Source organism: Carassius auratus, unplaced genomic scaffold (assembly GCF_003368295.1).
Source record: "Carassius auratus strain Wakin unplaced genomic scaffold, ASM336829v1 scaf_tig00002448, whole genome shotgun sequence".
In the NCBI taxonomy this organism is placed as follows: domain Eukaryota; kingdom Metazoa; phylum Chordata; class Actinopteri; order Cypriniformes; family Cyprinidae; genus Carassius; species Carassius auratus.
The window spans coordinates 338-72,426 of record NW_020523446.1 but is presented as its reverse complement, the minus strand read 5'-3'; the positions used below and the strand labels follow the sequence as shown (position 1 = coordinate 72,426).

Genomic DNA, 72,089 nt, shown 5'->3' with positions numbered 1-72,089 from the left:
GAATTGGTGATCCTCTGAGAGACACTTCTGATAGACATTGCCACTCTGAGAGCCTCTTTTTATATCCAGTCATGTTGCCAATTGACCTAATAAGTTGTAAATTGGTCCTCCAGCTGTTCCTTATATGTCCATTTAACTTTTCCGGCCTCTTATTGCTACCTGTCCCAAATTTTTGGGAATGTGTAGCTCTCATGAAATCCACAATGAGCCAATATTTGGCATGACATATCAAAATGTCTCACTTTCAACATTTGATTTGTTTTCTATATTCTATTGTGAATAAAATATAAGTTTATGAGATTTGTAAATGATTCCATTCCTTTTTTACTCACAATTTGTACAGTGTCCCAACTTTTCTGGAATCAGATTTGTAATATTCCACATACCCAGTGTCTAAAATCAATTTCACAATATATTTCAATATGGTAAATGTTTTTATTTTTATTTATTTTTTTTATTTTTTTTGCATTTATTTGTCATCATTTCAATTATAACCTTTAAGACATTATTTCCTTACTTTAAGAAAGTATACGCAATCTAGTCTTTTGATTCAATAATTCACATACTGTGTTTTGTTACACATATTTCTATTGGCTTTGTAAGTAGCACATAAATATGTTTAATTTTATACTATCATGCTATGTCTTCAGTCATTTCTGCATTCATATACAGCAAGAACCACTCTAGTATAACTACCTTATACAACATAAAACATAACCCTGAACTGTAATATAAATCTACAGAGTGAGCCATATTTAAGCATACGTTTAGAATTTGCATTTAATTGACAGCAGTAGGAAATCCCAGGAAAAAATGTCTGAAGTGTCACAATTAAGGGCTCTGTGCCATTTTCAAAATGACAGAGTGGCAGAAGGCCAGTGATATCTGCCAACAGCTTAATACTGAGCGTTATACTGCTAAACCATATATACCTTTTTTTTTGGGGGGGGGGGTGTGGGTTGAAATTAAACAGCAGGTTTTATATATATACGTATGATGTAGCTAAGAAAACTGCATGTTAAAGAGAGATGAGATAAGATGGCAGCTGTTTAATATTTAATTTATAAATACAGCAACTAAATGTAACTGTGCAATATGAATACTGTAATATAATAATGAAATTATAAAAGTACTTTTTAAGTACTTATGGTACATAAACCATATAAACCATTAATTGAGAGGGCTCATGCTTCAATTTGCTTAATCTAAGATTTGGTTGGAGGTTTAGAAAATTATCTGTCAACAGCAGTTCTGCAGTAGATATGTTTGATCCACGGAAGGTTTCTGGAACGTTGTGGGAGCAGAAGAGAGAATGAGAAAGAAGTGCTGACAAAGGCTTTGAAGCGAGATGGGACCTTATCCCGTGTTTCATAAATAACGTGAAATCTGCATATATGCGTCTGAGAGACTGAGAGAGATGCTGTAGGTGGGAAAAAATGAGTGAGAGGCAGTCGACCCAACAGAGGACCTCCACCTCACAGGAGCTCAACCTGAGATGAGTGTCAGGAGCGATAGTCAAGAGGGATGTCAGGAGGAAAAGTTATGTGACGAGTATAAGGAGTGGAAGAGTTTCTAAGGATGCACACACACACATACAATGTGAAAACACATACAATGTGAAAAATGTGAAGAATTCACCAGATGTAATAGTAATTTCTTACAATAAAATCATATGTTTACATTTCTACCATCAATGCAGGTTAATTTTCTTAACAAATTACAGAAAAAAATAATAATAGTGTTGTTTTTTTCACCCAGTATAAAACACAATTAGTTGCAGTATAATATGTTTTGTTTTTAGTGATTGACTTCTAATAAATGAGTGGTGATTACTGTACTGTACATACTGTGACTGTATTGGAAAGAAATAGTAAATTCACAATGATTTTTTTTTCTACACATGCCATCTCAGTACTTTTCATTCCCCTCTATCACACACTGTAATGTTTACACCAGGTGTGTTAAAGCACCTCACCAAACAACATTACGATCAACTAAAAACACACCTGTTCCTTTACTAAATCTTACACACATGAAAAAAACACAAGCCACCAAGGGTAAACCATAAACATATTGTTAAATGAACCACAACAGGACTGCAATAATAGTGCTGTAGTTGAGCACGGTGCTAGCAATGTCGAAGTTATGGGTTTGATTCCCAAGTGTCATGGTTCAGGGTGTAACACAGGCCTCCCCCTGTTGACTGTTCTGTCCTGTCTTGTTTTTGCAGTTCGTGACCTGGAAAATTAGTGCTGATATTGCGCACAGGTGTACTGATCATGAGCTGATCACCTTCACCTGTCACTTGTTCCTTAACCTTATAATCTATGCCTCTTGATGTCAGTAGATCTTCCTGTGCCTTGTCTTTTGTGTACTGCTTTATGCTGTGTTCTGTTTTTTTAGGCTTTTTTCGGTTGCTCCCGAGCTGTGGTGTGGTTCGCGTGAATGTGCAAGCAACACGGACTCAGGTGTGCACTTGTTCAGCAAGTAAAGTATTCCGTGCATGCGTAACACTGTCGATATCATTGTTTTCGGCTCTCTTGTGTGTTGAGGAAACAATGATATCGACAGTGTTATGCATGCGCGGGATACTCCCTGAACAAATGCGCACCCAGGTCCGTATTGCTTACACATTCATGCGAATCACGCCACAACTCGGGAGCAACCGAACTCAAGTTCAGTACCCCAGTGCGCACCAGGGTCCGATGACAGCATTCACATTAGAGATTTTTCATGCGAACCGTGCCCCGTTCCACACTAAACTGCCAGTGTGAAAGCCCCCTTCAACGAGGAGTGTCAGCTTTCCATTGTCTTCGTTGTCTCTCTCGGATCTCGTCTCATTCCTTGTCCTGTGTGGGCACGGTGTCTGTGGATCTCTTCAGGCAGAACTGTCCACTGAGCTAATCTAGGCAGCTCTAGAGCACCTTTACACATCCTTTGTTTGTTTTTTTGCCACCTCTACTTCCAGGGTGGTCTCTGGCTAAATGTTATAAACATTCTTCTCTTATCCTTTCTATTGGCAAAAATAAATACTACAACCTATTTTACACTTTGGCAAATTGGTGGCTAATTTGTATGATCTGCTTACACCACAGTGAGAGTAATGCTTAGGGGTGGGCCTTTACATTTTATTATTATTATTCTTATTATTATTACACAATACACAGATTCATACAAAACTGACACTGTTTTCCCAAGGGACTGGATGTATGGAGCCAGAAGAGTCTCAATAAAGATAAATGCACACACTACAGTCACATATGCACACATAGGATTCATACATGCACACACATAATTCATAAATACACACACAGGATACACAAATGCACACAAAATTCACAAATGCACACACAAAATTTAAAAAGCACAGAAGATTCACAAATGCATACAAAATTCAGAAATGCACACAAAATTCAGAAATACACACACAATTTAGAAATGCAAACAACATTTACAAATGCACTCAAGATTCACAAATGCACAGGACAAGATTCAGAAATGTATTTCTGATGCACACACACATATATCTTGATTTACAAACTGCTTGCGGTCTGTGAACTTCACTGCATTTGTGTGTGAATTTTGAGACTCCCCTGACTTGGCTCGACACACAAATGCCTTTTTTTAAACAGGGAATGATCTGCAACCAATCAGATATCTCCCTTGTTTTAGCCAATCACAAGAATGCACCCCACGTGGGGGATTGTTTACTTATAAGCCAATCAGCGAACGACTCACTTTCCTCACGCAGCGAACGACTCACTTTCCTCAGCGAACGACTCACTTACCTCACACAGCCGGCGACTCACTTTGCGCAGCGAACGACTCACTTTCCTCACGAGTCACGCAGCGAACGACTCACTTTCCTAACGAGTCACGCAGCGAACGACTCACTTTCCTCACGAGTCACGCAGCGAACGACTCACTTTCCTCACCCAGCGAGCGACTCACTTTCCTCAGCGAACGATTCACTTTCCTCACGAGTCACGCAGCGAACGACTCACTTTCCTCACCCAGCGAGCGACTCACTTTCCTCAGCGAACGATTCACTTTCCTCAAGCAGCGAAGTTGAGCGAACGATTCACTTTCCTCACGCAGCGATCAACTCACTTTCCTAAGCGAACGACAGCCGGAGACCCACTTTTCGCAGCCAGAGAGCCACTTTCCTCTCGCAGCGGACCACTGACTCTCTCTTCATGTAGGGACTGAATATTATAATTAAAGTGACTTCTATATTTCATCCAAAAGAATATTTAGATATATTTAAATATTCAAAAAGGTTTAAACATTTTTTTTTTTACTTTCATTAAAATATTTCAATAAAATGAAATAATTGCAAATTTATGAATCCATGGTTAACTTTTTTTCTGCAGTCACTGGGCTATATGTATTGAGACATTTTTAAATTTATATTTAGTAAAAAATAATAAAAAAAATAAACCTGAATTGTAATCTAAACATCTGTATTTTCATACAATTTAATACAATTGCTGTGTGAACACGTTCATGTGATTGGCTTATAAGTAAACAATCCCCCCACATGGGGTGCATTCTTGTGATTGGCTAAAAGAAGGGAGATATCTGATTGGTTGCTGATCATTCCCTGTTTAAAAAAAAGCATTTGTGTGTCGAGCCAAGTCAGGGTAGTCTCAAAATTCACACACAAATGCAGTGAAGTTCACAGACCGCAAGCAGTTTGTGAATCAAGATATATGTGTGTGTGCATCAGAAATACATTTCTGAATCTTGTCCTGTGCATTTGTGAATCTTGAGTGCATTTGTAAATGTTGTTTGCATTTCTGAATTGTGTGTGTATTTCTGATTTTTGTGTGCATTTCTGAATTTTGTATGCATTTGTGAATCTTCTGTGCTTTTTAAATTTTGTGTGTGCATTTGTGATTTTTTTGCGCATTTGTGCATCTTGTGTGTGTATTTATGAATCATGTGTGTGCATCTATGAATCCTGTGTGTGCATATGTGAATGTAGTGTGTGCATTTATCCTTATTGAGACTTTTCTGGCTCCATAGGATGGGGTGGTTTAGTGTTAGTCTAAATCATAAAGGTTTCTGACTGTAATAAAGTGAATTATTAGGAACATTAGGCATTATGTGAATAATTTACAACAAAACAATGTCTTCAGTGCAACTTTTTTGTATTACACAATGAAATTAGATGAGCTCAGTGCTGAATCATTTTCCACCAAATCTTTCTGTGAATTTGATAAGTGTACAATGGATTGTACTGATTGGAGGGCATGAAGAATACAAACAACACATCCTCCAGAATTCACAGAATGAAGGACACAAAATAAAGGTTTCCTTCCAAGGATCCTTCAGAATTAGATGGCCTTCGACTTGTTAGGATGCAGACTTCCGATTGAGATGCACCCAGTATTTACTATAGATAACCACAAATATTATAACCACTGAACGTCACAGTTGACAAATCAGAATTAATAATTCTAGAACACTATTGCATTCTGCTTAATGGCAAAATTCTTAACATATTGGCTGTTTATTAGTAATTACTTAAAAACTAACTTACTATTAAAGGTACAATTTGTAAGATATTTGCAGAAAAATATTCAAAAACCACTAGGCTAGTGTTATATATTTTGTCCAGCTGATTACTAACAATATCTCTAATGTTTTCAACTACTTGTAATTTATGAGAAAATTACCATTCTAAACAGTGACACGGGGCAGTGCAGTCGCCTGTCAGTGACGTTAGTTACCCTTTGTTACCGCCTTTGTTACTGACGTAGAAACCACATGACAACAGTGTCATGGACAAATGCGGAAGTGTCTTGGCGACAAACTTCAACTAGAAAGAGATGCCGATCTCGCTCGTGTTTTACTCGACAGGTAAGTTGTTTTGATTCGTATCTTTACAGAAAATGTATGCTATCATAACGATCAACAAGATTAGTATTATGGGGCATACACGGCAAACACAGGGCATCGTGTCTCTAGACCCGCGCGAGGACACATCTGATCCATAGTCTGATCGCGTCTTCGCACAAATCGTTAAACTCGCGTCAAATTCATGACTTATCTTTCCGTCTGATTGATGGCCGTTATCGGTTGGGTGGAGGACAACAAATCCCATCATTCCACGCTCCTTCCTAGCATCATCCAACCACGCGAATGTTATTGTTTTGATAGTGCACCCTCTCGTGGCAGGTCCTAAAACCTGTACCTTTAAAGGGATACTCCATCCCAAAATAAATTTTCTGTCATTAATCACTTACCCCCAGGTCGTTCCAAACCTTTAAAAGCTTAGCAATTTAAAGAGCCACACAGATGGGAAATCTAAAATTACCTGTATTACAGTGTATGATGTAGCTGTCCATCAGTGTAAACAATGTGCAAAGTAATTAAACCAAAAAGTACACTATTTATAAAGTTATTAGCTTCTAAAGTAAGGAGTCGACTCTGAATCGCTGAAACGAGTCGTTATAGATTTCAAATCTTTTGCCCATCTCTATGTACGTCACTAGGAGCACTTTGCATAATAATCTCCGCCTACCATCTTGAGAGAAACGGAACTCTGAGCAGCCCCACCCCCCCACACAGATGCTCTGGTTGGTGTGAGAGTATCATGTCGAGAAGACTGTGTGTTTTTAATTGTAAAGGCAAGTTTGTTTTATTTTCACTGCCAAAGAATGAAGATCAGAAGAACCAATGGCTAAAATTCATTTTTACCACCATACAAGACCAGTACAACAAATCCTTGTTGTGTTCACAACATTTCACTGATGACTGCTTTTCTAATCTCGGTGAGTACAAGCCGTGATTTTCAAAGCGTTTGGCCATAAACGCGAAGTATGATTACGAAGTTATGTGTCTGTTTTCTCCCTAGCGTCTTATCAGTATGTGTGCTGTCTGCAGCCTGTCTGCGCTGATCGTCATGTACAAACACGTCATTAAAATGAAGTGTAACTCCGTGAATACTCAAGGAAGAGACACGAGAGAGATATCTATAGAAAGCTTGATATGTCTACTTTGAAACTAAACAAGTGCTGCCGAAAACAGATATTCTGTAATAAAGTAATCCATATGAAAACAAAGCGATGTCAACAAATACACACACACACAGAAGAAAAAGCAGCGAGACTGTTCAAGTTTTTTATTTTACTGTTTGCTTCGCGATGAGAGGAATAAGACATAATTCACCCCAAACAGATGCTAACTCATAGTTTACCGTGGAGGTGTGTGCGGAACAACCAATCAAACCTGACTATGTTAGTTGACCAATCAGAACACAGTATGCTACCGAAAGGTGGGGTTTAAGGAAACTGAATCTTTTAAACAGCTTCGCGCGAACCGTTTGGGGATCTCTGAGAATTGAGGTAATTTTAAAATGATATTTTGACAAATGACAATGTTTTTTAACCTTGGATGGATTTAAACCTAATGTACAGGACTTATAAACAGTGATAGGAAGCTTAGAATTTTCATCTTACTAGCTCTTTAAGATATTTTGGATGAAAACTGGGAGGCATGACTGTGCCATAGACTGCCAAGTAAGTGAGACTGTCAAGGTCCAGAAAAGTATGAAAGATGTCGTCACAACAAAAGTTGTGAAGCCGACAGTGCACGATAGATAAAGTTATTGTCTGTCAAAAAAAAGTCAGCTCGCAATTGCCTAAATGAGTCAGGAATTTGAATCTTATTCTGTTACGGCTCTCGTGAAGTAACACATTTGCATAAGGTCTGCCCACGTTTTAGGTCGCCAGCATAAATGCCCATAAAGACAGTAAAATTTCTGTGTGACTGAAATCATTTAGAGAAGATGCTGTATCCTATGCTGTGCGAGTAAATTTGTTTGATCACATGTTTCATAATTACCACAAACTTGGTCAACACTTGACACTTACCACTGAAAAAAAGTTTTGCTCCAGTCGCTTGTGAATCAGTCTCTTGTCGATCAGCCAGTTCATCATCAGACTCCGGTTCCAGTTTGTAAGCTACAATCCATACCATCTTTTCTATGTATTGACAAGTCTCCAGGGCTATCATTCTGTCATGCCATCGAGCGTTTTGTTTCCAACACAAGCTGTACACGGTAGACCAATCCAGAGCCATAGAGAGAGCTCTCTGCGGCTCTGGACCAATCACAAAGGACTGCACTATTTTCTGAGAAAAATGTTTTTTGACCTTGCATGCATGCAAACCTGTTTTAGGAGACTCATAAAACAATATTAGCAACCTTAAAAATGGCATAATAGGGGCACTTTAATAATTATAGTAGCATGAGAAATACAGAAAAAATGAAAACATGAGAGCTTTTCTATTTGTGTGTCTGCAGTGGTTTAGCACTGCTGTGTAATGCTGTGAAGGATCATACTCATGGAGCTTCCTGTAATGGTTGCTTTGGGCGTCACAGGTTAGCTTCAGCACAGGATATCATGGTTGACTCTGAATGTGGGCAGTGCATACATAATGAGGTCCATCTCTGAAAAAAACCTGACTTAATTAATTAGTGCTCACTCCTCTGTGTCTTCACTCACATACACACACTTGTACACACAGAGTTCATCTGTTCCCAGCTTAATTAATTGCAATAACTCCCTCACGCTACACCTGCATGCTTAACTGCACCGACAGTTTTGTTTACAGCTACCAGGGACAGATTTAAAGCCATTCACTATAAGATACATATGCTATGTCTGAAATTGCATACTCTCTGTGTAGGTACTTCTTTTGAGCAAGTGCTTACTTTGCAACCATTAAAAGGTATTATATAATATGATTATAATTGAGATGTCCTAATGTTATCATTATCAAGTGACCCATAGTGTCAGTTGCATCGCTTCAATGCAATTCACTAATCCTCTCCCGTGGCCTCATGGGATAGTAGAGTGTCATAAGCACACTTCAGAATCTCACAAGAGTACTTGTCTACTGTTTTATGAATACTGTGGATTAGATATACAACCCTGTTCATATATTGTTTTTCGCCTACTGTCTAGGGAAGTATGCATATTCAGATGCAGCTCAATCATACATGTAGTACATGAATGAGTTACACTTCTGCATGTAATGTGATCAGCCTGCTATATTATGCGCAATACATTTTCTTGTTAAGCATCTCTTAATACATTGCACATAATGTGTAGAAAAGCAGTTATATTATTTGTTTGTGTGTGTGCTATGCGTGCGATTCAAATGTGAGGAAAAGCACAATATTTTTCAGCATTAAGTCTCAGGACATTTCTTTTGAGAGTATCGTTGGGTAAGCTTCTTTGAAAATGTACTGTAGCTTGCCAAGCTAAAAGCTATTTGTATTTTAATGCCGTTTTGGAACGATACAGTTCATTAAATACAATTTGACCTTTTGCAACACTATGGAACCTGCCCTAAAGATTTTTAGTAACACTTTACATAAAGCCTTTATGTTTAATGCATAATAAAGGTATTACAAGGGTAATGGAAACTTTTGGTTAGCAAAAGTAAAATGCATTATAATATTTGCAGATTGTTGAAGTTCTGAAATTGGTTGCTTGTCATGTGTTCCTCTACAGGAACTCGAGCTGCGTCAATGCGCTCTGAATATCGTGTGAAATCAGACCAATGGAAGAGCGTGACGTCACCGGCTCAAGTAGACCTATTTGCATCTCAAGAGACGTCCCAATGCCCCCTTTGGTTCTCTCTAGTTCATCCAGCTCCTCTGGGACTGGACACTTTGGTACAGACCTGGCAGAGGCTTCGTCTGTACGCATTTCCCCCTATCGCTCTGCTCCCGGGAGTTCTGGCGAGAGTGCGCCGGGACGGGGTCCGTCTGTTGTTAGTAGCCCCGTTCTGGCCGGGCCGAGTATGGTTCTCAGATCTAGTCTCGCTCCTCGACGGCTCTCCGTGGGAGATGCCAATCATGACAGACCTACTCTCGCAGGCGCAGGGTACGATAATTCACCCTCGCCCGGAGTTGTGGAAGCTGTGGGTGTGGCCCCTGAGGGGGCATAACTGTTAGCAGCCGGTCTCTCAACCGAGGTTGTTGAGACCCTTCTCCAATCCAGAGCTCCCTCAACGAGGAAACTGTACGCCCTGAGGTGGAAACTCTTCACCTCATGGTGCAGAGACTGCCAGTTAGACCCAGCAAATTGCCCGGTTGGTACAGTTCTGGAGTTTCTACAGGCTAGGCTCTCTGCAGGGTTGACCCACTCCACGTTGAAGGTCTACGTGGCGGCTATTTCGGCCTACCACGCCCTTCTCGATGGCCAGTCTTTGGGAAGACACCCCCTAGTTACATGTTTCCTCCACGGTGCGCTGAGGCTGAGACCTCCAGTACGGTACCGTATTCCCCCGTGGGACTTGGTTGTGGTGTTAGAGGCAATGTGCAAACTCCCATTTGAACCTATTCAAGATATCTCAGACAGACATTTCACACTTAAAACCTCCTTTCTGTTGGCTATCACCTCTCTGCGGAAAGTAGGAGACCTTCAGGCCCTCTCTGTGGCCCCTAATTATCTTGAGTTTGCACCAGGCATGACTAAAGCGTCCATATACCCTTGAGCGGGATATGTTCCTAAGGTTCCCTCTGTTACACCACAACCTGTAGTGCTACAGGCCTTCTGTCCTCCTCCCTTTCGGGAGCCCGACCAGGCGAAGCTAAATTGTATGTGTCCAGTTCGAGCGCTGGACACATACATCCACAGACCTGCCCTGTGGAGAAAGACTGACCAATTGCTTGTATGCTACGGTCCCCCCAAGAGGGGTTCTCCTGCTTCTAAGCAGACTATTAGTCGTTGGATAGTCAAGGCTATCAACACTTCCTATGAGTCCTCTGGTCATCCCCCGCTGTCGGGAGCCGAGGCTCACTCTACTCGGGGTATGGCGGCCTCCAAGGCCTTCTTAGCAGGTGTATCCATGCTGGACATCTGCAATGCTGCGGGGTGGTCCACGCCCTCTACATTTGTTAAATTCTATGGCCTAGACATGCCAGTCACTCCAGGCGCTTCCGTCCTCCTGTCCTAAGCTGTGCTCTTCGGATACACACTAGGCAGGGGTTTGGTAGTCTGACAGCGTTGGTACTCGTTCCCCAAAGCGCATTGACGCAGCCCGAGTTCCTGAAGAGGAACGTCTCTAGGTTACGTATGTAACCCTAGTTCCTAGAGGGAACGAGACGCTGCGGCTCGGAGCCATACCCTGCGTCTCGTTCCCTCGAGGAACTAGGGTTACATACGTAACCTAGAGACGTTTTAATGCATTTTACTTTATTATCATGTATTATAATTGTTACAATTATAAAAGCATAATTAATGCATTAAAATACTTTTTTTATGCATTATATATAAAGGCTTTAATTCATGTAATTAAACAAATCTAAAACACAAAAATTTGTTACACTTTAATTTAGATGTTACAGTGTATTTATATATTAAAGTACTGAGTAATATTAATTAACATAATGTTCTTACTGTATGGTTAGGGTTAGGAAAAGGGTTTGTTTAAGGGTTAGGATAAATTCACAATACAGGTTTTGCATGTTAATGAGCTCGCTGACAGGTCAGGCTCAGGGGAAAATCAGGTGGTTTCAGGTGTCTCGACAAGCTACAGCCATTAAAAGAGTGAGGCATGGGTTGAAGTCAGCAGAAGGAAAAACACAAGCATCATTTACGTAGTGATCACCACAATGACTTCAAAACAGACAACCAATTCATTAAGTCTTAACAGCACAGTCATCTGCCGACATTTAAAGTCCTGTATTGTGAACTTAGCCTTAGTTGGATGTGATTATTTAATCATTTATTGTTATTATAATAGTAAGTACATGTAACGTGTAACACCAACCTAGTTTTTAAGTTTAGGACTGGAAAACTACTGTATGTGTGAGGGGTGTGTGGACACTTGAAAACCCCTCACTACAAGCCAGCAGCCATCAACTTGAAGCTATTGCCTGCTCACCCACTGAAGCTAAGCAGCGATGAGTCCGATAGCTATCTGGGTTGGAGTCCCCTTGGGAAATCTGATGTTGCTGCTGGAAGAGTGTTTTTCCACTGCATGGTACAGCATGGTAAGGTTAACTTTTGAGGGATTTTCCACTGTGTACATATGACGAGTGGGGCGGGACCAAGAGCCGTGGGTTTGATTAGTTCCCACCTCCTTCTTCCCGATAATTATGGAGTTTGTATTGTGACATTGGTGCCGAAGCCCGGGAGGAAGGAGGGACGCGCTGCCGCAGTTTTCCCTCGCCACTGGAGTGAACCCGCGGTGCCATCGAGCGGGCGTAGCAGTTGGGCGCCGGGGATGCTCGACGCGGTGGGCTGGAGTGAGTTGCCGGGTACGAATGAGCTCGCTGCCAGCCGCCCGCAATGTGGAGTGAATCTGTGAATGAATCCGGAGGAGCAGGGAATGGGGGACTCCTGCCGGCTTGCCTAAAATAGGAAGAGCCGTCGCCGTCCAACAGGTGGCGGAGAAGTGTCGTGTCGTCAACCGAAGGCCGTCCAGTGCCACTGTATCGTGGAGGAGTTCACCCAGCTGGTGGAGGGCCGAGCGGCAGTGCGTCTGGGAACCGGAACTATTTTTTATTTTTTTTCTACTCTCTCCCCTCTCTCATCTCTGTCGCTCCTCATCCTTCCATCTCCTTTTCTCTTGCCTCATCTGTCCTACCCCCAGGTTCCCGCAGGTTACCGTGAGTGGGGGGGGGGATGGGGGGTAGAGCACAGTCTCGTGGGTACCCCCCAGCCTGTGAGGGGGGATGGGGGTGTGTGACGGGTGGAGCGATGACAATGAAGGATGAGAGAAGACCAGGCCTGGATTTTAGTTGTGTTTTGATTTCGTTTGTGCACAGCAGTCGTCCGTGAGGGTCTGCCGCGCTGTTTTGCGTTTATTTTATTATTAAAGCTTTAATTTGATTGACCGTCGGTTCCCGCCTCCCGATGATTGTGAAGGTTGTATTGTTACAGTACAGTACCTGGTACCTGGTACTATTTTTAGTACCACTTCAGTTGAAGTTCCAAGTAAACTGTACCATTACCAAAACGAGACATTTAAACTCTGCTGATCATGGATTGGCAGGAGAGAATCATCACTATAACTGCGTCAATGAACTTGTGACAAAAACACAAAAGAACCGCTAGATTTAAATCACCAATCTAACAACCAAAAAGTGGCTGTTTTTTGTCTATTGAGGAAGTACAGATGTTTATCTCGTTGATCCTTGTAGCGGATCCGAAAGCTTGATGGGGTGAATTGGAACGAAAAAGTTGTTCACAAGTTGCAGAAGTAGAGTATGCTGTGGCAACTATAATGACATGTCGCAACTATAACAACATGTGAATAGTCCCGCCCACTCTAAAGCGTTACTAAACTTCAATGGAAACACAAACCGAGCCTAGTCGAGCCGTGCCATACCATGAGCTGCACCACGCAGTGGAAAAGTGCCATTAGTGAGACTGGCAGGGTGTGCTCATCCTAACGCACCAGTAGAGATCAATAAATCTCACAATGAGGGTCTCAATTTGGGTCACAGCATCAAACTAGACCAAACAGGTGTGCACTATAGACACATAAAAAAAGAAACTGTTTTTATTTACTTACCCTCATGTTACAAACATGTTGGAATTTCTTTCTTGTGTGGAATTCAACATTGGCACACAAATAGTTTCTGTTCCCACTGTTTCCTTTCATTATATGGACAGAAAATGGGAGCCAACGTTCTATAAAATATCTCCTTTTGTGTTTTTGGAGAAAAGAGGAAGGTCATGTTTGCAATGACATGAGGGACAGCTTTTGATAACAAAAAATTAATTCTAAAATGAAAATCTGAAATCATTTTAACTAAACATTTATTTCACCACAAATAAAACCACATACTGTAGAATATGAACTTCTTGGAAGTCAGCAAATCAGTTTATTGAACAAGATTAAAAATGAATGGCACGTCCTGAAGCTGTTTGTGAGTGACACTGAGTGTGATTGATGCTTCTTTCTCTTCTCTCTTCTCTCTTCTCTCTTCTCTCTTCTCTCTTCTCTCTTCTTTGGCTTATAAATGAATATGATGATATTTAATTTTGTCAAGACACACTACTACTAACTTTTCAAAATTAAACTGAAATAATACCTGTTGTGGCAACAAGATAAAGGTTGTGCACAGATTAGACACTGCACAAAAAAATTAATAAATAAATAAACATCAATCATCATACAGTAAATTCAGATCTACCTGCAGTTTTAAGGGCAGTAAAGCATAATAACTCAGAAACCAAATACAGAAAAACAACTAGAAATTGTCACCCTTTTTATAACAGTGCATTTCAAAGTCATATTGACTACTTGTCTAGAAATATTCCCTTTTGTTGTTTCAGAAATCCAGTCATTTTCCAGTGTTTAACATTCGATATAAGTTGTCAAAATGGAGCGTTACATCACATTTGATGACTCAACTTTAAAAGCACGGCCAATGTTTCTAGCACTCTCTTTTTGACATTGACCATGATTAATTTGTTCTCCTGACTTCAGTAACACTTCTCCTGAGATGACTGAAGAGTCCACTAAAGTCTGCAGTTGCAAGAAGAGTCTTAATTACCTTGGCACTCAGACGTTTCATCCAGTGAAATTCCTTGCTGTAGGGGAGGGCCACTCATTGATGGCACCCTTTTAAATCCACCCCACTTCGTTGCGAGTCGGTAGCAGAGGGAGGTTGATTAAAAAAGCGAGCAAGGTGGACAGCAACACGTTTAATGAGCCGCCTGAAGGAAAATAGTGATTTTGGAGAGGTTTAATTTTTCAAATGGGAATGCAAGAAAGCTCTTTGCTCTTCGTATCATTATACAGAGATTGTTGAACTCTGCCGCTTCCCCTCATTTATTAATGCCCCTCATTAAGATATGTCGATGATGAATTCGAACCAAATTCTTGCATCTTGCCCTTTGTATTAAAACTCACTGTTCTGCAAATACATTTTTGCTGTGATTACCATATATAACAACTGGACAAATTAGTTAACAGACTGACTCTTGTAAAAGATATTACGCCATGCTCAAAACTGCAGCTTCCACCCCCATCAAACTTATGCCTTTTCTCCACTAAATATGAAATATAATAATAAAACAAATCAGGTTCCAAGATAGTGGCCATCACTGATGCAGCAGCAAAAAAAAATTGAGCTTGTCATTGTTATGGGATATGCATATATATATATATATATATATATATATATATATATATTATTTGTGTATTAAATGAAATTGTACCTCATGTCTGTATACATTGTCCTTGACATTCTGCTGCGGGGATGCGATTGTGAATTTCTAAAGCCTGAATATTTCCACCAAGGTTACCTGAAACTATATTGTTTTGGGGGGTTTTTTCTATCTGCCCTGCAAAGAAAAAAATTGACAATAAAACTGACTCTGACTTTGACATAAATGGTGAAAACAAGATGGTGTCAATGCAAGAGAGACTTTATATTGTAAACTGCGAACATAAGGCCTTTCACTCACAGATTTAATATAAAATAAACTCTTTGAGTCGAGATAACCCCACCAGTCTCTTGCAGCATCCCTCGGTTGAAATCTGGGCTATTGTTTTCCAGATGCACCTTTTCACTCGGTGCGTTCCTTTGTTTCCATTTTCCCCGTTTCAATAAAAAATGTTTTCTTCATCAGCAACTCTGATTGAATCATGTTCAGCTCCAATAACCAAGCAGAAAACGTGATGGTGGAATGACTAGAGGGAAGGGGGGAGGTAAATGCTGGTGGGGGTTAGAGAAAGACAGGAGGAATGAGTTTAATGGAGGCTAAAGAGGAAGAGTCTCACAAGAAACCGCTTCAAATCTGTGTGTTAGCCTGTCTCCTCAGCACACAAGACATCTGGAATGTTTGTCTGCATATTAGGCTTTTTAACCAGATGAACTAGTTCCTCTGAGACCATTAGGCCCAGGTGGAGTCTTTTTCCACTTATTCTGCTCTGATTTTACCAGGAAATCAGTGGAAATCTGTGGATTTATGAGCATTTACACTCAATTTTTGATGACCGAAAATACAGATATCTTACCAGAAAATGAATTTGGAACATATATATATATATATATATATATATATATATATATATATATATATATATATATATATATATATATATATATATAAAATGTACTTAAGTATTGAAAGTAAAAGTACAAGTTGCCAAACTGGAAAATAGAAAAGAAGCTAATAAATATATTTTTTAAATGTTTATACACAGTTTGAGTGGAAAAAAAAATGTTCAGCTTTAGCTCTTTTTTTTCCCATTTTGTATCTTTTGAGGCATTTCATTAAACCAAACTGAAGGATCTAAGGATCCTCAAATGCAGCCTGTGTGTTTTGCTTCAAGCTAGCAACCATACATTTGTGTTGGGTTTTACATTATTTTATATTAATATATTCATTAATTTATCATTTAATCATTTTATTATTCATTTTAATCATATAATCATTCATAATAATCATTACTCATTTCACTGATTCATCAATTGATTGGTCATTTAAGTTGTTGATTTTTATATTTTCCCATTGTTGTGTAGTCTTATGACTATGTGTTTCAAAGGCTGTCGTCTTCATGAATAAGATATATGACAAATGTTTATGGAAACTCAAGATTTATGGGATGTTGTTTTGAAGCAGTTTGGTATAACACTACTTGAATTTGTGATGATCAGAGGAATTCTGAACATTGAAACATCTAAGATTATTCAATAAACTATGCTCCTTTTATCATCACTTCGTCTCCTGCTTCTGCTCTTCACTTTTCCTCAGTCCATGTCTTGGCTGATAGAAGACTGCTGATTGAGTTTTGGGTATTTTGTGTACCAGACAAGACTTCCTGTTAACAGGTTTTGGGTATTAGACTACAAGTTGTTCTTATACCAGTCAAAACTGATATTTTCTGATGGGATCTGGGGTACGGGGCTGGATCTTAATTATCCAGCGTTTTGTGCATGATCTAACAAAACATAGTAAGCTACTTAGTCTATTTAATTCCAACACAATTTCTGGAATTTGCATCTGAAGTGATATTTATATGTATTTACACAGTTAAATGTAGCTTAGAGGGAACATGGATGCATTTAACCTGAAGTTACAAATGTATAAATAATGCTTTGTTTTAAACATAATACGATGAATGCTAATATTGAAATTATTTAAAACATGAAAAATATAGTCGAACTGTGAAATTGTGGCAGTAAGTCAATGTTAATGAGTTTGTCATTGAGATTCAGCTGATTCATTCAAACGGCTGATTCATTCAGGAACAAAGCATTCGACTGTGTTAATGAGTGAGTCGCTGAATCACAAATCTAGCTGATTCTAAACACCGTCTGTTGCTCAGAGATCTAAAACAGTGCTATCATCTAAAATTATTATTGTTATCATGCTAATATCTGGAGGAAAAAAATGTTAGGATCACAATTAACTATAGTAAAATATATAGGCTAAATATAGACCAGATAAACAGGCCTTTTTTTTTGCCATCTACAATTTAGAATGCCTTGACTTTAATTTTGAGTTTTTTTAAATTCAAGTACAGATTCTTCCAAAAAAAATAATTATGTAGCTACTGTGTAGTCTATTCCTACTTGGTTACATTACACCACTGCATAAACCGCAAATATGATAGTGATATGCATGCTAGTGAGAATTGTTCCTTAAAATAAAGTGTTAACAAATTTACAGTGGGGAAAATATATATTTGATCCCCTGCTGATTTTGTAAGTTTGTCCACTTACAAAGAAATGAAGGGTCTGTAATTTTTATGGAAGGTATATTTTAATGAATAGAGACAGAATATCAACAAAAAAAAAAAAAATCCAGAAAAAAACACATTATATAAAGGTTAAAAATTGATTTGCATTGCAGTGAGTGAAATAAGTATTTGAGCCCTTTTAAGTTTTAAAAGTGATTTTCAATTAACTTTTTTTCAATTAGAGCTTTCTGCATGTTCAGATTTCAGGTCATTTCTGACCATCCTGCAGAAGCGCCAGGTTGTTTAATTAGAAATTAAACGATTAAAGAGGAAAAAAGATTAAAGGCGAGTGTTCAGATTAATTGTTGCCTATATTCTTAAGACAAGAGTAAAGATTTAGTATCCGAGTGTGTTTCCACTAAAGCATCAACTACATGGTTTATATGGCACCCAATCCTCCCACATTATGACCCAACATTTCTAAGAGAGGAAAGGTGCACTTTTTGTCCCCTAACAGATGCTTTAGACTGATCAAGTGAAGCATAAAACATTCTCTCCCTCAGATGTATCAGATGTCTAAATTATAATAAGGTCCATTCATCAAAAAAAATTGCAACCATCAAAAACAGAGGGAATATGGGGCACTCTTACAGCCACTATTATGACTGACCTTTATTACCTTGGAAACTTTCTCTCTTCAGCTGATAATAGCCATAAGCTAATTGCACTAAACTTCCCAAAGAAAACATTATTACTGTTGTCCTTTGTTTTAGCCACAGAGGCCACTCTTATGGCGCTTTTCCACTGCATTGTACGGCTCGATGCAGTTCACTTTTGGCTGGTTTGCCACTGGGTATTGTACCTGGCACTTTTTTTTGTATCACCTTTTTTGAAGTTCCAATGGTGCTTTTTACCTGCATGGTACGGCTCGGCTTGGCTCAGTTTGCCTTTCCCCTGCAGTTTAGTATCGCAAGAGTGGGCAAGATTATTCACATGTTGTTACCGTTGGACCACCTCTACTTCCGCAACTCTTGAAAACCTTTTTCCTTCCGCGTCACGCCATCAAGCTCTCACAGGATCCACTGCTCTGCTATCGTCAAGAGGAACGTCTATATTTGCTCAATTTTTTCATTTTTTTTACTTTTTTTTATGTTCAACAGCAGTTCTGTTGTGTTTATGTAACAAGTTCAGTAATGCAGGTAGTAACGATTCTCTCCGGCCGATCAGCAGAGTTTACTCGTCACGTTTTGGTAACAGTATGGTTCACTTGGAACCTCAACCGAGGTGGTACTAAAAAAAGTATCAGGTACCAGGTTCTGTACCCAGTGGAAAACCCCCGAAAAGTGAACCATAACGAACTGTACCGTGCCGTAACATGCAGTGGAAAAGCATCACAAGTGAACTGTACCAAAATGTGACATGTAAATTCTGCTGATCACTGATTGGCCAGAGAGTATCGTCACTAACTGTGTCGCACGTCCTGATTTTGCCAAGTCCGATGTGTTCCTAGGTCAACATATTTTGTTGACCCTGGAACAACATTTTACTCCAAAAATATATTCTTAATCATATCCCTACACCTAAACCTAACCTTAACCATGAGTAATCCCTAAAATCAGAGGAAATGATAGATGAATGACACTGATGTACAAGCACCAAACACTGATTTTAAGCATAAACTTCACAAAATCTATAAATTGGTTCTTCAAATCTGATTGGTTAATCACAATGTTGTTCCAGGGTCAACAACGATGTTGTCCCAGGAACATGTCTCACTTGGTAAAATCAGGTTAGGCAACTGTGTCACTGAACTTGAGACAGAAACACAACAGAACCACTAGATTTAAATCAGCACAGCCAGCGAAGGATTGAAAGCAACTGTTTTGAACGAGTGCACCATTTTTTAACAACCAAAAAGTGGCTGTTTCACTGTCTGTTGAAGAAGTACAGACATTCCTCTCGTTGGTAGCAGAGGAGCGGATCCAGCGAAAGCTTGATATGGTGACGTGGAATGAAAAAGTTGTTCAAGAGTCACGGCAGTAGAGGTGCCGCAACTATAACAACATGTGAATAGCCCCGCCCACTCTAAAGCGCTACTAAACTGCAGTGGAAATGCAAGCGGAGCCATGCCGTACTGTACTGAGCAATGCCGAGCCAAGTCATACCACGCAGTGGAAAATTGCCATTAATGAACCCAATGAAGAGACAGACATGAGTCTGTGCATCTCACATTGCACTTGTCTGTATAAATTAAGCTGTTAATAAATATTTTTGGTTATTTTCCAATTAATGTCTATGAAGCTCTAATGCAGCAGTTTTTGAATACCACAGACAATGAATCAAATTTGTTCTTCAGCTTGTGAAAACAAATGGCAAATGTATCTACACTGCAGCAAGCATATATTTAAAGCATGTTTTTGTTTTTTTGTGGGGTGGGGGGTTTCCTTCAGAACACATTGTAACGATACGAACTTCCTAATCATCGGGAAGAAGGAGGCGGGAACCGCCTATCTTCATCCCATTATCTTAAACTCAAGTGAACACATTTTTATCTGGCAAAGAATTATTGAACTATTGAGTTTAATAAAGAATATGCTCATATAACTTAATTCAAGTGTAGAAAATTACAAATTCAAAAAAGTTTTTATGAAGCTTATCTACTACTACATGAATTATAATACAACACAATACAACTTTATTATCAACCATGGTTGAAATTTGTCTTTGACCACAGGAGCAATACCAGACACAAACAGAAATCACAAAACACAAATAAAAACCACCGTACAAAATCACATAACCATTGGTTTAATAAATCCAATCACACCAGGTACAAAATATCTTTTGTAAATATCTCAAAAGACCCTTTGTAATTTGCAGAACGAATTATTTAGTAATTATTTTGTTTTCTAAATCCTTCTTTTGATCTATGACAAATTTTCTAGACAAGGAACAGTGAAAAGGCCTTTGTTATTTTAGTCTTGATATACATATAGCAACAATATAGAAAACTGAATGTTTATCATATCACAGTTTAACTTAATATATAGATTAGACTGGGAAACTGGGAAATCGCCATTCTCCTGATTTCAAAGCCTGGTGTTTCAAAAGGACAGAAAACAATAATTCATATCTTCAACTGTTGGAGTATGTTTTGTGTTCTGACACTTACAGTATGTTTTAATTGCAGAGTGACTTTCATATGTGAAAATATAAAGGACAATTTAATTCTCGTGTCATGGCCCCTTTAAAACATTTAAAAGAAAAAGATGAAAAATTAAGAAAAGCATGCAAATTGTTTCAAACACTGACATTGTGATAAAAGAAAAATATATATATTTTGATGTAGGACTTCTATAAGCAAATATGCCTCTTTATATTTCTAGTCTGGATATCTGAAAGCAGAATTATGAATTACTGAATTGTTTATCATTTCACAGTCCAAACTGACATTTTTTATCTACATTGCTTCTACTGTAAGTGTATTACTGTAAATGTATTTACTGTTTATTTCAGGTCAAAAAACATTTTATCTGACAAAATCGCACAGATGTCCTCAAATACTCTTTTAATGCTGCTTTTGTTAAAGGCAGTGCGTGTAGATAATGATTTGAAGAGAGATTTCTGGTGGAGATAATGCATCATTCTCCTTGCAGCTTCTCCTCCTCTGCTTGGACCAAAAAGTTTGGTTCAGATCAAATAGGGCTTGGTCCCCAGTGTCTACCCCGTCTGCTCTTCTTCACAGAGGAAGGGAGGATCACCTGTCATCCCAGTGTGTGCACCTGCTCCCCATCTACCTCTCCATCCTCCACCTTCTTCATCAGATCCCCCGCTTCCCCTTCATCCTCTCCTTGTCTGCTTCAGTTTTTTCATGTTTTCATTCTGTCAAGCTTCCACTTGTCTTCCCGTTCTGCTGTGTGATCTAAAATGTTCAGAGGATGCATTCGTTGTTCTGAAAATTTGATCAACAAATGTTAAATACAGCATCTCAGAGCGCTGAGACAAACTGACTGTGCATCGATTTTATCTCGGACTTGCCTGGTCATGTAGAAATGTATGTTTCTGTTGCTATGCTTCTTTTGATCCTCCAGAAATGGCGTAAAGCATATGAGCCTTTCAGTTTTGCTCTTTAAATTGTTGTATAAAAGGATAGGCCTTTATCAGATAGATTTTCAGAAATGTATTCAGGTCAAGCTTGTGCACTTTAACCCAAAGAATTATCACTTGTTTATGAAATGAGAGAAATGGTTAATTTACAGGACATTTAACAAGACTGATATGAAGCTAAAGTTAGCAATAGATCAGCAAGGAGCTCACATCTACATGGGGGGTTAACTTCAAGTTAATTATATTAAAAAAAATAAAAAAAATCAGTTGATATAGCCATATTAAGATCTGTAATTTCATCAGATAATATGGAACATTTTTCAGTAAGAAAAACTTACACCACAACATATATATGTGTATGTGTATGTGTGTGTGTGTGTGTGTGTGTGTGTGTGTGTGTGTGTGTGTGTGTGTGTGTGTGTGTGTGTTGCTTTACCACAAAAATCATGTAAGGAGGATGATGTCATCAAGGAACAGGCTTTTTTTATCTAAAAAAAAAAATATTAAAGATAAGACTGTAATATTGAGGACATAAAAAGAATGTGTAAAAAAAATGTTAAAAGAAAGAATGAGCTAAAAATAATAAATAAATATTTTTTTAGAAAAGGGAAAATTAAGAAACAACTGGAATATGTATGAACAAATACAATGAAAAGTTTTATTAGAGGGAAACAGATGTATGTGTGTGTAATTCCTATATTCCTATATATATATATATACATTGTTTTTTGTTTGAGGGGGTTTAGGGGGGTAAATTATAAATACACAAAAATAAATGGTCCAATAAAAGGTTAATAAAAAAGGGGTATACTGTTGTATTTAAGTAATACTTTATCCTTTATTATATTATGGCACCCTATAACAGGGACATAAAATGCTACTGCAATACTGCATACTAGGAATGACCCAGTTACTGTATGTTTTTTCCACCTGAATGCAAGAAACGCAAGTAACTTATTCTTGCGGCTGATTTGTGACATTCACCAGGTCTGTTGCTCAGAAAGCCTGCTATTCCAGCAGCAGTTAACCGTGCTCTTATTTTTATACATCTGCTTTTTAAAAAGTTTACAATAGAATGACAGAGAGAACTGCAGAGAAAGACAAGAGAGAGAGAAACCATTCTTTGATGTTGTTTTGCACATGGCTGCACCACCCCATTATTTGAATATCACACGGCGCACAGTTTGAGCTTGGACACTTTCTTTCTCTCTCTTGATGTTTTTGTGCGAGCAATTAAAGCTTGTGCCACAAAGGGATGTGTTTGTTAATGACATCTAGCATTTAAAAAGCTGTCATTCCTTTGTCACCGCTGAGAATTTGTTTCTTGTGCTGCATATACTTTACATAAACTTAACCTAACAATGCAAATGATCTGAAGGGGAGGAGCTGTTTGTTCAGTTTGGGTTATTCTGAGCTAATCACCTCCAAAATTAGGGCGATGAACAGGTCTGTGTGGGAAAAAACATATGCATATACTTTTTAGAAATTCTTTCCCGAGATTTTTCATGCATCGCTAAAGTGGCTGAAATGTCTTGGCTGTATCAAATAACAGGTTCTTTGGTTGAGGGTAAAATAATGCATGCCATCCCTTTCACTGGCCACCAATTAAGCATAATCAAGCTATTTATAGCTATTCCAGCCATCCGCTTGTAATTACTGGCTGCACAATCAGTCTCAAGTTTTGAAGGGTGTAACTTTCAATAATTAGCCCCCGACCCTTTCAGTGCTGAAAGTAGCCACCAGTCACATAATGGATCATTTCAGTGTAACAGTATGTTTCAGTACTCTCACTGAGTACATAAAAATTTGATGCCCACAAAATTCATCAAATTATTTATTTATTTTATTTTGTTTGTTTGTTTGTTTGTACTGTATGTGATTTTTAAGTTAAACAAACTAAGTGAGAATATTTATTTTTATAATAATATTCCTTTATATTTTAAATTGCTGATACTATAGATTTTTTTCTATATTTTTTATCTAATGCATAGTGATATGCACCACAGTGCATGGACAGATATTTGGAAGTCATTTTTAATTATTTAAGAAGTAACGTCATTTCCCAACCACCAACTAGTGAACCTCCAGATTGTTGTCTTTTTTTGGTGTTGTCTTTGTATCTTTTTTTTTTTTTTTTTTTTTTAGATATTACATAATATATTCAAATTGGTGGCAGGAAAAGAGCATGCACCATGTGCCTCACGGATAAGTGTTAAAATACTTTTATTCTCAGAAAACTAGACAGCTACAAAAAAAAAAAAATATATATATATATATATATATATATATATATATATATATATATATATATATATATATATATATATATATATATATATTTCAGCTAAACAGGATATCAGAAATAGTTTCATCTGGATTTTAACAATATTTTTCTTATACATTTTATTCTGTGACAGAAACTATATTTCTACAGTGGGCATCATGCACCAAAAGAATAAAACTCTGCCTTTGGGCCTATATATACACCAGGTAAAATAAGTATTGAACACGTCACCGTGTTTCTCAGTAAATGTATTTCTAAAGGTGTTGTCGACATGAAATTTTCACCTGATGTCGGTTACAACCCAACTTATCCATACATTCAAAGAAAACCAAACAAATACATTCAAAAGTTAAGTTCTTTGTAATAAAATGGAATTACCCAGGGAAAAGTACTGAACACCCTTATAATTAAATGCATTATTACTTTATTATTGCCTTTGTATAAAAGCTTTTGTTATTAATGACAGCTTCAATACGTCTCCTGTGTGGAGAAACTTGCACGGGTGTGATTTTGGCCCATTCTTCCAAACAAACAGTCTTCAGATCTTGAATGTTCTGTGGGCCTCTTCTGTGGACTCTGGCCTGTAGTTCTTTCCAGAGATTTTCTATTGGATTCAAGTTATGTGATTGGCTGGGCCATTCTAGCAGCTTTATTTTCTTTCTCTAAAACCAATTTAGAGTTTCCTTGGCTGTGATTGTAATCATTGTCAACTCTTGTTTCATCTTCATCATCCTGGTAGATGATAGCAGATTTTTATCAAGAATGTCTCTGTACATTTTTCCATTCATCCTTCATTTTGCCAGTGCCCTGATGTTTTTGGGTGAAGTGCAATGCCATTTGGCCTCTATGGTGCGAGAAGAATTTAAGAATTTAATTTTGGTCTCATCGAACCAGACTTTATTCTCCCAGTATTTCACAGGCTTGTCTAAATGTGGTGCAGCAAATTTTAAACGAGCTTCAACATGCTTTTTCTTCAGCAATGGAGTCGTGCTTGGTGAGCTTGTAAACAGGCCACGACAACAGAGTGCATTAATTATTGTTTTCTTTGAAACAATTGTATCTGCTAATTCCAGGTCTTTCTGAAGATCTCCACAAGTGGTCCTTGGCTCTTAGAAAACTCTTCTGATAATTTTTTTTTTTTCCACAGCTCTGTCAGAAAACTTTCGAGGAGCACCTGGTCATGTCCAGTTTATGGTGAAATTATGTTCTTTCCACTTCCGGATTATGTCCTCAACAGTGCTCAACAGAACACAGTTCATGTGTTCAATACTTTTTCCCTGGGTCATTCCACTTTATTAAACAGAACTTAATTTCTGAACTTATTTGTTCTGTTTTGTTTGTGTGTATGGATAACTTGGGTTGTTACCAACATCTGGGGTATATTCCAGAAAGGATGTTAAACAAACTTAGAGTTAAAACTTGAAGTTGAGTTTTCGGTTTTAGAGCAGCTGAATTGTGTTAGTTCAATCCACTATAAGTATGTTGACTCTGAGCACGTGCGCCATGACTATGAAAAGCAATGATCAATGTAGCTCCAAAATTATGATTCACCATGGCAACAGCACCCGAATAAAAGACTTAAAGACGCAATACGTAAATTTACTTCTTAATCACTGTTATAATATCAGAGGTGAAAACTGGCAGAACGGTAAATTATTGAACAAATCTTCATTTTCATGGTAGGCTATCCCACGGGCAAAAAAAGAAAGAAAGACATGGCAGCAGGAGAGAAATAAACATAAAAACTAGTGGTGGGCCGTTATCGCAAGACTCTTATCGGGCGATAAAAAAAATACCGCCATTAATCTATTCTCAAAGTTGGGTTGGGAGCTGGGTCTATACTAAGCAAGCTATGATGACTTTCACCTTGACATTTTATATAACCGACTGGTTGAGGCCAGCCTAACGGACAGCGACACTGAACCGAGCTCTCTTCTTCGAAGTTCTCCTCAAAGTCCCTCCTGCACCGGAACGAACAAATACAAATCGCAGTTTGAAACAAACAACAAGATGTGAAAGAGCCCGATTCAGTACCGCGATGTTCTGGTGTTCAGTGCTCACGCAGAGAAAGGCGTCTCGAGACGCTAAAAATAAGTGTTTTCAAGTGTTTTGATCAAAACGCTTGAACATCGAATTTGCTTATTTTTGCTCTGGTGCCGACAAATACATGCAAAATATGTCAAAATATCCACCTTGGAAATTATGCTCGAAAAAAACAGTCAGTTATTTCTTAAGTGAAAGTAAACAGTTGAGGAAAAAAATGGGATGTGTATTATATTGGATGCGTTCATCGTCTCTTAAAGGGACCGCGCCTAATTTAGCTACTGGCTGCTGTAATGTTAATCCAAGAAAATGAAAATGAAAATCACTCACTGCTCTTGACTACTTTGTAGTTTTCAACAGTCAAACCAAAAATTATTCAGACACCAGGTATAATTTTTGATATATATAGCAAACTGTAATAATGTGAGAAATGTTGAAGGTGTCTGAATAAATGTAGGTTTCATTGTACATTTTACATTGAAGACTATCCAGTGCTTTTTTACATTTAATTATTTAGTTTCTGTACCTTGACACCTACAAACTTGAAAAAACCTTAAACATTGTGTAAATAGCACAAATAAATAAAAATAAACTAACATACAAATTAGACAATTTCAAACAGGGCCCACTGGTACAACCTTCACCGGGTTTTTCATTTTTACTTGTGCAATGTGGAATTAGTTTACAGCTTTTTCAAGCAGTTTGTGATGCATTTTGGAAACAGGAGATATACATTTCTAATGCACCATCTAGCTTAAAAAAAATCCCTTCTCAAAGACTTACTGTTTGTCAGTTTTATTTGGGTAACACATATTCTGAATGCCGTCGGCAGAATTCGAATGAGCAATTTTAATCTAGATTAATCTAGATTAATTTCAAGATCACAGTGAGATTAATCTAGATTTATTTAAAATTTATCTATGCCCACCTCTAATAAAAACATAATTCAATCAGGTAAAGCTTCATTTGTAAAAGGTTTGACATGACTTTTGACATATACTCACAAAATATCATCTCAATGTGCAGTGGCTTTTTCCACATAGTCTAATGCTCTTTTCAAACAAATAGGCTTAATGTTCTCTAATCCAACATACATTTCCTAATTAGTGTAATGAAATAAACATTTGACTTCTACTCAGCCAACAGCAAGGAGGCAGACACTTGTAAAATGAAGGCAGAACCTGCATCAGCACCACAGACAGATGAAGAGAAGATGGCCACAATACCAATATTAAAAACCAACAGGAAAAGTAATAAATGTTGATTTCGTATATGCCGGAAATAAAGATGACCAAATTAATTGTGAACAATTTGTGTTAAATTAACAGCTGTGGTGGTGGTTATGGCATATAGCCTATCTCGCACTACCCATCCATCTGGCATCCTTCCATTCCATACAGTAATCAGCTTCATTTTCGGAAGGCGTGATGATAGGAATATGCATGTCATCAATGCATCTAACCGCACTGGAAGACTTACAGGAAATTCTTATTATTAGGTTACTTCCAGACAAGGCCGTTTCTAGCCAATTTGATGCCCTAGGCAAAATCCCTATTGGCACTCCTCTAGTTTATATATTTATATATATATATATATATATATATATATACATATATATATTATTTTCAGACACTAGTTTCTTGTCACATTCAAATTGGTTGTCATAGTAACAACACTAATTTGTGGAGATTGTTAAGTTATTTTACAATCCCTAGTAGCTAAGACATTGCACACAATTTGCATATAAATCACACATAAATTAATTTGATTATATATGAATTTGGATACATGTTTAGATATTATCATTGGCTACTTTTTGTATTTATCTGTTTTTTGTTCAATTGTTTTGTTGTTGTTGCTTGAAACATTGATTTAAAGTGTCAGTTATTGCATTATTATTTCAGTCAACCCTATAAAACCCTTTGTTACCCCAAACAACATATAAAAGCCTGATCAGTTGCATAAAAGTTTTCAATGCAGCTACTTAATCCTTTACTACTCACTAGTGGTTGAACTTCCTCTTTAAATAATGTGAGGCTCTGCCCTATATGTGAATGACGCTGATCCCATTAGGTACTTTTAGAAGTGATTTAATTGATTCAGCATTTTAACATCTCTGTAAGGATGCATTAAATGCAACAAAGCAGTTCGATAAAGGATGTATTGATCTTGTGAATTAGCGAATTTTACTATACCAATATTTTTTAATTGGCTGTTAAAGTTTATATGGGAATATTACATGACCCACTGATCCTTTAACAATGCATTGGCACAAAAACTTTTGGACAAATCAAATGATTTATCAACTGCCACAAATACTGCCTAAGCAAAATACTGATTTTGTGCACTTTATTTACTGTACCAGTGTTTTAAATTGGCCTTTGAACTTAGCTTTATTGCATGGCAAAAAAATATAAAAAATTATCTAGCCCACTGATCTGATGGCGTTGATGAGTGCTCCAAATGCAAACTTTGCATGCTACAATCAGGCAGCAATTGACAGCTTTGATCCAATGGCATACAGGCATCGTCAGTTTGACAGTACTCTAGCCCAATGATGTTGGAGGATCCAGTGGGGGCAGCAGTCATATTTCAGGGTGACCATGCCACTCTTTATCACAAATCTGCTAAAATGTAGCAATGAAGTGCCAGTATGTGCGCTCCTTTAGCTGGTGGCACCCCAGACAACCGCCTAGCTCGCCTATGCCAAAACGGCACTACTTCCAGAGGTCACAGCAAAATGTTAATAAGTGAATGTCATTTAAAAGTGGTACCACTCAAATAAATATGCATGTGTATATGTCAAAATAAAATAAAGTAAAATAAATTCCTCTCCTGATGTGAATGTAACTCCACACAAATTAATGCTACCTCCTCATCTACAGGATCCCGTGTAAAAAGACATTCCATTTTCATCACATTTACAATGTCTGCATGAAGAAAATGAAAGTGGTGCGGTGAGAAAAATAATCTTGTTTCCATTTGCATTATGATTATCTTTCTTATCCCACTGCAGATAATTTTACTTGTTTCCCCCCAGGAAACAAGACAAAATATTGTATTGTATTTGATTTATTATAGAAAATGCATCTTGATGTAAGATTTGAGTTTTTAGATATTTGTACTCGAAATAAGGCAAACATCTAAGTAATAAAACCATTTTCCCTTTTTCTGGAGTTAACAAACTCTGAGTTTCCAACAAAACCCACTTTCAGGAACACACCCCATAAAATGTCATGCCAACAGCACCTTTAGAACTATATTTACTGAGAAAAATGTTGACGTGTTCAATACTTATTAATACCGCTGTATATTCTGCCTGATTTAGCATGTTTCATTACAATTATTATATAATTTACCCTTGAATGGTTTTATTGATCAGAAATATTCATCAGTCTTCAGATTTTATCATTTATTTCAATGCTTACATCTGATATTTATTTATAATGGTCATAAAAAAGTGTAAGCATGTATACTGTATACTGTATGAGTGCAAATATATGTGTGTATGATTGAGTTCAAGTGTGTGGTGGGGAGGGTGTGTGGGCTCAGGGCTTGAATTTCGGTGCGGGAATGCGGGGATTGCGCATAATTTAAACCATTCCCGCAAGGTTAGCTTTTATAGTGCGAGAAATTCCCGCACAAATATATTTGCTTCATCTCAGAGCAATTGATTAAAAAATAAATTCACAGATGCGAGAAACAATGTCAAATTGTCTCGTCAAATTGTCTTTTATTTTCGAATTTAATTCCTCAATCAGCGCTGGACCGGCATTTTCTGTCTCAGCGCTGAGCTCATAGACAGTAAACGGCGGAGCCCTGGCTGCTGTAGACAGATCATGTTTCACGCTGTCAATGCAGCGGTCTGCGTTGCGCTGGTCTTATTCACACTATCAAGTGTAGGTGCAGCATTCTAACATTTTGAGTCAAAATGAGCTGTTTGTGAAGAAATTATCCGCTTCCAAATTGTCGTTGTAATAACGAAACGGAAACATTAAAAAACATTTTGCTCTTTATGCGAGTGATAGAGCGCGGCAGCAATGAACCAACTGATCAGCTTACAGCATCACAACATTGAATGCTCGGCCGAACAGCTGATCATAGCTGTACAGGGCGCCTTTATTATTTTTCATCTCCATAAATATATCTATAAATATATCTAGTAATAAAGTTAACGCAAGGGCTAGAAATCAATTCATATTTTGCTGATCCTTCTTGTCATCATGGAGAGCGCAGTTGGTTGCATGGCAACGACAGACGCCACGAGAGTGCAGGCGCTTGTGGAAATGAGACTGCGGCGCGCGCGCCCGAGCTTTCCACTTGTTTGAGCATGTGACTGCGCGTTTCCCCTTGTTTTCTATTCATTATGCGCAGCATATTTCCCGCGCGCACAAACACGGCCACAGACAATGAATTGTTTGGTTAGCGTAGTAGTTTAAATATGGACCGTTGGCTGAAGCGAAAGACAAGTTCGGATGATGCAGATCACGATCCAAAGAAAAAAGTTTTCACTGAAATGGAGAAACTCATTCAGACAGCCATGGTCATACCAGTAGCGAGTGTGTCGTGTGAACGTGGATTCAGCACACAAAACAGGATCAAAACTAAATTCAGAATTCACTGAATAATACAAGTCTCACAAATCTAATGATCATTTCAGAGCTTGGACCTTCCCTTGAGCAGTTTGACTTCAACAGAGCCATCATCAAATGGAAAGAAGATGAGGAGACAGTTGAGAAACTTAGAATAAGTCACATGAAAAAAAGAAATGGAAAAAAAATGACTGAAATAGAACTGAAATGTATGAAAGACATAAATACTTATAGTTTAAACTGAGTTCTTGTTATCAATTTACGATATCAATATCAAAAGTAAAAAAAAAAAAGCAAAGAATTGAACTGAACTGAAACACATGAACTGAAATAGACATTAATATATAGCATAGGCCTAGTTTAAACAGAGGTCTTAATGTCAATTTGAAGAGCATGATGTATTTTGTATAAAGGTTTTTTTTTTTTTTTTTTTTTACTGATTTGAGAACTGGAAATGCACAATTCATGCATACAAATCTGTAGATATTAATAAATGAACATGATTAAATTAGACCGATGCATCAAAAGTTATTCTCCCCCCCATAATCTTTAGATCCCCCCCATGTGACCCAAGTAAGGGGGAATTCCCCCCAGTTTAAAAAACGAAATTCAGGCCCTGGGGCTTGTGTGTGTTTGTGTTAGTGCTCAAATGTGTATGACTAGCCCACAACCCCCACGTCCGACGCCCCACACACCCCTGCCCCATATAAACACATTTTTAGATTTTGTTTGTTACACGTAATGTTCTTATGTGTATCCATATCCATACCAATGGTTGTTGGTAAATGTTTTTAAAAATGTTTGTTTGTTTTGTTTTTTTCAGACCAGTCAATGACGTCCATTGATGCATGGTGTCCACTACAGTGGACAGATATGTAACTTCCTCAAAATAAAATATGTTGGGGGAAAAATAGCTATTGGCATGATTTTTTAATTGTTTAAAAGTAAAAACAAACATTAAAAAATTACTTTGTGATAGTCATTTAATCAGTATTGGCCAATAATGGATATTTAATTGAGATTTATTGGTCTAATTTCAATTAACTTTGCATTTATCTAATGTTCACTGATGGAGTAAAATGGTAACAATTTAACAGTTAAATGTGAATACAAATCTCAAAACAATATACATTTTTCATTCTGTACATCATAATTTTGTGATGCCAGTTTTCTGTTTTGTTTTTGATTGTATTTATGTCAAGTTGATTTAGCTTTCCCTACTGATCACAGTATTCTCAATATTCAGCTTGAGTTAGTTTAGCATTGATTCAAGTCATTTCAATAACTGTGAGCGTTCTGCCAAATTCATTTTATGAACAAATTCAATTCAACATTAAAGCAGATAACAAAAGTTTCATTGTTCAGACCCGTTTTGTGTTGGTTCTTTTTCAATTTCAATTAATGATAATGCTGAATATTAAAGGGTTAGTTCACCTTGAGAACAAAAATAATGACTTTGTTCAACATCTTCTCTTTCATGTCTATCTTCGGTGTGTGTTCAGGAGAGTAACTTGATGCATGCGTGTGGTGCTACTGTTCCTGCTACGGCTCAGTCAGGTGACCAGTTCTCTTCTAGTCATTTATGTAGATTAATATCAGCCATTTATCAGATATCAGCAATTAAATGTATAAATAATTTTCTGTATTCTTGTTGGTATGATTTATGTATCAGTTCTCAGTATCTTACCATCGGGTTCGCTTTAAATCCTTTCAAATCTCTCCACCTCTGAAGAGCTAAGCCAATTTTGATTCAGATTTTATTACAAACCTTCCTTTTTTTCTTTTTTCTTTTTATACAACAAGTGATTTGCCAGAAGTTTGGACCATGGTCAGTATTTCTCACTTTCGCACACCTTTCAACTTCACACACTTCTCACACCAAACACACCAGATTAGCCAAAGCTAACTTTCTCTATTTAAGGCCGGGACACACTAATAGCGGGCCAATGGTGAGCGACAGTCGGGCTAGTTTGTTTAGTGTGTTCCACTCGTCGGATCTCATCGGGCTCATATGTTGAATTGGCGTCAGGGCAATCGACTAGAGTGAGAGCTCTGATTGGATGTTCAGTTTAGCGAACAAGTCGCTGCCGAAAATTAAAGCGAAAGTGAAAAAACAAGCATCTGAATGAAGGTGGTACAGACAGAAGGCTGTTTTAAAGGTTACGTGTTCTTTCCCAATCATTGTAATTTGCAAATGTTTTCATAACAACATGAGCCACTCAAAATGATTAAATTTATCAACATTACTGATATTCAAAATGATAAGCAAGCACTGCTTTGTTTATATTTCATATATATGCATTTATCTTGTATGTCTTTGTTTAATTTTCGCCTTTGAAATGATGAATATATACTATTGATAATTGCTGATATGGACATCTCGTTCCTCTCGCACATTCGCAGAATGCATATGATAGTTTGCCGTCGGCTGTAGTCTGTGCGGCGTGTTCAAGCTCAGCTTTTTGTTCTGACACTGCCGATGCAAGGCAACAACATTTTAATAAGATTAACTCCATAATCATCGGGAAGAAGGAGGCGGGAACCGGTGCACAATCAGAATGAAACTATAATAATCACAAAATAAACAAAACAGCGCATCAGCCCCTCACGGACAACTGATGTGCATAAATAAAAAACAAAACATAAACTAAAAGCCCAGGCCTGGTCCTCTCTCGTCCTTTACGGTCATCGCTCCAGTTTTATATCCTTCCATCTCCTACCTGGGACTCGAGACCGGTGGTGGGTCGCAGGTGTAGCTCATCTCCAATCACTACACCTGGCCTCACTCCTCATTCCCACGTCTCTCGGCCCCGCCCCACTCGTCACATACCCCCATCTCCCCTCGCAGGCCGGGGGGTACCCTCGAGACTGCGCTCTACTCCCCCCCCCTTCTCTCCGGGGGGGTCCCCCATTCCCTGCTCCTCCCCGTTCCGGCGGATGGCAGCAGGCTCCAGCCCCCTGGTGAACGGCGCCGACTCCTCCGCTCCCTCACGGACGGCAACCGCATCCACATCACAGGCGGCCGGCAGCGAGCTCGCCCGGCCCCGGCAACTCGCTCCAGCCCACCGCCTCGAGCGTCCATGGCGGCACACTCCTCACCTGCTCGATGGCACCGCGGATTCACCACAGCAGCGAGGGATCTTCAGCAGCACCTCCCTCCTTCTCCCGGGTTAAGGCACCACTGTAATAATATTAAAACCTCCATAATCATCAGGAAGAAGGAGTCGGGAACCGGCGCACAATCAAACATCATTTTAATATTCAAAATAAACACAAAACAGCGCACCAGCCCCTCGCGGACGACTGGTGCGCGCAAATAAAAACCAAAACATAAAATAAAGCCTGGTCCTCTCTCGTCCTTAACTGTCGTCACTCCAGTTTTATATCCTTCCATCTCCTCTGTGGGACTCAAGACCGGTAGTGGGTCGCACGTGTCGTTCATTTCCCAATCACTCTACCGGCCTCGCTCGTTCCCACATCTCTCGGCCCTGCCCCACTCGTCACAAACATCCTCTAATTTCCTCGCCGCTAGTTCAAAACTAATAATCAAAACTTTGTTTTAAACGATTCAGTTTGATTTGGTGAACTGGTTCAAAAAGATTTGGTTACATCAAATGATTCGTTCGCTAACCAGATATCACAAATTGCTTTGTTTTGAACTCTCTCACGACAGACACGGAAGAGAAGACAATGATGAATAAAGTCATAGTTTTTGCTATTTTTGGACCAAAATGTATTTTCGATGCTTCAAAAAATTATAAATGACCCTCTGATGTCACATGGACTACTTTGTTGATGTTTTTATTACCTTTCTGGACATGGACAGTAGACCGTACACACAGCTTCAATGGAGGGACTGAGAGCTCTCGGACTAAATCTAAAATATCTTAAACTGTGTTCCAAAGATAAACGGAGGTCTTACGGGTTTGAAACGACATGAGGGTGAGTTATTAATTACATAATTTTCATTATTGGGTGAACTAACCCTTTAAGGCTATTACCTGCATCTGCCCCGACCACAGAAGGTTTCTGGGAAATTTGGATGATGGTTTAGAAGATGGATTACTTTTTTTTTTCTTTTTTCTTTGTTCTTTTTTTCTTTTATTTTTTGCACACTCTCATTAATATAATATTTTTTGTATTGTTTTTTAGTAGAAAGTTGCATAGTGTAGCAACTAAGTTCGTGATAAATATTTTTTTGTATATTTTTTCATTATGTCAGTCTTATCTGACATTGTAAGTTAAATCAAATAGTAATTATAAATTCAGCATAATAACATTCAATCTCTAAACCTCCATCAAAAGTGCAGGTACAGTATGTATGGGGTGCTCTGTTGAAGGTCTAAAGTCAGGGAACAGGGCTGGAGTGCGTTATCTTGGCATCTACTTGTCGCTTATGTGACTCACCCAAACAGCTAATTAGAGGCAGCCAAGCTTGCTCTGTTACCAGGCAACAGCACCAGGGGCATTGGTGAGATTAGTGAGTTGGCTAGCACCAGACTCTGGATCGGCTGGATCAGATTGTAGGTCCTCAGCACGAGTTTCTCTGAATCACACCTGCAATGCTCTGCAGCTGAGCACTCCTGGGGTGAGCCAGGAACAAAGTCAAACACCCCCTACATCTTCTGATGGTGTTAGGGGCAAAGGAACTGTGTCTGTTTTCTATGTACAGGCTGCATATAGTAGGCTACTGCTGTATATAGAAAAATACTAAATGTAGTCCTAAAGGTTCTTTATATGTTCTTTAATAAAAATAGATATGGGATAATAAAACATCATGCAACTGAACAAAACACTGAATGTGTTAATGTTGATGTATTTGAATAAAATAAAAAAAAACTCTAGAACCTTCTAAATAAATATTAGAACATAAAATACATCATTCTTACCATATGCTCACATTAAAGGATTGATATAATAGAGGAACCACTTCAGCAAAGAATTTCTCTCAGTGCAGAGCATATGGTTTGGTATATTTTAACAATTGTCCATATGTAGTGATGAAGTCGGTGTAAAAATAACTTCTTTCATTTGCAACTATAAGCAAGCACATGTGTTTGCGTTGTAATTTTATATGCACGGACAGATCATTCACAATAAAACCAGTAACATGATAAGAATATGAATTGAGTCCATTTTGATTTAATGCAAACTGACGTTAATAAGACATAAAGAACATTGGACTAAATGTGCAGTCCAGAGAACTGAATACTTCTACAGTTATAGATGATTTAAAAAGTTTAGATGCTAATAAACATCAAACAAACAAACATCATTGCGCAGAGCTAAAAACAATTTTCATTTCTCATAATTTCATCTATTCCTGTATATTTGTCTCTTCTGATTTGTTGTTTTCATGAGGAAGCTCAAATCGAGGTTGTTTTTAAAGCAATAAATTAGCCTCTCTCTGTGCACCTTATTCCCACAGCCAGAATATAAATTTTATTCATTAAGACAAAGAGTTTGAGAGAGAGTTTTTTTTTTTCTTCATAAGAACAGTTATAATGATTAATACACCAGAATCAATGTGCTGCAATCATGCTTTTTAATCTTTTTTTATTAGCGTTAATTATATTGCCAAAAACCATTCCATAAAATTCTTTTTAAGAGAAAGTAATTATCATGCATTAATTAGGGTGAAAAATCTTCAAAAAATCACTTATCTTCAAATAAGTGAGACATATGAACAAATAATTATAAATGAAAAACCTCACAAACTACATCATGATATATAATTTGTGCTATTGAATGAATTTTCCCAGTTTCACTCAACAGATCGATTTCCAACGGAATCCAGAAGGCTGTGCTTATCCTATTTAGGAAATTAGTTCCATCTCAACCTTGGATCTACTTGCTAATTGGTTTAAGATGTCGTTGGTGGGAAGGACTTTCATTCTAGACAACATCTGATTGGCCAAAAATCAGTGTAGTGCAGGATCAGTCATCAATGTTTTTGGCCCATTTTCCTGAAAGAGAAAATGTTTACATTTTATATAACAAATCTGAGTGAATATTCCAATATAACAAATCTAAGTGAATATTCCAATATAACAAATCTGAGTGAATATTCCAATATAACAAATCTGAGTGAATATTCCAGTATAACAAATCTAAGTGAATATTCCAATCACACAAACAATAAATGACCTCAAAGCAAAACCTAGACGTAAAGACACAAAACTCATTTTGATCACGTTTAAAGCTCTAAAGAATTACGCTGGACCTAAGGGATGAGGCCTCACCCCTGTTGCTCTCTTTCTCTCCTCTGCCCTCCTTTGCTTTTTGAGGCTAACTAAAGTGAAAAGCAGATTTATGGGTGGGCTCCCTCTTGTCACTTCATGTAGGCAGCCCCACTTGTGACATTCACCTTGAGAGATCTGTGCCTGTTAGTCACAAGTCCTCCCAGCAAATGACTCCCAACCGTTTGACAAACCACTCCAACCTGCTGCAGCGCTGTCAACCCCTGGAAGCTAAAAAAAAAAAAAAAGCCATCCCACCAGTGTGGACTTAACCCTGTCCTGCTCTTTACCCCTGACTGATCAAACGTAAACCCTCAACAAGCACCAATAGAATGCAAAGCAAAAAATAAATTAATGAGTTTATAAAGACAATAAGAAGAAAGTACAAGGCAAAGGCTAGATATGAGAAAAATGTGTTGTGAATATATTTAAGTAAATAAAATATGTCACTGTATTAGTCCTTATTTCCTTTCTTGTATGACCAGTGTTATTAATATAGCCTGCTATTATTGTGTTTTTTTTTCATATAAAGGGAAGAAAAAAAAACATGGTTTAGTAAAAGTCATAATTATGACATAGAAATTGTGTTGTCTAAATTTGGAGATTCTAAGTTATAATTATGAGGAAGTCAACAGCATGTCATACTAAGTCATAAAAATTATGACATAAATCATGACGACATAAGTCATAACTATGACAAAAAGTCATAAAAATGACATCTCATAATTTCAACTTTTTATATCATAAGTTTGACTTGGTATGTCGAAACGTTGGCTTTTTATGTGATATTTCATGGTTTATCAAAGGAAGCTTTTTTATGCAGTGGAACTGCAAAATATATATATTACTCTTTTGAATTCACTTTTATTTTGTATTTTCAGATTTAAATTTAAATTTCAACTTAGGTTTTAGAAAAACATGTGCATTACAAGTATTTGTTTTTAAAATATCTCCATAAAGCTTTAATTTCAGCTTAATTTAAATTCACCCTAAATTCAGTTACTGAAATTCTTTTATAAAAGTTTTAGTTTTTAGTTAACAGTAACAATGGACATGACATAAGATGGATGATGAAAACTTGAAATGACCTGCCAACTAAGATAAAACCACTCAAAATATTCAGATTATATTGAATCAGGAAAAAAATAAAATGTGAGCACAGTTTTGTACTTGCGCTATTTTTCACTTCCAATCAAATAACTTTCTGCAGTGCACTTTTTTTAAAGATATTGTTAAAGCCAGTATACAGTGTCAACTGTTGACAGAGTTGAGTGCTTTCAATCCCCAAAGACAGTGGACCAACCTTCTCCTGCTCCCGAGGAACCCTGTGAGTGCAGGCGGTCTAGATGGATGAGACAATGGAGAGGTTTGACATGATGACTGACAGCCACAGGGAACAGATGTGAAATGTGTGTGTGTGTGTGTGTGTGTGTGTGTGTGTGAAATCTGTAGATGTTTGCATTTGCACATCTATCCATGTGTGTATGTGTGCGTGCACAATATGACAGCCTAGCTCCTGAAATGAGGTGACGATACGTGTGTTTGTGTGTGTGAAGGCAAATTTTCGGCAGTATTCTTAGAGGCCTTTTCTCCCCTAAGATTCTCTTTTCACACTTTCCTGCACAACACATCTGCATCCAATGACCTGACTTAATGTCTCACTCAGGCAAACAAGATTGCAGAAGTGAAGAACAAAAGACCCATCACTCACAAAAAGGGACTCTTTTGGCTCAGAGTCATTTGACAGTATGTAACGGCATCCTCTGAGATAGTCTGGAGGTAATTGATTTTTTTTTCTCCTGTTTTTTCCCCCATTTCACCCATTCTCCGTTGCCTACTAATAGAATTAAATCAGGCCAAACAGGGGAAGGGTCCTGTGGAGGTGTTGTCAAGGTGCAGTCATCAGCATGCATTAGCAGGCCCTGAGAGGTTTCTTTGCGCACGCCTCATCTACCGTCCTCCTTCAAGGGATTAACAGACAGACAGCAATAACCAGGGAGATTAACACAAAGGATGGTCACAATTAGCCGTCAAACTGTAAACATCTTATAACACAAAATGCGATTAGGGGCCTTTGCCGAACATGGAAGGCTTTACATGCTTCATTAATTGTGGATGTACTACTTTCGAAGTTGTTTGTGTTGTTTCTTATTAGTTATTGTTTTTAATTGTGTGTGCTTGCTTGTTGAAATCGCGCTATCACGGCTAATGCTGTAAAACATGTAGAAACTGCGAAAGTGATGCATTTATGATGAGGACGAGTAATTGATGGACGGTCCCTATGAAATTGTTTTAATAAACAAATCAGACACTAATAAATGTTCAAATAAAAGCTGAAGACTGTGACAGTTACCAGCATGACAAAACTCTGCACTGGACAAAAGGCGGTGAGCTTGTGGATTCCAACCTAAACACATCTGATTGGCCATTGATTTGTAGAAATCATCAAACATGTCTGTGATTGGCTACATTGCTCACACATCTGAATATCATTTGATGCTTTCCAAAGCAGAAAAGGCAGATAAACTGGATTGTTTGCCAAATCTATTTCATTATCCTATTATTATGAAGGAAACCAAGAGTTATGGGCAGCTTTTCCATCTAAAAGCAATCAGCTAGACTATTATACACGCTAAACTAGTCCGACTCTCCCCCTTGGTCTGAAGAGGGGGCACAGGGATGCCCGTGGGGGAAAAGAGCATGGCAAAAAGAGTCACTGAAAAATCCCCACTACTGTCACAGAACACGCTACACTGGAAAGTCGAATGACAAGCGGAATGATACAATCAGTGAAAAGTCCCAGTGTTGCTGAAACTTTTCTGTAAACACTATATCATTATATCATTTTCACACATCATTTACTTGTAAAATTATTTGCATTACCTATTATTTTAATGACGTTAATGCAGCTGATAGGGGTTTTGTTAAGAATTTTCATTCTAGGTTTGTTCAGAATGTTTTACCTTGTCAAACCTGGAGATGGAATGATGTCGGACATCAAAGGCTTATCCATCATTGGGATCACTAAATCTTCTACTCATCAAATGTAAAAGATGAGAGAAAGCTGTATGATTTGTTGCTCGCCTGTTCAGCAAGATACCTCAAAGAGTTCCAGGACTCAGATTCACGTTTGAATTCATCCTTCTCATTACAGGTCCAGACATTTTCATCAATATACTTAAAAGATGTTTCACTTTTTTTTCTAATTTTGGAATGAAAGAAAATATAAGCTACAACTAAATCTGTTCGGTTCTGTTTTGAAACTAAAGGAGTACATAACATATTTAATTTTTGGCAAGAGAGAAAAGGAGAAAAACTTGAGACTGACTGATTCAACATTCCGCTCAGAAATGTATTTAATTATTTTAGCTAGAAGGGTGACAGTTTTAATATAAATACTTTGCAATTATACCTTTAGTATACGAAACTGGTACACTTAAGTCTGCTTAGTTGGAAACAACTACATTTTGCACAACTACAAATGCACTTTAATTTTGTGGAAGTAGTGCTGAAGTGAAACTATTGCAAGTATACTTTAAATATCTTGCATTTAAAGACTGATATTATTCAAAGATCATACAATCCAAACAGTATATTCCAAATATAATTTTTTATATCGTAGTATTGAGTAACATTAAATATGTAAATAGAGTTGAGCTATGCTTCTGAAATAAATGTATTTTATATTCATGTAAAATATATTTTTACTAGGGATATCTGCCACATCTTTTAAATCATGGCATAGAGTACATTACAGTCATACCAAATAATATGGAAACACTTTTTGAACTTATCCAACCTACTGTCTCCTGTTGGCTGCAATGCCTCAGAGTTTTTTAGTTTTATCCAAAACCAACGCTATCTCATGGACAATTTTTTACGTATTTCACGAGGTGGCTTATTCGTACGAATTTGTACGACCTCACTCGTACATATTTTATACGATTTGTCTAAACCCCAGTGATGGTTAGGTTTAGGGGCCGGGTTAGGTGTAGGTCGTCGTACAAATTCATACAAATTGTGCAACTCGTAAAATACGTACGATTTGGCAACAATCGTATGAATTTGTACGAGTGTGGTCGTACAAATTCTTACAAACAAGCCACCTTGCGAAAAATGTACGAATTGCTGTGAGATCTGGTTGCCAAAACCTATAGTCTTCCTTTACATTCTCTGTTGTTGCTGTAAAAAAAAATGCAAACAAAAAAGAGAGGGTTCACATAGCAATGTGTTCTATGCTAAGTCAGGACTATGGCTGAGGTAAGAGTTCTTTCATGGCCGTTTCTGAAAGAGGAGACAAAAGGAATCAATAAAAATCTCCTTGAATCTATCCCTCTTCACCAGAATCACATTCTTGACAGATGTGTTACCTCTTGTTATTCATCCGCTTTTGTTTTCACTCCATTCATCCCCCTTACAGAAGCAGAGCTACATGGCATGCGCAGGTTATTTTCAGACGTTAATATATGCATTTTAAAGACTTTGCCTTCATTTGAAGAATGCAACGGTTACCCACACCAAGATATCAGAGGAACGTTTGAAGTGAGTGCTCTCCTGCCCGCCTTTGTGTTCTGGGCTTGTAATATGAATGAATAATGTATCAGGGATTAGAAATTCATAATGCTCTTGTTTTCACCTTCCATGAAGCTTCCCCCTCTCACATATCCCTGCGCTGGCCTGTGAGTAAAATCTCATTATGGCAGATTCCCTGAGGTGGGAAGGGCCAGGCCTCGGAAACGGGCCGGACGGGCAACGGGAGACTGTATGGATGACGGAAGAAAACTTTTAATCACCTTTCACCAAAACCACTCCACCAGGGAAGGTTGGGCTGGAAATTAAAAGCACAAAAAACAAACAAGCAGAGTTTGTTCCTCTCTTCTGATGCCTGTAGTGTTTAAAGCTTCTAGGGAAAAAAAAATTCAATTCCGCTGAGCAAAAAAAAGGAAGATGACATCTGTGAGGCACATCGCCATGAGCCGCTGTGAACATGTTTATAGAAAGTAAGAGTGCGGGTGACGGGAGCTTAACTGTACTAACAGCTTCTAGAAGGTGTTAGTGATCGGTTTACACCACGTTTTACAAACCAAGTAGAAACCCATGGGCAAGGCTTACAAAGATTTTTCACACGTAGAAATTAGGAACATGTCTCTCACAACATCTACAACACAGTTTTGCCTGGTAATGAAGAATATCCACAGGGCATTTCTTTCAGGATTGTTCATAGGATATGCTGATTAGAGGTGGGAAAGAAAGCCCTGTAGCTAATAGTCTCTGAGATCCCAATTTCACAAAATGCTAAGAAAACTGTGGCTGCATCATTCAAAGGAGATAGGTAAAATCTGTCAGTGGCAAATAGCATTAAATCTAACAAACCGTTTTATGCTGACCACCTGCATTTTTATTTAATCATAATATTGTGAAATATCATTATAATTAAAAAATGACTGTTTTCTGTTTGAATATATTTTCAAATGGAATTTATTCTGTGATGACAAAGCTGAGTTTTCAGAAACCATTACTCCAGTCTTCACTGTCACATGAAGTCACACCTTTAGAAATTATGTCACACCTTTAGAAATTATTCCTATATGCTGATTTGCTGCTCAAGTATCACCATTTATCACTATTATTAAGACTGAAAACAGTTTAAAAAGAACCGCTTTATAAGAAATAAAAAAAATGTTCATTACATTATTAATGTCCCTTTTGATCAAATGAATGCATCCCTGCTGAATAAAAGTATTACGATCCAGAAAACACTTTGAGATGATCCAGAAAAAATCTCATTGATAGATTTTTAGATTGTCCTGGGATTCCATTAGCATCTACCTAATGGTTCTTTCCTTAATTTGCATGAATTTGAAATTGATTTTTTTCAGCACTTTATTAATGAAATAAAATGAAAATAAAATGACAATATTCAAAGAAAGCTTTCTTAACCACACTTTATTCCTTTGGTCGTCTTTTGCATCTTCACTATTTCTCTACAGGAATACCTCCTCCTCCTCCTCACAAACGTTTAGGTAAAGCTAATGTTTTCGTTTGCAGGCATAGAACCCAGTAAGGAGCGATAACATACTGAGAGGAGTTCACGAGGTGGAGGAGATGAGCAAAACAGTGGGTTACAGATGTTTAGAGATTTATTATATTAATAAACTTTGCCCTCTCAGGATACAAGAGGGAAGTTATGATGTATTTATTTCATTCCTGTGGTTATTATTTTCCTAAAATACTGCTGCTATAAATGTATTAAAGGACAGAATACAGTGCCAGCTTGCCTTAGTTCAAGTAGGGCCAATGCTTGTACTTTGCAGAAGTTGCTGCCCAGTTTCTGTCATAGAGATCTGCAAGGAAGGAGGGTGGAAGGTCACCATGGAAACCCAAGATATTTCATGTCTGTAAGCCACCTAGGGATCAATGAAATATTAAACTCAAAGACCATTCAGCAAACTAAGGGTATTAATAGTACCCCAACTTCTAGCCAGTGTGCTCTACGGCTCCGATAATTTGTAGTTACACAAAAAGATAGAAAAGAGAAAGATACTTTATTGATCTCTGAGGGAAAACTGTGTAACTTGGTTATTCTGTTGATCATCCTACAAGATGGTTAGAAGACGAAATGTGAGTTTAAATCAGTGCAGTCACTCCCTTTTTAATATATCAAGACTTTGATTCTGATGTTGTATACATGTAATTTCATGCTGTGCTTTCTGTCATTTAAGAAACATAACAAAATGCCTTTCCGTTTTTCTAACAACTGCGAGGATGGAAAACTGAAGGAGAGAATATAGCTGGCTCACAGTGTACAAATACAACAAATCAGCTTAAATTAAAATAGATTACAAACAGGAAATCCATCCTTATTACCCGGACCAAAGAGAATAGATTGATTAGATCTAAATGAAGGAAGGAGGAGACGTCAACACCTATAAAATCTGGATTAACAAATACTGTGCATTTGCTGAAATCATTATCTAATGAGTTAGATTTTATTTCATCGTTGTAAAATGCATATGTAAAAATCATGTATAGCACTTTTAAAAATCATAGACACTTTAGAGTGCAAAGTGATTAAACCATGTTTTGATGCACTGTATGAAACTTCTGTTTATTTTTTATTTTTCCTCACCCACCTCAAATCATGGAACAGAATGACATTGTTTGATATCGTGTATGATAAAACTGCACTATAAATATTGATGCTTTTCTAAACAGCTGCATTCGACTTATGGAAAAGAATAGCAGTGGGTGCAAATTTTGCTTATTAAAATGTATTTTGTTTCAGTCCTGATCAGTTTCAGGGTTGCTGGACTGAAGCAAATCATAGCAAAAAGGTACACTAGCTGATAAAGAGGTGATTTATCATTTAAATTGAGGCCATAGATAACTACTTGATCATGCTTTGAGAATGTGCATGCTGGAAAATATAAATGATAGCATTAATTACAATAATGCACAGATTTGATTTCTCAAGCATATTTCTTGTTTCTCAAAGTCAGTAGAATTCCAGCAGTGCTAATTTCTTCTCTATCTGCAGGATTAACGCACCGGGGGAGACATATGAAATTACTGACTGGATTAACATTCACATTGTCTGTTTTACCTTGGTAAAACCTTGATACTTTTGAAAATAATCTTCATAATAAATGCATTTAACAGTATTTTCATAAAAGTGTCTCCTCGCGTGCTAGCAGCTACTGTATACTCATAATAAAGATTGAGCAGAAACGTTCTCTTGCGATCCTACATGTTTTATGTTGGATGCATGTCACCCCTGCACTTACAAATAAATTGAGCCTGTCCATCACAAGATCTGAAAGATTCTGCCATTTTTATTCGTGGAACCTTCAAACTGCACTATGATTTATGATGTAGTCCAATGTAATCTCACTTATAGAGGAATGTGGACCAGCTTTAACAGCCTTTTCACAGTTTTCTACATACTAAATGTCATGAAATGACAGCTGTCTAATTTATAGCATCAGATGCATGCTTTTGCCAACTCAGCATTCATTGTGTTTGTACAGCACGAAGCTTGTTTATATTAACATTTATTTTATCATATCTTCTCAATATCTAGTAAAGTCATTTTTCTTGTTAGTTGATGCAAGTGCAATATGCAGACAATAAAAAATGGACAATAAAAATTGTTGATAAAATGTAATGAGTTTAATCAATCATTACAAAAGCAAATAAAAAATTGAATGTAGAAAGTAAAATGAATGAGATATATCTCATTAATCACTAAAAAGAGAGGGATCTAGGTTGCCAAAGCATCTCAAGAGAAGAAGCCCAGTTACAAAATACTATATCATGCATTTGCGTGGTAAATACATCATAAGCAATAGCAAAGGTGAACCTGAGAGTAACTACGTGTTGTAACATATTAAAAATAAACGTAAGACTTTGCTTACAAATGTTAAAGCATGAGTATGTACTGATACGTATATACATATGCATATGATGAAACGAAACAAACAATCAACATACAAACCTATCTAAAACACAAAGGCAATTATCAAGAAAGGCTAATCATAGTCACACAAATTTCCTCATTCACAATCAGTAATAATAGCCTATTAAACTTGCTGTCAGGTATGATGTTAAGCAACATTACAGCCTTGTAACACCAGCGTTTTCTTATTATCAGGGTGTTTTACAAACGTAATCAGCACAACAGACTGCATTCATAGTAAAGGCACTGGTGGAGCAGCAATTCACAATTCAGAACTCGGATTTATTTTTACCAGTGTATAATTAACCTAAATGACCTGAGGTCAAATCATGATTACAGTATTTTATCAAATGGTAGTGGTGCTGCTCGGCTTCATGTTTAAATGGTGCGTTATCTGTGTGAGAGCTTGCAGTAAAGCATGATGCAATATCATCTGTAGCCTAGTTTGGACAATATCTAGCGTATTTTATTTATTCAACTCTCAGGTGACTGTAGAAACCCACTTAGAGTCTGACTCCTCATACAAACCCTCAGACAACAAAAGAGTGGAGATATAGGCCTACCCACATGCACTGCCACATGGGATACAATAGTCCACTGCTATATTGAAAGCTTGATAACAATGTTTAGACTTGATGAGCAGCACTGGACAGCACAGTACCTTAAAGGTTTCTTGCATTGAAATGGCTTGTGATTGGCCAAAATGGTAGGTTATATTATATGTATCCTTCTAATACTGTAGAACATGAAAGAAGTCTAGTGAGTATGAATTTTTTTTTGTTTGTTTTTTTGTTCTGGCAATATTTTTTCATCCTTCAGGCTAGTATATTATGCACCAACTATATCTTTTTTATATATATTATTTCAAGGACTTTTTCAGTCAACAACTTTATAATTGGACCATATTTGCCCAACTGCATGACTATTTGAAGCAAATGCATTGACAACCATTGCAATTTGCTGTCATTCAGCGTTTGTTTCTCTACAAAAGAACAATAACAAGCACCTAAATCTCAGCACGTCCTTAGTTTTACAGTATGTTCTATTTCTATTTTTGAGCTTTTGAAAGAAAATATGAAATCTGTCAGACTCTGTTCCATGTGTTCCCTTATGCCCATATTTGGTAGTTCCTGTTTCCTGTTTTATTAAGTTCCATTTGTCTCAGCTGTGTTCTTTTAGTTATCCTTGATTATTCCTCACCAGTTTCTGTTCTGCCTGATTGTGTTTCATGTGTTTATAAACCCTGTGTTGTGACGTTTCCATCATCTGTGATATTGATGTTGTGTTTTATGTGAGTTGTGCACTGCCTTGTGTCACACCTTTGGATTGTTTATGGAAGACTGTTTATTTTTTAGTTTATCCTCATCTTTGTTTTGCCACAGAAGGTGATCATGACACTACCGTATGGTAGTATAATGGACACGCTCTCAAAGCACCAGTTGTAAATCTGGGAGTTCGAGGAACTTTTAAGTCTGGATTAGGTTAATTATATACTACATAGAATTTAACAGGACAGTGTAACATTTTATGTTGTGTGTATTTTTGAGTGTATTTAAAAAAAAAAAAAGTTTTTAATCAGTTTATTCAACTGTTTCTTCTTACATGAAACTACTGAACATTGATATAGAAGGTAAAAATGTATATCTAAATGTGTACAGAACAAAGTTCTGTAACAAAGAAATGTGATCTGTAAATATGTGTAAGTAGAAACGTTTGGATATTGGTACGTTCCCAGTATCTTTGCTAACAAATATATGTTCCAAGACATTTTTTGCTAATGTTCCAATTTAATTATAAAAAGGATTATTACTTAAAGCTGCGATAAGGAACTTTGGCGCTCTAGCGGTTAATAAACAGAACTGCTTGCGTCTTGCGGAAGAACATCGTAGCCGGAACTACTTCTCTCTGTTTATGTCTATGAAGAATCACAAAGGTACTGGGTTACTCCGCCGCGGTACCCCCGAAGCAATCTAAAATAGTCCGAATATAAACACTTATTATAGGTGCACCCTAGTGATTCAGGACAAGACAAAAACCCGGTTTGGAAAATGGATTCATGGTGTACTCGCTTATTATATACATTTTTCTACATTTTGAACACAAACAAAGTTACGGACCGCAGCTCTGATTGGTTATTTTTTACCGGGAGCGATGGAGTTTCTACAAATGGCAATAGGACCACTGGGAGGAGCCAGAGGAGCTTGATTTTTTCACAGATTATCTGTCTCATATTCTATTGTCAGGACATAATGACCGGTTTAATAAATATGTAAAAAATATTTTTTTACAAAAGTTCCCTACAGCACCTTTAATGTTCTATGAACATTCAAATCAAGTGTGTTTTTAAGTGTTTTAATTTAAAATTTTAAATATAATTTGTTTTGTGTAAAAGTTAATGGCACATTACATTTTATCATTTAGCAAACACAGGTACGTTACTTTTGAATGTTGAAATTTGAAAGTTCAAAAGTTGAACGTTGAAAGATCAAAAAAAATAATAATTAATTCCCAAATAAAACATTTCAGGAAAAAAAAAGCTTTCCATGAATGATATAAATGATAAATATTTATATCATGATATATATGAATGATATAAATACTCTTTTTGTGCTAAGATTGAGTACATTAGTACAGGCCAGAGAGCTCTGAATGCACATTCCATTAACATTACTGGAAGAATGTTTGTTCATAACTAAGAGAAATTTGCCAGAACATTATCCAAAGTTCTAAGAATGTTCTTTGTTAGCTGAATATTTGATTCGGCATTGATTTAGTTGAATAAAACTCAGCTACTGTGTGTTGAAGATGCACAACGATATAATTCCATTTTAAATTTGCTAGAAGATATTTTCATCAATTAAACAAAAATAGACAAACCAATAGTAGCTCGTTTTTTATTGAGCTATTGACATTCAAAACAACAACCATTTATCCAAAGGTAAGACCCTGATGGAAAACTGAATAGTAGCAGTTAACAGGTGAGTTCATACATAATAGAGTACCTGTTCGTATCTAGTATAACTTACTGTTGTCAATCTGTTACGTGATGTTTTTTTTTAGGCAGTAGTCCTAATGTTACTCTGCTATCTGGTTTTCAGGCTGATTGCCATTTTTCTCTGACCTAATAACATAACTTGTGTTAAATGTGCACTTGTAAATGGTTAAAGAGTTAATGCAGGCGTGGATAGCTTTGGTGAGGTGCTGATGGTAAATGTGCTGTGGCAGGCTGAAGGGTTAACGGCCGACTGCTCTTTTCCAGTGGGGAGTTTCTCTCTTGCCATTTCCCTGTAGTAAAGCAAGCTGAGCACTGGTCAGGGATGCCCACTGGCTCTCATTAAGAGATGCCAAATCATTATGGATCCCTTCCCTTCCTGCAAAGCTCCCCTAAACCTCTGGCGGCTCACGGCTGTGAGCTATCATTAGCAGATGACAAACCCCATTAGAGTACCCCCTCTCTGGGCTGGCGTGGATCTGACAAGACCTCTTTAGCCTTCAACCAGTTCAAAAGCAAAAAAAAAAAAAAAAAAGGCATAAAAATAATTTTTGGTAAATACACCCATACGGAAAGTCAACAGCACTGAGATATTTCCACACTATCATGTATGCACATAGCCTGGCTTATATAGCCACTTTATTTAAAAAAAAAGAAACATGTGTGTGGCAATTTGTACTTCTGGTCTTCTGCTTCCAGTTATTTTAGCAGTGAAAAAAAAAAACCTGATATGCTGCTTGATATTGCAAACTAGTATTTCTTATCATATGGTTTTAATACATTATCATATTCAACAACACTTTATTTAAAGATGTCTTTGTTACACATGGTACATATTCTTAATACAGTATTAGTACAAAATTATGCATAATTGCATGCAATAACCCTAGCCAAACCCTAATCCTAAACCTAACCACAGTTAGTACATTTATAAATTAATATTACTCAGTACTATTATAATATTACTTAAATGTACAATTACACTCATATTCATAAACAGACTGGTTTGTGGTTCAAATAGTTTTACCTTTTACTGCTCTTATTATTCTAGTAGCAGAGCAACTAATGAATCAGAGGTCCTGTACATTCACAGAATACTTCCATGTTGCAAAATAATGTGGATACAGACATGCAGTACATAAGAACAAGTTGGCTTTTTTTCTTTAATTCCTTATTTTTGGAACTAGCTTTCTAAGCTACTTTTCCACAGAAGCTGGTATGGCAAATGGTATAATCATTAGGTGTGTATTTTGAATTTTGAAATTTGTACCGTATGTAAGAAATCAATGCATGGAACTCTCTCTGCCTGCTTTATTTTAAAGCTTGTAGATCGAAAACCTTGTTATGGGGAGTTTGTGGTCTTATCCATTTGGAATGCTTTGACTTCACAGTCCCACCCTGACGGCCCTCCACCCGACACCAGGTTTTAATTAGAGCAATTTGGATGGGACCAGCAGCCTAGCTTTCTCAGTCCCCACAAAGTCTTGCATGCCTACTAATTTAAAGGGATCTTGATGCCTGCAGGACTTTTATATCCTTCCAGGCAGAAGTGTGCAACGCATGCCCACTTTCATGTGGAAAACTTCACATGTGACAAAGAGACTTAGCTGCTAGTAATGTCGCCATTATTGAACCTCAGAGAGGTTTTCAAATGGGCCTTCAGACAGCATTGGTCTGTTTGAGCCTGGCTTCAAGTGTGTGCAGCAGCTGTGTACAGTCTAACCCTGAACCAATAAAGACTGTGAAGCCTTGTGTGCACACTTTGTGGTTGTGTACGTGTATGTGATGAGAGAGGGGGACTTGCAAGCCTTAATGCACAGCTGGGGTAAATTTACTCCAGGGGCAATAGCGAAGAAGGCCTGCTGTTTCCAAAGAGCCTGTGCAATGAAGTGTGCTTCCATTGTCTGGAAGTAGGGCAGTGGCACAATGAGGCCTGGACCTGAGAGACCATCTCACCTTGGCTGGAGAAAGCTGTTATGCTACAACCAGGCGATTCGCACAAAAATAAAAAAACTGAAAAAAATAATTACCTTTTTGGTGTCCTGGAATGTTTTGCTAAAAGCAATCTTGTTAGTAGGTTCACTAGCACTTTTAATGTGGTGAAATATTCAGTGGACAATGCACAGTCAGTTGATCATTGTCTCAAAATTCACCATGATGCAAAGCCTGAAGGAATTTATTTGTTTTTCTTCTATTCTGCTAACAGTAGGAAATATTTGACTGCTGAAAGCTGCAACTGACCTATCAGAAAGAAGAAGGATTTTTCAGTGAGTATGGGGAACATAGAATTAACATTTTATATTGAAATTATACTGAAAATCAAAAGATAACAGCTATCAGAATGTCTATTCCCCCAGTGCATTGCCCCACTTTCAGAGGACTTGCTCATTCTCCCGGGGGTCACCTTCACACTATAGCATAATCACATATGGCAGGTAGACATTGTCATCAGTGGAAGCCAGGGTCATGCCATCACAAGTGAGTGACAACTACATTCGTTTCACTGCTTCTCTTATCTGTACCTCTCCATCATAAATCACTGTTTTTTTTCTGTGGCCTGTCTGTCCACCCACTCAGTCCTGTGTTCTGGTCACCTCATGGGTTCAGAAAAAAATTAACTTGGAGGATGGGAAATAAGTCCGAAAATTAGTCTGTGTTATCTCGGTAGGATAGCGCAAGATTGTTTTGGCCAGCTACATGGAGCTTAAATTCTAGATGCTGTCAGTCACTATAAAACCATGAGATGGCCAGTGAATAACACTTTTTCTTTCTAATAATGTTTGAACAGTTGTTTTATGAAGGAATAATTGTTTGGAAATACATTTACAAGGTTTTAGGAAGCATGATCTTTATTGATTTTGACATTGGGATGAAATGTTCTACTTTACCTGAACTTACCTGAACTTTACCTGAAGGCAAATGTAACATTTCATTACATTTTTACTTTATTTTGTCAAAATCCCATCACATTCACCCTCAAAACCCCCAAACCATATTTAATATAGATTTAAATATATGTTAAACTTTTAAATACCTGTGCATATAAATAAATATACAGGAGCATCTCAATAAATTAGAATGTTGTGGAAAACTCATTTATTTCCGTAATTCAACTCAAATTGTGAAACCTGTGTATTAAATAAATTCAAAGCAAACAGACTGAAGTATTTTAAGTCTTTGGTTCTTTTAATTATGATGATTTTGGCTCACATTTAACAAAAACCCACCTATTCACTATCTCAACAAATTAGAATCTTTCATAAGATCAATAAAAATAAAATAAACATAAAAACATTTTTAGTGAATTGTTGGCCTTTTGGAAAGTATGTTAATTGACTGTAAATGTACTCAATACTTGGTAGGGGCTCCTTTTGCTTTAATTATTGCCTCAATTCGGCGAGGCATGGAGGTAATCAGTGTGTGGCACTGCTGAGGTGGTATGGAAGCCCAGGTTTCTCTGACAATGGCCTTCAGCTCATCTAAATTTTTGGTCTCTTATTTCCCATTTTCCTCTTGACAATACCAGCTTTTTGAAGATGCTGATTTCATTTATGGGGTTCAGGTCTGGTGAGTTTGCTGGCCAGTCAACCAAACCAACACTATGGTCATTTAACCAGCTTTTGGAGCTTTTGGCAGTGTGGGCAGGTGCCAAATCCTGCTGGAAAATGAAATCAGCATCTTCAAAAAGCTGGTCAGCTGAAGGAAGCATGAAGTGCTCCAAAATTTCTTGGTAAATGGGTACAGTGACTTTGGTTTTCAAAAAACCAGCAGATGACATTGCACCCCAAATCATCACAGACTGAAACTTAACTCTGTACTTTAAGCAACTTGGGCTATGAGCTTCTCCACCCTTCCTCCAGACTCTAGGACATTGGTTTCCAAATGAAATATAATTCTTGCTCGTCTGAAAAGAGGACTTTGGACCACTGGGAACAGTCCAGTTATTCTTCTCCTTAGCTCAGGTAAGACACCTCTGACATTGTCAGTGGTTCAGAAGTGGCTTAACAAGAGGAATACCACAAGTGTAGCCGGTTGTGTGGTGGCTCTTGATGCCTTGACCCCAGCCTCAGTCCATTCCTTGTGAAGTTCACTCAAATTCTTGAATCGATTTTGCTTGACAATCCTCATAAGTCTGCAGTTCTCTCGGTTGGATCTTTTTCTTCCACACTTTTTCCTTCTTCTCAACTTTCTGTTAACATGCTTGGATACAGCACTCTGTGAACAGCCAGCTTCTTTGACAATTAATGTTTGTGGCTTATCCTCCTTGTGAAGAGTGTCAATGATTGTCTTCTGTCATTTTGCAACTGTCAGATCATTAGTCTTCCCCATGATTGTGTAGCCAAGTGAACCAAACTGAGAGACCATTTTGAAGGCTCAGGAAACCTTTGTAGGTGTCTTAAGTTGATTAGCTGATTGGTATGTCACCATATTCTAATTAGTTGAGATAGTGTTTTTTTTGTTAAATGTGAGCCAAAATCATCACAATTAAAAGAACCAAAGACTTAAACTACTTCAGTCTGTGTGCATTGAATTTATATAATACATTTACATTTACATTTAACACATATACATTTAATACATTTGAGTTGAATTACTTAAATTAACTTTTCCACAACATTCTAATTTATTGAAATGCACCTGTATTTTCAAGAAACATTAGTCATGACCTGACAGAAGCAAGTTATTAATTTAAATATATACCTCTTTTGTGAAAACATTTTGTCAACATTTTCAGATAGGCCTTTTAAAGAAAAAAAAAACAGGCTAATTTTAAATAATTCCTTATTACACAAGCTTTTGTGCTTTTCAACTTTGTAGCTTCATAATACATGTTTTGTCAGAATTGCACAATACATTGCAGTCTGCATTTTCCCCCTTCAAAACTTAATGTGGTAAAATGAATTAACAAGCAATTGGACTTTCATTCTTTTATTAAACGTTGACGTTGCTAAAAAGAACATTATTTTGTCTATTTGGTGTAATGTGATGTGTTTATGTGGTTTAAGGTAAAAAAAAATAAAAATAAAACAAAATTAAAGGTTCTTTCTCTGTGTCAGGAACGCCAGTGCAGTGATGGAGAGATTGTATGTGTTATACTGACATCCAGCGTTAGGCCTACTTCTACTACATCAGTCGACGTGTTTATGCCCATAGGCTCGACAATCAGGAAATATCGTTTTAATATGAGCTTGAGCTTTGCCTCCATCTCCGTGTCGTTATCTAGAACACAAATTCATTTAAGCTGAAAAACGGATAGCTTTTGAAAAACAAATACCGGAAAATAATAGACAAGAAAAATTCAAACAGCTAACTTCCTGCCACACTCAATATGGCAGACTTCTGCAACCACACTTGAACTTTCGGTATCAACGAGACGTAGTGACGTTCTTGGCAAAAGAAACCAAAACTGGCTTAATGACATATAAATTTAAGCGATGGAAGAAGCAACAGATATGATTTGCCGCTTTTATTGTAAAATTACTTGACGCTGAGTGCATGAGCGGTGCTCGTGCAGTTGGAGGATGTCGCGCGTTACAGCTGATCTGGAGTATCAAACACTTCTCGAGGTAGGTTTACTGTCAACACTAGCGAGGCATCTATGGTTTACAAGACTGTAATTGTTCATGAGATAATAAGCTAAGTACCTGTAACTAATTCAGTATTAAGGAGGACATACTGAACTAGATATTTTAATATAGTTGTCAGGTCTGAATTCATTATAAAGTCCCTTATATACAATATTGTTTCTCCTTTCAGAATCTTCTCTCATATTGTAAACATTGTTTTAGCAGTGATGATTAATACCATGTTACCACACTTTTGTTGAAAACACAATAGCTGTAGGCTAGTAACGATGGTGTAGGTCACCATGTTAAATTTGTCTTGTTGAGATAATGGTGCATCAGGATCATCTTGTTTACTGATGATGACCATCTCCATATTTCCTCAATAGTGTAATTACTGTTTCCCAAAAGAGGTGCTTGATGAAATCAAAGACGTGTCTGCAGATTTCCCACACCTGCAGCTATATGTGGACTGTTACCGTAAGTTTATCTTTGAAAGCACACCAGAGGTCTGGCAACAGATATCTGTGAACCTGTGTAGTTTAATTAATTAGCAGTAGTTACATGGATTAGAGTGTGGCTGTCATTTCACTGTATGGGAATTAATAATTGGGGCTAGTTGTCATATTAGGAAAATTGTTACAAAGCTGTCCTAATAACTAGGTCAAATCAAATTTTTATTTAAAACTCAAACAAAATGTATAATGGTTGTGAATTCTGAACTAAAACTGAAACCTCAATACCATATCACATTTTTGCAATAGCAGTGAACACAGCAAAACCACAAGGGCACACGGTGCATGCAGAGAAAAGTCAAAAAACAATTTGATTTCAACTCTTTTGTTTCCCAAAACACTAGTTTCTATGTTACTTCTACATGTTTCTTTAAGAACAGCAAACATGGAACATGAAATGCCATGAATTTCTCTGTGTGTTATAATTACTGTTTATACATTATACATGGCTCTACATTGGTTTCTTTTTCTCTAAACTATGTTCAATACCATATTTGTTACCAAGTCATAATGCTTCTTTCAGAAATATTTGATGAAAAGAAAGTTTAAAGGAAGCATTTAATTAGAATCGATTATTTGATTACTTAGACAATGAATAAATTTAATTATAAATGTCTCTAATGTCATTTGAGCAGTTTAATGGGTCCTTGCTGATTAAATATTTTATTTATTAATATTTCATTCAGTTGTGTGTTTAGTTATATTTTTTCTTTTATTTATCTGGCTCCAGAGTCCAAACTTTTGAATGGTAATGTAGTTATCATTACAGTTTCGTTTAGTTGGTATGAAAGGGCCTAGTTTGTGCCTATACTGGAATAGATTTACACTGTACACTGTTAAATATTCATGGGTGTATTGACAGACAAGTCCCTGTCTCCTATATAATCCACAAATATTCTTTCAAAACAACTGTAACTGCTATGTAGACTTTTTGCTTACTGTGCGCATTTTCTTGAATGTGTATTTCCTGAGTTTGTTTCTATTCTCTTTCTACAGTCTATCCCAATAAAGATAAAAAGAGGTTGGTTTATCTGGGTGGCACCGTTCCTGTAACATATGAAGGTAACTTGGATTCAGTAGCTTTACTGTAACCTGTAATTAATCTCTTCCAGAGTCTGTAATTGCTTTCCACCAATTGAAACTCATTAAATATGTATAATGTTGTTACAAAGATGCTACGTACAACATTCCAGTTTGCATCTGGATCCATGAGACCCATCCCAAAAACCCACCCAGGTGTTTTGTCTGCCCTTCACCCTCCATGATCATCAATGCTAAAAGCAGCAGTGTTGATGCCAACGGTCGCGTTCTTCTCCACTGTCTCAGCAACTGGAAGATTGTAAGTGTAGTTATTGCACGTTGACTTATTTGAAGTTAATCATTTTAATATTTCACTCTGGATTTAAATGTTTGATTTCCAGGGCTGGTCAAACTTGTCGATAGTTTTGGAAGAGATGATTGCCGCCTTTCAACGTGAAACTCCTCTTTTTGCCACCTATCCAGTCCGAAACCCTCCAATACATCCTCAAGCAAAACACCTGCCAGCTGATCTTGTAGTTCAACCGAATCCTGTGTCATCCTGTGGCAGGTCAGTGCTTGTTTGAGTTTCAATTCAGTTATTCTTATCAAAAGCATTCGACACTAGTCTCTCAGTTAAGTATCTCTCAGGATACTTATGTAATCTTCAGTCTTTCTTTTTGTTTGTTTGTGCCGCAGCTGGCCTCATACAGGAAGCAGTTCAGTGCATAAAATGTCAACAGCTCAACATGGAGCATCCATCTCATCTGTGCCTCAGCATGCCAGCAACAGTAAACATTGATTTTCTGCTGAATAGTAGTCCTGCATGAATTGTTCACTAGATTTTCAGTTTTATAAAAAAAAAAAAAAAAAAAAATTGCACTCTCTATATACCAATTTTAGTATCACTGAGATACTATTTTCATTTTGAATATGTTGAATTAGTTTTTATATTATTTTTATTAGTATTTAATTATTAGTTTTCCTTTAGGAAGTTTGTGTGTGTGTTTCTTTTTTTTTTATGTCCATACAAATTTTGTTCAGTTATTTTAGTACATCCAGTTGAACTAAATGAAAATGAGAAATGTTGTGAAATATATATTATGTTTAAAAAAAAAAAAATTTCAGTTTTCAAATGATCACCACAGCTGAGTGTGTCAGAGCATGTATGAATTTATGATCTTTAGTGGGTTGGTAGACCTAGCTGAAATCTCCATCTTGGAAGCAGAAAGCATGCTGATCTAATACAATGTTTACATTTATTGGTTTAATGCCGTAAATAGTTTCAGACTTTCATTTTCTATTCCTGGCTAACCATAAGGTTTCTTTCCCTAGGCCTACCCAAGAGTACAAAGTCCCAGATGAAGCTGAATCGAGCCAGTGAAACAGAGATGAGCGGTGTAAGGAGATCATACACGCAAGAGCTGCTGGATTTCGGGATCACATTTGGTGCACAAGCTTTGGAGGCTAACCACCAAACAAACCCATTTATTTCTCCTGCCTCAGGTAATATGTTTTTTTTATTTTATTTATTATTATTCAGCTGTAATATTTTAAAACCCCCTTCTTAATTTTTTTTAATTAATTAAGGATTATCTCTGCTTCAGCTCCCACCAGCAATGCTTCTAATGTTGATGACATAGACGATCAGTTCAAAAGCCTTCAATTACAAAGAGTTGTCAACATGTACCAGTTGAGCACCAGGGAGAGAGGTAAATCACACATCATTTAGCAGTGTTTTTTAAGACTTCATGAAGTGAGTAAAAAATTGAAGTTTTGGGGAGACAAAATTAACTTCTTGCCGGTGTTTTAATTTATCTTTTTTCCATAAATGAGTAGAGGTGGGCGATATGACCAAAATCTTATATCATGATATGAGAAATTATATATCTCGATAACAATATATATCTTGATATACTTATTTTTTTCTTTTAATAAGGTTTTTTGTGATATTTAATACCATAGATACAATTTTCATAATCCCTGTCACCAATTTCAATATCAATCTAATACAATAAAAAAAAACTCAAGCTCACTGGAGATACATAAATAGTCAGTGATGAAATAAGAACAAGAAACTAATTACAAGCAACAGGACAAAAACTATGATAAATAACAAGCACATTGGGTAAATGAATTAGTCTTCACTGTGTAAGTTATAGCTATCTATCTAGCTATCTATCTAGCTATCTATCTATCTATATATATCTATATATATCTATATATATCTATATATATATATATATATATATATATATATATATATATATATATATATATATATATATATATATATTAGGGCCGGGACTCAATTAAAAAAATTTATCTAATTAATTAGAGGCTTTGTAATTAATTAATCGAAATTAATCGCATTTTAATCGCAGAAGTAATTTTTTTTCACATGGATTTATAGTATACCATTGAATAATGACTGAATACATAAGCTTAAGCAACAAAATATTGTTTATTTTTGTTCAACCAAGTCTAGCACACCAGTGCAATTTTTTGCCATGAAGTGTAGCAATAGCATATTTAGAAACAATTTAGAAATAGTACATTTCAGAAATTCAGGAAGCTTATAGGTGCTGGAACCTTCTGTAAAGTGTTATTTAAGTAATACACAATACTGTCAATTACATTCAGAACATTGGAAACACTGACTATTAGAAAACATCTCTCTGTTGCTTCAGAGGCCATAACATACTAAGTCCAACTCTCAATAACCTTGGCCAAAACAATAAAGATTCCAACATAAACTGTTGCACCAACAAAATAATACATAGTTCAACATAGTGTAAAGTCCACGCTAGCTGCTATATGTTTTGCGTTGAGGTGATACTTGAGGCTCGTAGATGTGCTGCGGTGATATGCGAACGCTAGTTGGTGCTCCAGTATAATCGGTCCGCCGAAACTCATCCAGTGAGAAACGTTCCGCGGTGCAAAAATAAGTTATTAAAAATGCGGGATTTTTTTTCCCTGTAATTAATTAATCTTAGTTAACGCGTTATTTTTTGTGTAATTAATTAATCTCAATTAACGCGTTAAAGTCCCTGCCCTAATATATATATATATATATATATATAGTACAGACCAAAAGTTTGGAAACATTACTATTTTTATGTTTTTGAAAGAAGTTTCTTCCGCTCATCAAGCCTGCATTTATTTGATCAAAAATATAGAAAAAAACAGTAGTATTGTGAAATATTATTACAACTTAAAATAATAGTTTTCTATTTGAATATACTTAAAAAAATGTATTCCTGTGATGCAAATCTGAATTTTCAAGCATCATTACTCCAGCCTTCAGTGTCACATGTAACATCCAGTCTATCACATGATCATTTAGAAATCTAATATTCTGATTTATTATGATTGTTGGAAACAGTTCTGCTGTCTAATATATTTGAAGAATAAAAGGTTAAAAAGAATTGCATTTATAAAAAAATAAAAACAAAATAATAATATATTTTCTTTACTATCACTTTTTATCAATTTAACACATCCTTGCTGAATAAAAGTATTGCTTTTGTAAAGAAAAAAAGAAAGAAAAAACAAATTACTGACCAGTAGTGTATATTGTTATTACAAAATATTTATATTTTAAAAACATAGCTTTTTTATTTCTTTTTTTTTTTTTTACTTTTTATTCATCAAAGTATCCTAAAAAAGTATCACGTGTTCTGAAAAAAAATATTAAGCAGCAGAACTGTTTCCAACTTTGATAATGAATCATCATATTAGAATGATTTCTAAAGGATCATGTGATAAAGATCCTAAAAATGTAGCTTTGCATCACCAAAATAAATGATAATTTAAAGTATAATAAATGTAAAAACAATTATTTTAAATTGTTATAATATATCATAATGTTACATTTTTTTCTGTATTTTTGATCAAATAAATGCAGGCTTGATGAGCAGAAGAAACTTCTTATATATATATATATATATATACATACTCTTTGACAGTTTATAAGGCATAATTAAAAATCAATGAAGAAAATAAATAGGATTTTACTTCCAGAACCCAACTGTTGCACACGAAAGCACTACAAAGTAGCAAATCAAGCAGCTTAAATATGTTCGACACACATCCTGATGTAGTCAGAAGTACATTAACACTGGAATCAGTTTCAGCGGATCTTTAAAGAAAATATAAATGAGCTTGACATCTAGTTGCTGGATGCACTTTTCATTGTCTGAATTTAATATTTGTATTAGGCATATGTTCAGCATAACATGCAAGTGATTAAACTGTTTTTCCAGTTTGTACTGGGGCCTCTTACACTGAACTAATACAGACTTTGATCTTTTCATAAAGATGTGTGGCATGATTGGGGTGGTGGAGTTCATTCAGGGTTAGTGGATGAGCATCACAAGGTGGTGGTGAGCGGGCTTCCTGTGGGCGTCTCTCCCAGCAAGATGAAGAACAAGCTCACTATCTTCTTCCAGCGGAGGCAGAACGCGGGCGGAGAGGTTCTGGATGTCAAGTACCCTGCAGGACAGCCAGACCAGGCCTGGGTGCTCTTCAGACACAAAAGAGGTACTATGGGACATCGCTAATAACCTCCACTAAAGAAAAAATTATTATTTCAATTAAATGTTTAGTGGTCTTTTGGGGTTTTTGTTTTTGTTTTTGTTTTTTCAGATGCAGAGCATGCTGTGAGGAATCCTGACAGGGTGATTACTATTAATGAGCAGCAATTTCCTATTCAACTGAAGAGGTTTAAAGATATAGAGGTAAGAGGGGGCAAAATCAGGATAGCCCTTCACCGTTTTTTTAACTCACTCATTTTGTACAGGATTGCACTACACAAAAAACCTCCTACTCTCAGATCCCAGGTGGAGTCCAAGGTGAGAAAGCTGAAATGTTTAGGAGCATCTTGAGTCTGGAAGGGTGCAGTTTCAGCTCCACAGATGTCCTGGAAGCAGTGCAGTCGTGCCGAGACCTCCCCTCAGCCCTTAAATATCTCTGCCATGATTGCCCTATATGCCAGGAGCAAGTGTCTTTCAACAGGGTGAGAATAAACGAATTGTGTTCTTGACCTAACAATATGGAGCCACATCTACCTCAGATTATTATGCATTATATGGTTTTATCATCATTTGATTTTTATAATTTTTATATATTTTTTTTAAATTAATACTTTTATTCAGCAATGGGTGCATTCATTTGATGAAAATGGTAACAGTAAATATTTGTAATGTCACAAAAAATATCACATTTTCCACAAAAAAATATTAAGCAGCATAACTGGTTTCAACATTGAAAATAAAGATGTTTCTTGAGCACCAAATTGGCACATTATAATGATTTCTGAAGACTGGAGTAATGGCTGCTGAAAATCTGGCTTTGCCATCACTGGAGTAAATTACATTTCAAAATATATAAAAATAGAAAGCAGATATTTTTAAGCTGTAGAAATATTTAACAGTAATAATTTCATTTTATAATTTATTTTAAATATAATATATGCAGCTTTAGTTCTCATGAGTGACTTTTAAAAATATTGTTTATTATCAAATTAAAATATTACAATATAATGAAACTATTGTGATGAATGATTTTCAGGACTTGTTGTGGTATTTCACTGGGTCATTATGTTTTAATTAGTATTTAATATAAATCTCTCTCTCTCACTCTCTCTCACTCTCTCTCTCTCTCTCTCTCTCTCTCTCTTTTCTCAGATGGTCACCATGACACACTGCTCTTGCACATTCTGTGAGAGCTGTTTTAAGAAGTACTTCTCCTCTGTGATTAAGGAGAAGAATATAGTACATGCTGTGTGTCCTCTTTGTAATCTTCCTGATGTACAAAGAGGCCGCAGGGAGGAGTCTATGGAGTACTTCAGTTTACTCGACACACAGGTGTGGAGCACCAAACATGTTTTTTCGCACCATATGAAATTGAAGATAGAATATTAATAACTGTAGATCATTCTGTATCTGTAGATCAGGTATTATTTGGAGCCCCAGATCCATGAGCTCTTCCAGAGGAAGCTCAGAGACCAGGCACTGCAGGAAATGCCCAACTTCCGTTGGTGTGCACATGTAAGTTCTGTTATTCGCAGATACTTTATACAGTATAATTTCAGGTCTGACCATGATAGTGATTTATGACTGCTTATATTTTTGTAAAGTCATCCTTATTTTTTAGTGTTCCTTTGGGCTCCTTCATGAAGCAGACAGGCTGAGAATGGATTGCCCCAGCTGTAGGAAAAGCACATGCATTCAATGTAAAAAGCCGGTAGGTTTACATCATATGCCTTAGTCTTACAACATAAGTGTGAGATTTTTGTCTGTCATATTAAGTTCTGGGATGCAAGCTATTAAACTCAATATTCTGTATAAATATTAACTTAGCAATTAATGAAAACCAATATTTACACAACCGTTCAAAAGTTTGTGGCCAGTAAGATTTTATCAATAGTAAACTTTTGATTAAAAGTGATAGTAAAGACATTTATTTACTCTTTACATCTTTGATAATAATAAGAAATGCTTCTTGATTGTAATAGAATTTTACCATATTACTATTTTTGATTAAATAAATCCAGCCTTGTTATTTTAGAAATGTAAAAAAAAAAAATAATATTAATAATGTTTCCCAATATTACTGTGCTTTTGATGGCAGTGCATATATAAATGCGTTACTAAAAATAGTTTGTGGGACATTTAGACTGACGTTCTAGAAATGTTCTAATGTTCCTGTGGCTCAGTGGTAGAGCATTGCGTTAGCAGCACAAAAGGTTGTGGGTTCGATTCCCAGGGAACACACATGCTGGTAATAAAATGTATAGCCTGAATGCACTGTAAGTCGCTTTGGATAAAAGAGTCTGCTAAATACATAAATGTAAATTAAATGTAGAATTTGGGTCTTTGAGTATGTCAGCCAGGCAAGTAAACTCCTATACTAAACAATCCTTACTCTTGAGCCCCTGCATTGTGCTGGTGCTTGTAATCTCATATTTATGGAGGCTGTTGATCTGGATGTTTGTTGTCTAGTGGGCTCCACAGCATGAAGGAATCTCATGCGAGAAGTTCAAAGAGTGGGAGCAACTCAACAGCCCCGCATACCAAAACTCAAGGCTGGAGCAGCTTCTCAGCAGGAACAAAATAGGTCAAACAAAAACACTCACTGAAGGTTCTTGGTTCAAAGTGTTTTTTTGGAACTTTCCCAGGTTGTAACGTTCTCCTTGCTCCTTACAGACTGTCCAAAATGCAAATTTCGCTTCTTCCTGGCCAGAGGAGGCTGTTTGCATTTCAAATGCACTCAGTGCCAGCATGAGTTCTGCGGAGGCTGCAGTCAGCCATTTAAACAAGGCTCTGTAAGTTTAGTTCTCTCAGCAGTCGTCATTATAGTTACCACAGAGCTCTGTATCAGAGCATATGTTGTCCTTGCAGGCCTGTAATTTTTCTAACGAGTGCGGAGCTAAGGGGTTACATGCTCATCACCCTCGAAACTGCCTTTATCATCTGAGAGACTGGAGTGTCCCAAGATTACGGACCCTGCTGCAGGTGACACACATCTTTACTGTGGTCTAGCATAAACAGGAAGCCCCTATTATACCCTGCCACAGTAAAACTGGCTAAACTACTCTTATTTATGTTTTCAGCACTATGGGGTATCACATCCCCTCATGTTCAGCCCCAAAAATACAGCGGGGAGATACTCTAAAGGTACATTTTTTGTTTTGACATGTGAATATAGTATGTTCAGATTAATTATGCACCAAAACGTTGGCCCAAACAATATTAATTTCACTGCATTTAGATATGTCACAGTACAGTTGAAATACAGTACGTTTATGTGTCTCTTGTAGGGATTTGTGGTGTAATGGAGGTCCAAGAATCAGGAGCTGTGAAGGAGGAGCCATGTGGACGCCCAGCGCTCCCAGAGTACAGTGGTTACTGCACGTAAGGAATGCTCGTTCTTTATTATTCACATACTGTGTTCTGCCATAAGTACACCAAACTCAAGAGATTTTCTCAAATGTTATGTTCACTTTTAGGGTACATTATAAAGAGTGTCTGGTGGAGCTAATAAACAACAATGCACTAGATCCTGTGGTGCTGTTAGATGGTGTAGAGTTGAGGGCAGAAATGGACCGCTGGAAAGTGCCAGTCCCAGACAAGCAGCCTTTAGAACCGGATCGACGGTACGAGGACAGACTTCGGCAGGTCAGTCTGTAAAAGTAAAGCATCATTTGCGCACTGTATTGTTAAACTGTCAAATCCTGTTATTTGAGATGATACGTTATTTCAATCAGAGCATAAACCATATCTTGTGTATTGCGTAAATGTAAGTTTTATAGAGCGGTCCACACAATTATTTGGGTGGTGGTGGTGGGGTGGGGGTGTTAACCACACCAAACTACTGAATGCACCATTAAAGTTGCCCCTATTATGCCATTTTTACAGTTCCTAATATTGTTTTGGGAGTCTTATATAATAGGATTAAATGCATGCAAGGTCCAAAAACACTTTATTTTTCTAAGAATATGCATTCATTATCACCTCATTTTCCAGCAATTCTCAAACAATTTGTTCAGAGCAGTTTAAAGATTCAGTCTCTCTAAACCCCTCCTTTACGTGAGCCTGCTGTGCTCTGATTGGTCAGATGGCCTAGTCTGTTGTGATTGGTCTACAGTGTACAGCTATGTCAGAAACCAGTGTTGTCATGTCTGCAGCTTCCCGCAGAATTGGGCAACTTTATCATTGTTGTAGCGTGTTGGTTTTCATCTCAGCGGGTCAAAGAGACCCTGATAACATTATATTTAATGCAAATTTTACCCTTTTACCCTGGAATGCGGTTTTTAATGGGGAGCCCCCCTCAAAATGCAATTTGGTTAGTTTTGAGTTAGTTTTGGGTAGCATTGTTGTGAACAACTTGCAACCCTTTCGGAAACAATGTGCGTATTTCAAAAGTTCTTTTGAGTAACAATAATTTAAAATAGTAATTTTGAATTCTCAATAGAAAACATAAACATCTATAAATTATCAGGTTATAAATTAACAGGATACTGATCCATCTTTTAACAGCAAGCATTTTGTGAATCCCGCATTGAACCCCCCGAGATTAGAGAAGCAGTCGGCAGTAATATTACGTGTTTGTGGGCGGGGTCAAGTTCACGGCCAGCCAACATAGAACATAGGCGCACATTATGCAAATGTGTTACCCTGTGACTTGTAGCCGTCACCGAAGTGGGATTCGAATTACTAACGACTCGTTTAGGTTATACTGAGTCCATTCTTTATTTTTCGGGAGGCAATAACTTTATTTATCGTGCATTTTTAGCCTTACAACTTTGCGGATAGTTTACATTCACATACAGCTGTATTAAACACTGCATAAAAGGCAGTGTTGGAAATGGCATAATAGGGGCACTTTAAAAAGATTACATATTCAAATATTAAATATTTTATATATTTGTAATTATTTTGAGATTTTAAATATTCTACCTAGCAATATTTGTTTAACAATCAATTCAATTCAATTAAAATCATACATACAATGCACATAGGTTAACACTGTTACATTGAAATGATGTGTATGACGATTAAGTCAGTAAAAGTGATCATGTGACTGCCATTCCCAAATAAAGTGTTTGTCCTCCCTTCTCTCCTTTAAAACCTTTTAAAATAAAAAAATGTTCTTTGAATATAACTTCAGTTGTCGGTCTGTAAATTGTACCTTGTTATGGACATGTTTATCTGAATCACTTCTGTATCTCTAGCCTAACTTAGTAATATATAAGCAACCTCTATCTATTACTTGCAGCCTTAGTGTGTTTACTGTGCTTACATGTTGATGTTTATTTGGTTCTGTTCCTTAAACTTGACTTTGAAAAGTAACCTTGGGTGTTGAAAAGGTGCAATATAAAAATGATTATTATTATCATTATCCTTTCAGATCCTAAAACAGAGGGTTAGTCTGTCCAGTGGGGCAGCTACTGGATTGACGGCAGCTGCTCCTCCCACACCGTCCCCCTCTTCTCCTCCTGCGGTTGGAGCTCCATGGTTCTCCATCTTAAGCCGGGCAGTTCCTGAGGACTCCCAGCATCTACTGCTGCTGACTGATTGAAGGGTACATGGACTGAATGTGCAACTCTGCTGTCATTGTTAACACTAACATAGTGATCAAATTGTTTTTCCAATACATTATTATGAAAAAAGTAGGCCTTTCTTATCTCCACACAAATTTAATTGTTATGCCAGGGGGAAATCATGCTGAAGAATGAGCAGAGCAACCAGCAATGATGCAGGAATTTTATCAGTTTTTTACAATATGAGAATTAACGTTTCTGTATCATACTTAATAAATTTACAACACATAAGCTTGTGGCTTTCAGAACTACTCAAGTTCTCTAATTGTTGGCAGTGAGGATCTACTTGCTCTAACTGTTTGATATAGATTGTGTATTAAATCAGCTTTATACAGTATATGCATTATACTGGGCACAAGTTTGCACTTTTGGACCCTGTGAAACGGGTATTAGCATGATTCATAAGACGTGTGAGAGGTTATATTTTGCTGGTTTGGTAATTTTACTGTGTGAATAACTGTGAATATAAACAACTATTTTCTCACAGTCTCAATTTTTCTGTTTACAAAAAGCCTGGCAATTAACACTTAGCCTGGCGATTGTGTGTGTGTGTGTGTATTTCCAGCCGCTTCGAATAATTGTGCTTTTGTTTTGCATTTCAATTTATTTGGTTGAGCTTTGTTCCAAGACAGTTGGCACTAGGAATGTAATTTATTTTGTAATATCTCTCAGTTTTAGTTGCTCCAGACAGCCGTTCTTTGGCTCTTTTGTGCAGAGGAAGGTTATATTATGAGTGAGTCATTGATTCATTTACTCAGTTGATTTATTCACTGATTCGTTCAGGAACGACACTATTTTTCAGAATTTAGTGTTGCGAATATAGCAACTTTTTTCTACAAAAATCAACTTCTTGATCTGGACAAAGCTTATCTGACACATCTGTACTGCCCTGCGAGCATGTTTTATAATCCAAGTGATCATTTCATATGTAAATATAGTCTTAATCATTCCATAAGCATGGTCTGTATCTGTTTTTTTATGGCGATTTTGTCACAGAATTATAATTTAGGATTTTAGTTCAAAGCCGATTGGAAGGAACAGCTTGTTTATTAGGAATTATGTTGTTTTTGAAAATATAGTAGCATGAGAACAAAGGAGAGAAGCAAACTAACGTTAAAAGCAGACACTATGCTGTTACGTAATGTAACGACGCCATAAATATGCAAATTATAAAACTATTCAAACTGTTTTCTTAGGCACAGAAAAAAAAAGACAAATAATGTGTCAAGTTATTCATGATTAACTCCTTGTTTATTGAACTTGTGTATAAAATAAACAATATTACTATTAAAAGCTGTAAATACATACTAATGACAGTGAACATCGACTTACAGTAGCTCAACACAGGAAAATGTCTGTCATTTGTAATTTACCGTTTACACACAGCTTTAAACATAACTATGATGCATTTTTCAACACCAGACTTCGATAGCACAGAAGATTTTCTTCAAAACCAGGTTTATTTGGTAGGGTTTACAGGTGCATCATCTCTATCGGCTGAAAAAGCCTCAATCTCGTTAACGATTCTTTCTCCAATTGTGTTGTTATTAGCTGCCAAAACTCTTCTAGACATCAGATCCATCGGGCCACCTGAGGACAGTTTTGAAAAAGTTGATACATAAAAGAAATTAATACACAAGAATCATATTCAAACTCATTAAAACAACATAATTTCTTAAAGACAAAATTTTTTGAGATTATATCAGTATAAGAGTGTTATCATTAACTAAATCTGAAATTATTAAAAAAAATTGTCATTTGAAATAAACCTGAAATTAAATAAAATATAAATATTAGGTGAAGAAAACCAAAAATTGACAACTAAAATAACAATAAATGAAAGGTTTTAATAAAAATTCTCAAAAATCTAAAAATAAAAGCTAACTAATAATGAAATATGATTAATAAAAATGACGTAACAACTTAAAAGAGCTGTCTTCACCTTCAACATCCATGAGAACTCCTCCTGCCTCTGAGACTATGACTGCTCCAGCCGCCACATCCCAACAGTGGATCCCAATCTCATAATAGGCCTCCACACAACCAGATGCTACCAAGCACATGTTGATGGCAGCAGATCCAGCGCCACGTATCCTTTAAAAGAAATCAAATTAATAGTCAAGAGATATCTGTTGACGCACATTACAAGTTTAATGGTAGAGTACATAGTTTTAGATAATATGACATCTGTTCCAGTGAGGCTGTGTGTGGAAAGAAACCTGGCACATACCCATGAACTGGCAGGCATAAGATTTTCCTCATGCTAGAGAAAATCTTATCAACGGCATCAGGGTCTCTATTAGAGCCAAACTCTGTAGCGATGATTGATTGGTTAATCTCTGTTAATGATGGGGAAACAATCAGAGAGAATTACGATGATTGCCAACAAGCAAATGCTGAATGCTCAGAAGAACGACTACCTTTTTGGTCCGACACTTGCAGAGGCTGTCCATTGCAAAATGCACCCTTCCCTTTTCGAGCCGTGTACATCTTGTCTTCTATGCAGCTATAAACCACACCAAACTCTAACTGCAAGAGAAGAATGATGAGTCTGACAGACGCTCTACCCACTGGAGGAACTTCCAAACTTTTCAAAAGCATGACAAATGAGCAAGAAAACAAAGTGGGAGCAGAGCAGCAGTTTCCGATTTCATCTCGCCACACAAACATCTATTACCAGTGCTGTCACTTTGTTATTCTAAAATAAAGAGGGTGCATTTGAAAGCAAATGATCCTTACCGTTTTGTTGACAGCAAAGCCAATGGATATAGCAACAAATGGATATCTGTACAAAAGAAAAGCATATTTATTTTTTATAGCTCATGCTAGAAAAGCGAAAAGTCTCAAAGTATGAAATTAAACCGGTCACTTATTTAGTCATTTAACATTCCTGACATATGCCAGTGGAGTTCAACAAATGTAAACCACATTAAAAATTCAAATTTAAACCAGAAAAAAGAAATATTATTATTATTAGTTTTACAAAATAATTACCAAAAATAAAACTGTAAACATTAAAAGAGTTTTAGGGGAAAAAAGAACAAAATAAAGTTATGGGTGAAAATTAACTATAATTGTCAAGCTGTAAATAATGTCACTAAAAATGTTTTATATTACATTATTTTACATTATTATAGTTTTTTTATTATTGTATTTGTACTTTTTGCATTTATCTTTTACTTAATTTCATTAGTGTTTGAAGACATTTTGACTCCAGTGTATCAAATGTAACAAAAAATTACCCATGCACAAAGTTAGTGGTCCCATCCACAGGGTCAACAATCCATGTTGGGTTTTCAGTCAAAAACACAGGTTCTCCAGCAGCCACTGACTCCTCACCAATGAAACTGAAACAAACAGGAGCAGTGCTGGTCTATTCCCTTTACTTCAGATTCAATATGCCCTATCTAGACATATAGGAAGGTTTTAAAGCTCTTCTGATCCTGTGTTAGTATGAAGGACAAATACCTGTGTTCAGGAAACTTCTCCTTCACTGATGTAATAATAAGTTGCTTCCACATTCTGGTCTGTTTTAGTGACCAGGTCGACAGAAGAGCTTTTGCACATGATCTTCATGTCATTCTGCAAAGCATTCCCTTACAATCTGACCATAGAGATCATAAAAGGTTTTAGTAAAAATGGCCACAAATTCAAAAAGCTATATATATATAAAAAAAAAAGATGTTATCTCACCTTTCCTGCTTTCCTGGCCAGAGTCACAGCATGGTCCATGGCATCCTGCCAAAGGTCAGGCATTGTGCCTTTATGTGAGGACCCTTTTCTGATCAGACATAAAAACCTATTACTGTCATCAATTTCTGACTGCAGCTACAGGAAAGCTTTAACAGGTTGCACTTGGTAAAAGCTGTGTCTAAACCTTGTTTTTATTTGAGGGCAGTTTATGTTTCTGATTTAATTCCATATTTTCCACTTTGCTGGCATTCCCTTAATCCTGCACACCACTCCTTATATGTCTCTGACTTCATAGAACTCCTACCATAGCAAAAACTTACAATGGCAACTACAGTTTCAACCAAAATAGTAGTATAACCTGAATATCTAATATCTATTTATACCCGTATTACTAATATATATTATATATATATATATATATATATATATATAATATTATATATAATATATTATATATATTTATATATATATATTAATTATATATATATATAATATAATATAATATATATTATATATATATATATATATACTAGGGCACTCCTAATTTGTGGCAGATCGATATAACATTATTTATTTGATGGAAATGTACTCGAGAGTAGTGGGTTTAAAATCAGCAGTCAACAGGAAAACCCAGGATATCTGACGGTGGACGTTGCTTACAGCATTTGAAGAAATGTAATAGTCCACGAATTAACTGTAACGTTAACGTACATGTTTGACAATAGTGGTTCATCGCAAATAATAATATGACTAACGTTATGCACAATGATATGACAGATGAATTGCAGATAATCTTTAGTGAAGATACCGTACAAATCGCCTTTTTTCATTACTTGACCATATAGTAACGTTAAACGTAAAATAAATGATACAAAGCATTATGATCACTGCACATATATACTGACATTTCAAAATTGAAATCTAGAAATGATAAAAAACCTCAAATTCTTACCAATGCCCGCGAAATGAAGTCACTGTCAGATTGTTGTTTCCGGGGTTTTGGAGGACCAAACGAGATTAACCCTAAACCGTCTGGTTATTTTCAGAAAACAATAAAATATCCCACTGCCACTTTTTTAAAGTAGGTTACAAACACTATACAGGTCAATATTCTGTTTGTTTAGCACCTACAGGCTAATGTTACTTGAATAAAAATTATTTTGCGCATGCGTTGTGTGTACTTTCAGAATTCGTGTCAAAATAAAAGTCATCAGTCGGTGTTTTTTTTTTTTTTTTTTTGTAACAATTAGTCTTAAAAAAAAAAAATTCATTTATAAAAGAACATGCAAGTCTTCTTGCTTCTTTTATTGTTGTATTATTTGTTGAAATGTATGTTTTCCTAAACTAAAAGAATAAGGATGAATACTTTGTTATCTCCTTGTACCCAACCTTTATTGCAGCACTCAAACAAAACATGTACAGCTGTTTACATTATCTGTGAAGTCACCCAAAACTCCCTAAAATTGCATTGCCTCAATAACTTAAAACGAGTTAGCCTATACAGCAGGATTTCATGTACACCTCTGGATAGAAAGCCTCGAGTAAACCTGTTTATATCTGGATTTCACTAAGAAATGCTCCCTTCACACATGGTGTTATTGCTGGTTGTGAGCTATCTGTCTTTTGAAGCACAACCTGTACTAACGCTGCTATATCCAACCTTTCACATATGGCTTTTTAGAAGTTAACACTTTCATTAAAAAAAAAAATCATTCCGTTTGACTATAAAATGTCAAATCCTAAATAAAAGAAATCCTTTAAAATCCTATAAAGAAAAAAAAAGCTATTTAGTTTGTAAAAATTAATACCACTTTAAAAATTCCATTGACTTCAAAAGTGTTAGGGGTCCAAAACACCCTCTAGTATGTAGAAAAAGAAAACAACCCTAAAAACTACAATTCAGCCACCTAGTATATGTTATGAACCATTGTTTTAAAAGATTTCCTAAAACCTATCCAAAAACAAGATCTATTCTGGCAGGCCCATAAAACACAGTGTAACAACATTACAAGAGAAAGAAGAAAAAAAACATATTCACAGCAAAACCATTCAGGAGCCAGGACTGGGTTTCCTTCAAAAGATCAAGCAAGGTTTTGATTTCTTAATCAACTACTCCACAAAGGTGAAAGCACATTGTGTGTAGATAAAAACCATGACAACATTAATAGTAAAAACAAACAACGTATGACTTGCTATGATAATAAAAGTTGCAAAATAACCAGTCATCTTTTTTTTTCTGAATGTACAACAAAGTGTATTGAATTCTTACAGATGTGCCTGCAAAAACTGAAAGGCCCAGAATTAAATGCACTGTGAAGTCAAGAGATGGGCAGTGCATGACAAAAAATACTTATTTGTGATGTCCCACAAAAAGCACTAGGTAAGATCATTACCCTGCTATAAAACGAAACATTGTAGATGCCTCCATATTTATGTGGGCATCCTTCACCAGTTATTACATTAGACACCCTTTAAACATCACTGTTTGTCATAAACATACTGCACAGCAGCTGGAGTGTCTACCTGAAACGGAGCTTGTCAAATCATGAGCCTATGAAACAGGCTTACTGTAAAAGGCAAAGGTGTAAATAAAATAAAAAATGGGATGGGGAGCGATTCTATGCCTCTGAGTTAAAAATGTGAAGAAATGCAAAAAACAAGATCTCTGATCTCTAAGCATATCGGCTACAGTATGAGGAAAATATCAAGAGAGGTACTAAAATGCTGACTGTACGCTGGAAAACACATAGAAGACAACCATGAAAACATACTAGTGAGAAAAATGGCTCAAATGATTGTTTCGCATAGTTAAACAT

The 72,089-nt window shown here is 36.7% G+C and overlaps 1 protein-coding gene and 1 pseudogene across 2 annotated transcripts; one reads left to right on the top strand and one right to left on the bottom strand.

The window, feature by feature from the left end:
* The first annotated feature begins 53,514 nt into the window (after positions 1-53,514).
* LOC113069727 (uncharacterized) lies at positions 53,515-66,732 on the top strand. Of its 2 annotated transcripts, none has more exons than XM_026242846.1 (21): positions 53,515-53,946; positions 54,333-54,423; positions 55,455-55,520; positions 55,652-55,797; positions 55,880-56,046; positions 56,175-56,266; positions 56,811-56,981; positions 57,083-57,187; positions 59,796-60,017; positions 60,123-60,214; positions 60,310-60,492; positions 61,163-61,342; positions 61,427-61,525; positions 61,632-61,721; positions 62,480-62,594; positions 62,684-62,802; positions 62,879-62,992; positions 63,091-63,154; positions 63,298-63,391; positions 63,487-63,655; positions 65,388-66,732. In XM_026242846.1, exons 1-21 carry the CDS (start codon positions 53,902-53,904, stop codon positions 65,556-65,558), a joined length of 2,595 nt encoding a protein of 864 aa, XP_026098631.1. In that variant the 5' UTR covers positions 53,515-53,901; the 3' UTR covers positions 65,559-66,732. The 2 variants fall into 2 exon arrangements, with proteins under 2 accessions (XP_026098631.1, XP_026098630.1); XM_026242845.1 differs by having other exon boundaries at positions 53,516-53,946; positions 55,631-55,797.
* An 80-nt stretch (positions 66,733-66,812) lies between these two features.
* Positions 66,813-69,351, bottom strand: LOC113069728 (inositol monophosphatase 1-like; annotated as a pseudogene).
* Positions 69,352-72,089: the final 2,738 nt, after the last annotated feature.

What these genes read in the sequence shown, in the direction of transcription:
- LOC113069727 (XM_026242845.1), top strand. Translation starts at nt 53,902, where the DNA reads ATGTCGCGCGTTACAGCTGATCTGGAGTATCAAACACTTCTCGAG. An exon ending in GCCTCAGCATGCCAGCAACA is followed by an intron (nt 56,267 to 56,810) that starts GTAAACATTGAT and finishes TTCTTTCCCTAG; the next exon opens with GCCTACCCAAGAGTACAAAG. An exon ending in ACTTCCGTTGGTGTGCACAT is followed by an intron (nt 61,526 to 61,631) that starts GTAAGTTCTGTT and finishes CTTATTTTTTAG; the next exon opens with TGTTCCTTTGGGCTCCTTCA.